General features: G+C 28.5%; 7 protein-coding genes across 9 annotated transcripts; all 7 read left to right on the forward strand.

Moving 5' to 3' along the window:
• Positions 1 to 7,805: 7,805 nt before the first annotated feature.
• LOC114195348 (heavy metal-associated isoprenylated plant protein 47-like) lies at positions 7,806 to 8,604 on the forward strand. Of its 2 annotated transcripts, none has more exons than XM_028085776.1 (3): positions 7,806 to 7,884; positions 8,004 to 8,079; positions 8,183 to 8,604. In XM_028085776.1, exons 1-3 carry the CDS (start codon positions 7,879 to 7,881, stop codon positions 8,521 to 8,523), a joined length of 423 nt encoding a protein of 140 aa, XP_027941577.1. In that variant the 5' UTR covers positions 7,806 to 7,878; the 3' UTR covers positions 8,524 to 8,604. The 2 variants fall into 2 exon arrangements, with proteins under 2 accessions (XP_027941577.1, XP_027941578.1); XM_028085777.1 differs by having other exon boundaries at positions 8,192 to 8,604.
• A 7,106-nt stretch (positions 8,605 to 15,710) lies between these two features.
• LOC114194565 (protein IQ-DOMAIN 1) lies at positions 15,711 to 18,653 on the forward strand. Of its 2 annotated transcripts, none has more exons than XM_028084888.1 (6): positions 15,711 to 16,182; positions 16,305 to 16,589; positions 16,725 to 16,931; positions 17,347 to 17,460; positions 17,657 to 18,034; positions 18,377 to 18,653. In XM_028084888.1, exons 1-6 carry the CDS (start codon positions 16,111 to 16,113, stop codon positions 18,488 to 18,490), a joined length of 1,170 nt encoding a protein of 389 aa, XP_027940689.1. In that variant the 5' UTR covers positions 15,711 to 16,110; the 3' UTR covers positions 18,491 to 18,653. The 2 variants fall into 2 exon arrangements, with proteins under 2 accessions (XP_027940689.1, XP_027940690.1); XM_028084889.1 differs by having other exon boundaries at positions 15,724 to 16,182; positions 16,308 to 16,589; positions 18,377 to 18,553.
• Positions 18,654 to 19,786: 1,133 nt separating this feature from the next.
• LOC114194564 (putative BPI/LBP family protein At1g04970) lies at positions 19,787 to 22,207 on the forward strand. Its single transcript, XM_028084887.1, has 6 exons — positions 19,787 to 20,295; positions 20,499 to 20,638; positions 20,770 to 21,124; positions 21,228 to 21,476; positions 21,573 to 21,698; positions 21,796 to 22,207. The coding sequence occupies exons 1-6, from the start codon at positions 19,888 to 19,890 to the stop codon at positions 21,997 to 21,999; spliced, it is 1,482 nt and encodes a 493-aa protein (XP_027940688.1). The 5' UTR covers positions 19,787 to 19,887; the 3' UTR covers positions 22,000 to 22,207.
• Positions 22,208 to 22,818: 611 nt separating this feature from the next.
• On the forward strand, positions 22,819 to 27,593 carry LOC114193169 (tRNase Z TRZ2, chloroplastic). The gene is made up of 8 exons (XM_028082880.1): positions 22,819 to 23,325; positions 24,082 to 24,244; positions 24,318 to 24,388; positions 24,643 to 24,738; positions 24,813 to 24,926; positions 26,414 to 26,482; positions 26,924 to 26,998; positions 27,316 to 27,593. The coding sequence occupies exons 1-8, from the start codon at positions 22,948 to 22,950 to the stop codon at positions 27,403 to 27,405; spliced, it is 1,056 nt and encodes a 351-aa protein (XP_027938681.1). The 5' UTR covers positions 22,819 to 22,947; the 3' UTR covers positions 27,406 to 27,593.
• Positions 27,594 to 30,752: 3,159 nt separating this feature from the next.
• LOC114194734 (protein-tyrosine-phosphatase IBR5) lies at positions 30,753 to 36,378 on the forward strand. Its single transcript, XM_028085111.1, has 5 exons — positions 30,753 to 31,566; positions 32,389 to 32,488; positions 35,185 to 35,242; positions 35,515 to 35,621; positions 35,791 to 36,378. Exons 1-5 carry the CDS (start codon positions 31,330 to 31,332, stop codon positions 36,105 to 36,107), a joined length of 819 nt encoding a protein of 272 aa, XP_027940912.1. The 5' UTR covers positions 30,753 to 31,329; the 3' UTR covers positions 36,108 to 36,378.
• A 12,596-nt stretch (positions 36,379 to 48,974) lies between these two features.
• LOC114193877 (GDSL esterase/lipase At4g26790-like) lies at positions 48,975 to 52,622 on the forward strand. Its single transcript, XM_028083846.1, has 3 exons — positions 48,975 to 49,420; positions 49,909 to 50,398; positions 52,182 to 52,622. The coding sequence occupies exons 1-3, from the start codon at positions 49,055 to 49,057 to the stop codon at positions 52,373 to 52,375; spliced, it is 1,050 nt and encodes a 349-aa protein (XP_027939647.1). The 5' UTR covers positions 48,975 to 49,054; the 3' UTR covers positions 52,376 to 52,622.
• A 15,535-nt stretch (positions 52,623 to 68,157) lies between these two features.
• LOC114193003 (GDSL esterase/lipase At2g04570-like) lies at positions 68,158 to 70,016 on the forward strand. Its single transcript, XM_028082686.1, has 3 exons — positions 68,158 to 68,594; positions 68,877 to 69,366; positions 69,478 to 70,016. The coding sequence occupies exons 1-3, from the start codon at positions 68,208 to 68,210 to the stop codon at positions 69,672 to 69,674; spliced, it is 1,074 nt and encodes a 357-aa protein (XP_027938487.1). The 5' UTR covers positions 68,158 to 68,207; the 3' UTR covers positions 69,675 to 70,016.
• The last annotated feature ends 1,572 nt before the right edge of the window (positions 70,017 to 71,588 follow it).

Raw genomic sequence — 71,588 nt, forward strand, 5'->3', positions numbered from 1 at the left:
AATATGTTGGGATATTTACTTTATTTGTTTATTTCATACACCCTTTTTTCTGAGATTGTCTGGGCCTTACCAATGGGCCTCCAATACGCATGCCAATTTGAGCTCGTCGAGCCTTCCGAGCTTACCGAGCTAGATGGGCATCCAATTGACCTGTGAAATTGGCATCCGAACTGATACCGCGCGAAGAGTACATAGTCCTCCAACTTTGCATAATGTTGGTACTGTGAAAAGTTGCAACCTCTACTCTCCTTTATATATCGCATACTTATTATCATGGGATATTTTTATGGTAGTTAATATATTTTAGTTTATCTGATCTGAATCATGATTGCTTGAAGTTTCATAAAACATAACCACTTTAGGGATGTAAAGAAATAAGAGTTTGTTTTTAGACGAAAGGTTTTCGCCAAATAATAAATGCTATAGATGAGCTCGGGCCGAGATTATAACAAACATGTTAAAAATATTCGTAATATATAAATGTAACAAAAATATATATATATATATATATATATATATATATATATATATATATATATATATATATATATATGACTTGACAAATTCACGTTAAAAATATACGTAATGTTTAATACATATAAATGTGACAAATATATATATGACTTGAGAAATATACATATAAATGTTTAAATAATACATAATAAATGTAAGATAATAAAGGTAAGAAAAGTAACAAATGTATTAGCTCGGGCCAAGATCCTAATAAGCAATACGTATATAACTTCAGGAAAGAAATAAATATATCAGCTCAGACCGAGCTATACTAGACATATTCAAGCATATATATATATATATATATATATATATATATATATATATATATATATATATATATATAACTTTAAGAAAAGGAAATAAATATATAAGCTAGGATCGAGCTCAACTAGACACGTTTAAGCATATATATATATATATATATATATATATATATATATATATATATATATATATATATATATATATATATATATATATATATATATATATATATATAACTTTGACAAAAAATAATAAATATATGAGGTCGGACCAAGATCTAATAGCCATATTAAGCGATATATACAAATTTGAGAAAAGTTATAAGTAGCGTACCCGAGCTTGGATCCAGATTGTTCTTTTAACGGGAAGTTTTACCCAGCGTGATGGAATCAAGATAGCCCTCCGCGTATTTTTATTTTTTATTTTTTTTATTTTTTTTTTATTTTTTTTTTATTTTTTTTTTACCAAGCGCGTAGCGAAGTCGGACCGAGATAGCCCTCAGTGTACTGAGGTTTGTACCAAGCGCGTAGTGAGGTCGGGCCGAGATAGCCCTCAGCGTACTGAGGTTTGTACCAAGCGCGTAGCGAGATCGGACCAAGATAGCCCTCAGCGTACTGAGGTTTGTACCAAGCGCGTAGCGAGGTCGGACCGAGATAGCCCTCAGCGTACTGAGGTTTGTACCAAGCGCGTAGCGAGGTCGGACCGAGATAGCCCTCAACGTACTGAGGTTTGTACCAAGCGCGTAGCGAGGTCGGACCGAGATAGCCCTCAGCGTACTGAGGTTTGTACCAAGCGCGTAGCGAGGTCAGACCGAGATAGCCCTCAGCGTACTGAGGTTTGTACCAAGCGCGTAGCGAGATCGGACCGAGATAGCCCTCAGCGTACTGAGGTTTTTACCAAGCGCGTAGCGAGGTCGGACCGAGATAGCCCTCAGCGTACTGAGGTTTGTACCAAGCGCATAGCGAGGTCGGACCGAGATAGCCCTCAGCGTACTGAGGTTTGTACCAAGCGTGTAGCGAGGTCGGACCGAGATAGCCCTCAGCGTATTGAGGTTTGTACTAAGCGCGTAGCGAGGTCGGACCGAGATAGCCCTCAGCGTACTGAGGTTTGTACCAAGCGCGTAGCGAGGTCAGACCGAGATAGCCCTCAGCGTACTGAGGTTTGTACCAAGCGTGTAGCGAGGTCTGATCGAGATAGCCCTCAGCGTACTGAGGTTTGTACCAAGCGCGTAGCGAGGTCGAACCGAGATAGCCCTCAGCGTACATCCAACGTCTCCAATTTATATGCACCACCGAGGAGGACCCTTTGGATGCGAAACAGACCTACCCATTTGGGGGAAAGCTTGTCCTCCATCTCAGCGGCATGAGCTCGTCTTAGCACTAGGTCATTTTCCTTGAAGTCGCGAGGCTTCACCTTTGTCTTGTACCGTCTTTCTACCCGCCTTTTTTTAGCTTTACTTGTTATTCATGCCAACTCGCGGACTTCTTCCACCACATCTAAATTTGCGCGAAGTCCTTCTTCACCATCGTCTCTCGGAGACGGGGAATTTCCGAGCTCTATAGGAAGGAGAGCATCTGTTCCATAGTGGGCGGATCTCCTCCATTGTTTCCCGGAGTAGTTACCGCTATATCGTTTTATGTGGCCAGAGATGCTAGTTTTACCTTGCCCCACGGTTGGCGCCAATGTTCCGGTCTGGGAGTGTGGCCAAACCAAAACAGTGATTTTTTCTATCGTCAAAAATGTTCTCCCCCTCTTGCTCTCTCCCCCGCGTATATCTCCTTTTTCAACAAAAAACCGTTATTTATTTCTCACTTTCTTTGCCAACCAACTCGCGTTTCGTTCCCACTATCTTCCTAAAATTCCGCACAGTGAAGGTAGTTTATCCCAAATATCCCGGGATATTTACTTTATTTGTTTATTTCATACACCCTTTTTTCTGAGATTGCTTGGGCCTTACCAATGGGCCTCCAATACGCATGCCAATCCGAGCTCGTCGAGCCTTCCGAGCTTACCGAGCTAGATGGGCATCCAATTGACCTGTGAAGTTGGACGAATTTCATTTTGAGCCAACTCGGCCAATTTCGGTTGAATTTCTTTTAGAGTCAATTGCCTAAAAATCTGGCTCAGCTAGGGCCAAGTCAACCAAATGCTGACGAATTTTGGTCGAGGTCAACTTTATCAAATTCAACCCAATTGAGGTCCATGTCAATCTTTAGCACAGGTTGGTCCTCCTAATGTTTGGCCCTCGATCTATCTTGACCTACATTTTGGTATGGTTCGTCTTAACTATCGACCGAGGTCAACTAGTCTCAAACTTCAATTATGATAATATTTGTGAATTTTTTTGTAATGTGATTTTTCCATATTAATATTATTATATACATATTAAATTTAAATTTAGAGATTTATGAATTTATGAATTTATAAATTTATGAATTTATAAATGTAAAATAAATGGGAAAATTAAGAGATTAAAAACAAAATGAAGAAATAGAAAACATATAAATTTAGAGATTAAAAGAACTAAACAATCCAAAAATTATAATTTCCTAAATATTCAATCAATTTTAGTTTAAACAATTAATTGATTCAATGGACCAATTATACAAGTTAAATTTAAATACCATTCAATTCAAATTGTATTTAATCATCAAATCAATATTCAATCGATTTTGAATTTTAATTTTAATATCAATAAAAGTTGTATCATTAAAAGGAGAACTCAAATTAGGAAAAAGGACAAACTTAGAGCAAAATACAGATTTATATTGTGTGGTCTTAATTTCATGAATTAATCCTCATAAATTCAGTTTTCAATTATTTAATATGAGAAAAAAATGAAAAAAAGAAGGAAAATATAAACCTTAATAATTATACAATTGACTTTTGTCTTCACTTTCGATAGAATTCAGCCTCTGAATCACACTTTAAATATAAATTATAATGTTATAAACTCTGAAGGATAATCAATCTAATTAAATGTAAATATATAAATTCTAAGAGTTATTTAATAATCATACCACAATATAAATATATAGAAAAATGAGAAGGTTCTAGGAAAACAGAGAAAGGAAAGTACAATCAACGATACATAGCGTTACCCTGCCTGAAGTTGAAAGTAAGAAGTATTCCATTATATTCTCTTAAATTCTCAGAAAATTTTTGGAAAATCATCACACAAAATGAAATATTTTACAATCTTAGTAGTTTTATGATGCTTATTCAATCGCAGTCTTTAAAAACAACTAAAATTATCATAATTATTTTGTAATTATGGCAAAACTAAAGTTAAAAAACATTCTTAAAAGAACTAAAATGTACAAGTTTTAAGTATGAAAACTAGAACACAAAGTATACCGACAAGTGTAGAACCAAATAAGTAATTAAAAACTACAATATCATATAAATCATTTTCATTATATTAATACTAATGAAAATATATACGTGTAATGTTCAATTTTATTTTATAAATATAACTGTTCTAATTTCAAGTTCGTCCTCAATTACTAAATATTTGAGGTATTATTGGTTATAAAGTTTGAAGCTTCCTCTTCATTTTATTCTTAAAAAATGTCTTTGAAAGATATGACGAAAAGAAATATTTAAAAAGGTTATAATAATAAATAATAAAATTAATACTTTTACAATTATAAAAATAGAATTAACAATTTTTATAGTTCTATCGTATATATTTTTATTTACTTCGTAAATATTCTTTTCAAAAGTTATTTTAGTTTTAAAAAATGATTAAATTTTTAAAAAATGGTTAAAACAGTTAAATTTTAAAAAGTCATTTAAAACACGTAATTAAGGACAAAATTGAAAAAAAAATTGTATACATCAAAGTAAGCGATCGTCTTCATATAATAGTATAAATATTTTTTCTTTATAATATTAATAGATGTGATAAAATATGCATTTTGTGTGATTCTTTAATATTGAACATAACTTTATTAGTGATTTATTTAAACAATTAGAGATCAAGGAAGAAAAAATAGAAAAAAAAAAGTAATACTAAAAATTTTGTTTAGTTACATGTGCTCTAAGATGAAGTCAGAAGAAATATATAAATAGTTTTTAGTTCTTTTAGGGATGTTAACTTTTATTAATATTGAGTTTATACGGATCATTTATGTTTTAAATATGTTTGGAGAAAAAAAAATTTGAAAACTTTGGTTGAGGAGTAATTTTACTTCAATTTGTCATATTTATTTTGATTAATTAGTATTTTTAGAGTCTTGGAGAACGATGGTAGTGTTTGCATTATCGTAACTACATACAATTCAAAATGTTTCATTTTTTTTTGAAAAAAATCAATAAATTAATAATTTTACTAATTTTACTTTTATTCATAAAATATAATAAATTTGTAAAGTATGATTTTTATCATAAACTTATATGTTTTTTTGGCTCTCATACTTTGCATTCATTTTGTTTTATATTTTAATAATTTATATATGATGATAAATAATTAATGAATTTTAAGATTTCAACCTAAGTTTACATATTAAAATTGATAGTTATATTTAACATAAACTTATTTAAAGGACATGTACAAAAGTTAAGAAAATTAAATGCTTTAAAATAATTTTCAGGAAAACATATTTGTAATAATTGTAGTTGAAGTTAGAATACATATTTCAACAGCTTGCATTGGCTTTGTAATTATTAAGTTTAAGCAATTTACATAAAAGATTTTAGTTCTAATATTTTTGTGATTAGACAATATAGATAAAAAAACCTTATTGATTGGTAGATAAATATCACAAAATAACACTTTGGGACGGAAATATCTTATAGACGACTTGACTATATTCTATACGCGCTTCAATATTGTTGAGGATTGTTAGAGTAAAATATAAAATATTATTTTACATTATTATATTTCTTTAGCTTTTTCATAACGGTTATTGTCTTTAATTGTATTTAAAACAATATATTTATTTTTAGATGATGGTTAAATATATATATATATATATATATATATATATATATATATATATATATATATATATATATATATATATATATATATATATATATATAAAACTTGGTTACTTTTATTTAAGAAATTTTATTTATCTATTTATCTATAAAAATGTGCAATTGAGATTTTTAATTTAGTGTACACAAATTTGTATTTATTTTTTACCATTAATACTATTTTAAAATTACAGTACACAATTTACCACGAAAACACCAATATAAAAATGAAAAATAAATAAAAATACAGTGGAGCAAAGAAGAAAACAAGAAAGAGACTAATGAGAAAAATCTCCACATAAATCCAAAAGAAAGCGACTACCTATATTCTATACATAATTTGATATGTAAGTATTTACAATATTTTATTCTATATGATTAATTTTTCATTATAACGCAATGTTGATATAATATAGCATAGAGAATATTTTTATTATTTTTTTTATAAAATTAACAAAAAAATCATATAAAATAAACGATATAGTATATAATTACAAGACAATAATGATAAAAAATGTGGATACCCTAGTTGGATGGTACTTATGTTTTTGCTACTAATTATACAAATTTTCTTAATTACTATGAGATGAAGAGAAGGTAATTTTCTAAATACCCTAGTTGTTATTATAATTTTTTTTTTGTGAGCATATTTTTATGAAAAAGATTATAAAATAATTTTCTGTTTTTTGTTTTTAACTTTCGTTGCCCTCTTTTTATAGTAAATTCATTATTAATTCTTTTAATTTTTTAAATAAGTTTATTTAAACATGTAAAAATGATTATTAATAGTAACTACTTTATCAAAATGTAATAAAAAAAACTATTTATAATTATTATTTTACTTTATTTTTTAATACTTCTTGCCTCCATCTTTTATTCTGGAGTTTATCGATACTATTTGTACTATGATGCTATCTTTATCTTTGGCACTTTTTATAAGAAATAAGATGTTATTGTATTTTATCTTGTATAAAAATTACCGCATAAATTATTATATTACGAATACTCTTCTTTAAAAATGAAATTACATGTTTAAATATATAAAAAAATTATATTCTGTGATATGTTTTCTGTGTTAGGAATCTTAATTTTTGTTTAATCTGAATTTCAAATGTATGTATATTTTAATTATATTGTGGTCTTTTCTTAGCTATATCCACTCGTTCGTTATACAATATTGAGGAAAAATCTCTATTAATTTTTTCATCGGTGTGATTTGGTGCATTTGAATTTTACGAGAAAAAAGTTGTTTTAGTTTTTGTTTCTTTACTTTGATAATGGTGTAAGACAAAAAGATGGGTAGTGTTGAGATTTTTTCCATTGATGTGTTATAATCTAGTAACTTTCCTTTTTTATCCCTTTGATTTATCCTTTTAAATTGTGCTTAATCTTTCTTAACAAGCTTTTTGAAATTGTAGTAGCTTTTACAAAAACTTCAACGTATTTTCTACTTAAGCGGGACCCTTTTTCATGAGACACGGTAAACAGAATTTCATATTTCTTTCTTCGACGTTCGGAGTCCTTACGAGATTTTTTTTAATGTTTTATACGAGAATTATGTTAGCAAACTAGGTTAAATTTTAAGATTAATTAGTTTTAATTTCTTAATCATCATTTCCACACAAAAAGTACGTATCAATTTAGGTAAGTTAGGATGCAATATCATAGAATTTGCAAAAATAGGTTTGCTATGTAAAATGGTGGGTTCATGTTAAAAAAAAATAATTATCTAAATTGAAATAAATTAATTTTAATTCTATCTATTTAGCTTGCCGTCCAAAGAGAACTAGGTCCAATTAATCTATTAACAATTATAATTTTAAAAATGTTAAAATAAATTTCAGTAAATTAAATTAAGGTTTTGTAATATATTTTAATTTTTGTATAATATGAACTCATATTGGAAGAGTCACTATTTTTAAATAAAATTAATTTGTTGATCAAACAATTTACATGACGTGCAGAATGGGGTCGAAATGTCTGTCACGCACTCAACCTATTGATATAAATATCATATGCACATAACAAAGAAATTAAAACTTGAACAATATCACCCACGAATCTAGCTCCAACAACAGAAAGCTAAAGTTTTTCTCATATCATCAATAACCAAATATGAAGGTGAGATCACTTCCAATGATTACTCTATAGTCAATTAATATAACATGCTAGCTATTTTATTTATTTGAAAATAACTTCATATATGTGTGTTCTTCGAACGCTTCAATATGGCGTAGCAGAGAATAGTCATAAAGGTGCAAGTGGAGAGTGAAAAAGGCAGAAGAAAAGTCCTAACAGTCGCTGCGAAATCTCAAGGTAGGTTCATATACGTGTGTTAAGTTGTTAAACAATTTTGATTTCGCTAATTAACTCTTAGTTTATGCTTGATGAGTGGTGTAATTAATTCAAAACTAGCTAGTACATGCAGGAGTTCGTTCACTATCCTTAGAAGGCGAAAACAGAGACCAAGTGGTGGTTACCGGAGATGGAGTCGATGCTGTTAAATTAACCAATCAACTGAGAAAGAACTTCTATACCACGCTAATAAGTGTGGAAGATATGGAAGAAGACGAAGAAGAAGATGAAGAAGAAGAAGAAGAGGATGAAGAAGCCACGCCAAAGGAAAATTCATCACCACCTTGTCCAATTTGCACAACCTATCTTCAACGTTGTCCATTATGTACCAGCTTTCTTCCACCTTCTCCCATGCGTAGTTACGTGGTTTATGATTCCGACACCAATAGCTGCACCGTTGTCTGAGTTAATTTACCTATAAGAGATGGCTGGGTATAGATATGTTAAACACAAAACAATGACATTTTCTTTGGTTAGACATAGTATCTATGGTAATTTTTAATATATATATATATATATATATATATATATATATATATATATATATAAATGGTGTGTTCTTGTTCTTTCCAATAATGACATCTTTTGGTTATAAAAAGTTTAAGAAAGTTACCTCTCAGGGGTTTGTTCTTAGGATAAAGATAGTTTAATCCACTTTTTTCATCTACTTTTAATCCACTCTTTTAATGATCATTAGATCATCTATTTTGATTCTTTTAAATAATATGATGTGATGATCTAATGATAATTGAAGTTATGAGTTAAAAGTGAATAAAAAATATGGGTTAAAATATTATTATCCCTTATCATTCATTCTTATGATTAATTCCATGGAGAAAACTTTTGATGACTTTCCATAAAAGGGAACCCATAATACATTGAAGAATAAACGGTTAGTCTGCAAATGTTGAGACACGTTGGACTTGATAAAATTTGGATTTCTGACTTTACCACAAAGGTTAAGGCTTTTCTTCCACTTATAGACTCTTTTTTTGCTTGAAAATTCAGTAATTCAGTAATTGTAGTGAGGTTTGGTCTGTGCAGATGGAAATATCTTCTATATATCTATTCAACAATACAAATGAAAAATTACGTATTTAAATAAAAGAGATACTACTTTATTACTTTATTTTGATTAAAAAATTAAAAAAAAATAATTTATTTTAATTTTATTTATGAAAACTTTGTGAAATTTGTCCAAAAAAAAAAATTCCATATCTATACGGTGCGACGACAAAGTATAGCAGTTACACACACTAGCACTGGTCTAGGTGTTTTTGTTCCAACAATAGTTGCAATCAAGTTTTGTGTCTGCGGCACTCATGAGGTTTTTTTGTACAAGGTTGTTTCTTCGATGGTCTGTTCAGTGTCTGGTTTTTGTCACTAATAATTCTATCTATTTTTCTAGTAATAATGTATCGAGTCAAATACGCGTACAAATGCATTGACCATCTATACAAAGGCGTAAACTGGTTAATAAATCACGTGGAATTCACGTGAAATTCAGGATAAGGCAAGTCTATGTCATGTATGATATTAGGGTTCTTTCTTCGTAGTTGCTTCGCAGAAATTTCCTGGAACCTGTCAATTTCTCTCAAACTTTTATCACTATCAACAACACTTCATTGGGTGGAAAAAAAAATATTTCTTTCATATTTATAACACGAATATGAAAATATTATAGGAACATTTTTTTATTGTTTTTTAAAATGGCAATCAATATTTTGTACATTGATATTAAGGTTATATATCTCTATTTAAGAAAGAGAAAAATATTTTACTCAGCCACCTCTATTGACGGGCCCGTAGAACTTTAAGAATTTGCGAAAGGTACCTACACATACTAATGGAATTAATATCTATGGTGCCAAAAAAAAAATGTTGTATAAATAAATGTTTCAAAAAGTTCAATTAATTATAAATTCTAGGTTGCAAGATGTGAGGACTTTCTATATTTTTCTATATTGGTTAATAATATATGACACAAAATAAAGAGATAAAAAACGATACATATTACAATAGAGAAAACCTTTTTTACATCTAAATTTTGACAATATATGAGATTTTTTCATAAAATTTATTTTATGTTTCTTTATGTGATTAAAAAGTTATCCAATTAGCACACCAGATATATATTTTGTCAGCTAAATTAAATTTTATAGTATTAAAAAAATAGATACTAAAAATTAATAATATATGAGTCTTTGGATTAAAAAATAATTTAATAGTTCGTGTACAACGATATTTGTAAATTAAATTTATGTTTTCTTGAATTATAAATTAAAATATACGTATTAATGAACTAATAAAAATTGATTAATCTTTTCGATCGGTCCAACAAAATAGTTTGAATACAATAAATATTAATACTCACACTTTAATTTTTATATATAAAAAAATCATAGCATCATAACACTTGAAGTAAGGACTTCTTAAAAAGTAAACAACACAATTTGTAAAAGATTAAATACCCCAATATTAATACATTTAATATACCACAAAAATAATAACAATTAAAACAAACAAAATCAATATATATATATATATATATACTTTTTTTTTTTAAATTTGCCTTATTTTTATGATTTTTTTCTGCATTTTTTTGCTAGTTTTTGGGGTGGATTCTATGAAATTAATAAGGAGCTTTATTTTTCATTGACTTTGTAAAATTAATAGATGAAATGAAGTTGAAAATATTATGAAGTCAACTCAAAGAAGAAAGTGCTTCATTAATTTTGTATTAATGTCATGGAATGTGAAATTGGGATGGAGAATAATATTAATTTATAGTTGTAATGTTCATTCATATTTGTGTGACTATGTTTTTATTATTTTCAACAAAGATTATTTATAAGCTAAGACAAGCTTGTACAAAACATATAAAAAGTCAAAATGGAAAGATGATAGGAATATATATATATATATATATATATATATATATATATATATTCCCTATCATCTTTCCATTTTGACTTTTTATATGTTTTGTAATATATATATATATATATATATATATATATAACCAAACACAAAAACGGCAGAGAAAAATTCACATTCTCTCTAACAATTTTCAGGTGAACTACTTCTTGCTACCACATATCATACATTTTCTCACAAACATTTTTCGTAAAACTTCAAAAAGATATATATAAGAAAAGCAAAATGAAATAAACTTTATAAGAAAAAAGAAAAACTTGTTTAAAGCACTTAATCACGTTACGTGATGTTGGTACTAACCCTCAAAGGAAAAAGAGGTAGAAAGTCCACGGTCTTTGGTGGAGTGCACATGTTCATGTTCTTCGTAACTTTAATATTTTGCAATTAAAAATCTAAATATAGTAATATTAATTCCAACCATATCCCTTATTTGGCACAACATATTGCAGGGCTCACCAATGTGTTGCCCACATGCATGTGCTCAGAAGTAATCATTTCGAACACGTGTCTATAAATTATCAATTATTTCCCCAAAAAATTCTACTTCTATTAATATTGTTTAATACCTTTCGCTCTTATAAATTATAGCGTATGTACATATATTCTTATGTGTTTGGAATGCAGTTTCATTCAACAGAAAAGTTTTATAATTTTGATTTGAAAATAATCTTAGTTTGGAGTTCAATAAAACATAATAAAAATTTATCAAATATTATTTATGACTTTCTATGTAAAGTAAATTTGGATTTGAATTCCCAAACTGAAAAACAAACATTAAGATCATCATACTTGTCGACCATTAATGAACTGATCGGATTAACCAACCAAAATTAGTTTCAGTCATTATATATTAAACAGAAGCAAAAGCTTCAGTAACGGTTGGGCGACAATAAAAAGTCATAGCAAATCTTGTTGCTACTTAGACTAAAAAACAAGTAAGTGTAATTCTTCCTAAACAATAAAATATGTTCACATGAGGCGGAACATATTTACTGGTTATATCATCGGCAATCGCCTGAATTTCAAACAAACATGCATTAAGTTCTATATGATTTGTTTGAGGGTAGATGCATGTATTCAACATCTTCCCTTATAAAAAAGCATATATTTATACCAATTTTGTTTTATTTTTTTATAAAATACTTACAAAATTTTGTTGTGAAAAATGATTCACAAAAAATTGCTACCAATTTTTTACAAAATATTTTGCATAAAATATTTTTACAAGAAATTTTGTAAAAAATATTTAAAAATTTTATAATTTGGTAAGATATAATTATCCACGAAAAAATTACATATTAGTTAAAACTCTTAGAAAAATTGAAAAAAAAATCTTGCAAAATTTTATAATTACAAAAATAAACGATGAAATATGAAAAATTTTAGTAGTAATTGTTGAATTCAACAAATTTATTTAAATAAATTAAAAATTTGTAAGTAATTATATACTATATACACTACAAAAAAATTTATTAAGAAACATATTTTAGAAACAAAAAATAATTAGTCACTATAGTGATAAATTTAAATACTAATTACAAAATTAAAAATTATTAGATATTAAAATAATTAATATTATAAATAAAAATTATAATTGATTACTAAATTGTCAGTAATTAATTAAAGACTAATTCATTTTGGTAATCAAAATTTAGGTAGTTAATTTTTAGTAATCTGATAGCCAAAACCATGATAGTTAATTTTAAAGACCAAATTTAGTGATCAATTATAATTTTTTATTCATAATAGTGACTATTTTAGTAACCAATAATATTTAGTTTTGTAAATTAATTACTATTTAGAAATTTTCTTATAGTCTTAAAAATTGTAATAATAATTATTTATAATTTTTTCATAAATAAATATAATTCACAACATGTAGCACCTCCCTCGCAATTGAAAGATCCAAAAACTTCATCCTTTATAGGTGTGCTTTTGTTTTGTTTTGTTGCATATTGTTTCTTTTAAGTTGCATTTTACTTCAACTTTGTCTTCTTTGGAAATGGAGGTATCAATGAAGACTGAGTTGTAGTTTGTTATTCTACATGGAATTTGTGTTTGAATCCTAATTTTGTCTTTTACGTCGGTTTTGTTTACTCTTGCTTATTATTGAGTTTTCTTTACTACTTCCGAGTTATAGGAAATACTTTTGGATTTTTTATTATTAGTAAGAATTCGAAACATGTGAGAGAAAGTTTATAATAATTACTCACGCACTCTCTTCAATCAGTTGAATTAAATTATATTAACTAGATTAATTTCATCATCTCTTTATTTATAACTTATCTTGATAATTTTTAATTAGTCAAAATGTTATTTTATGAGACTGTATCTCCCTAACTACTTGGATTAGCCTATAATTTATATCCTTCGCGTCTTCTTATTACTTTCAATGTCCAGTAAATATACTCTTGAAGTTTTTTATTTAGTTTAAGTTATTAATGGGAGATTTAATAAATATTTCCATATAAAAAATTAAACTAAAAAAAAGAAAAAAAAAACATAATAGAAGAACTTTAAGCATAAAAGCGATTCATTGATCACAATTGCAACTTACTAAATCAATTTTATTATTATTATTATTATTATTATTATTATTATTATTATACACACCGATGCTAATTTATAAAACATAAACTCGGTTCATTGATGTCCTTATTAAGTGTAAAATTAAGCATAAGTTTGTTATTTATTTAAATCTATAATTGTCAACTTTACAAATCATGTATTATGATCAAACAAGAAAATAATCATATAAGAAATGCTTAAATATAGTTTTGTCTCTAAAAATTGTAAACTATAAAAATTATCTAATAAACTTCTTCTTCACTTTTTTATTATTGAAATTCGTATTTACTTCTTAAAAATATTTATTTACATTTGATTATACCATTATGCTTCTTTTAACTAATTATTGAAATATTTTTCAAAAATTAATCCTTAAAATTTTCTTATTATAATAGTTAATGTGTTTTTTTTTATTATATGGTGACATACCATGCTAATATAAATAACATATTAGAAAACATAAAATACAAAATAAGTTTTTTTAGGAACAAATACAAAAAATATATTTAAGCACATTTAATAGTAATCGCTAGCATGTAATTTTTTATTCAAAAAACTACATTTAAGCATATAATAAAATCACTATTTTTTTCATTAAAAAAATGATGTTGTACTGTTTTACTATTATTTAGTAAAAGTAAAATATTGGACAACAAGAAACACGAAAGAAAGTGATACCACATGAAGGGAACGTCACTTTCTTTATTCAAACAATCGATTTTTTTTTTAATTAAGGTGAATTAGATTATGAAAAGTAGGAAGTAAAACAAATTAAAAATATAAGTAAAATACGATATTGTTTAAATAGAATAAAAAAAAGTAAAGTAAATTTATTCATCATTTATTATTATAATAAAGAATATAAATATTAATAAAATAACTAATTATTATAATAAAAAAGGTATAAATATTTAATAATCTTTTAATTATTTATTACTTAAACTACCACCATTTCCCAAAAGCTCCACCAAAGAAACCATATCTATTTTTGGTAGAGTAAGGAAAAGTAGGGTTTTCTAACTAACCTTTTCCTTTTTATTGAGCAAACCATGATTCTCTAATTACCATGCACATCTGATGGCTACTCTTTAACTACTTCCCTTGATTTTCTCTAAACATTTTTTTCTTCCAACCATGCATGACCTCTTACACTAACATTAGTTGGTGGTTTCAATCACACTGAATATCAAATCATTAAATAAAGTATCTATTAAGATTTAAAGAAGAAAAAATATATTTTCTTCTGTAAAATATCAATTATTAGCATTTCTCATATTAAAAAATAACTTTTATGTCTAGTTTAATCTTTTTAAATAGTAAACTAAAATTTCCACTCATATTTATATATATATATATATATATATAAAATTGGTATATTACGTATTTATTTTGTATAAAGTGATATAGAATTGATTTTTTTAACGCAAAATGTAAAATAGTTTATGTTTGTTGTGTTGGCCCAAATGTACATTAAAAACTCATTGAAAAATCTCTACTAAATCATTAGTATGGCTATCAAAATATGAGCATCAGCATATAGGTTCTAAATTTAAGTAGTAAGATCTGATTCCTTAACTATTGTTCTTGAGAAATGGCCAGATTTGTCCATTCTTTAAAAGAAGTTTTTATAAAATTCCTATTTATCAAAATTTTAACTTCTAATTTCGGTGAATGAATAATCGTTGAGTCTTTCACTTTTTAAACAATACATATAAAAGACCTGCAAACATAAAATAGAATTAGTGAAGTTATTAGAGAACTTATTGTTGTTTCTGTGTCACAAAATTGATTCAGCTAAATCATTTCTCCTACACATAATCAACGGGTCATTCAAAACAAAGGAACACAAACTCTTGCCAAAGCACTACAAAATTGACAATGAAGAATCCATGGAAAAAAAAAAAAAATCCTAGGCTTCCTAACCTGTTCCCAAAGGCACTGGCAAATAAGTAAAGTAACAAAAACAAATAAAATAAAATAAAAATAAGAGGCTAAGGACAGAAGAAGAAGTAGTAACCAGAAAGGAATAATAGGCATTACCCCAGTAACAAGTAAGCTTTATAAAAGCCTATACCATCTGCAAGCCATGTGCCAAAAGTATATACAAAAGCAATAAAAACATGCACTCAAGTCCATATACCCTTTTATCCTTCTTTAACTTTTCCACCTTCTATTATTTTTCTCACTTATAAGCTACCCTTACAGCTCTGCAATCCCTGCACACACAGATCATCATCATCATCATCATCAACCTATTTCTAGTTAACATGTGCTCTCTCCCTACATATTAAACCTACCACTTTCCTGTAACCTTTAAAATAACCCAACTTTATTCATATTTAACACTTAATATTCTTCATCAAGTAACAATCTCTCACTTTCCTTATCATACTTTATCCAATCCTAATAATGCACCCTTCTCCACCTTTCTGCATTGCCATATTAATACACTCAACCACATTTCACTTCTGAAATTCCAAAACTCAAATGGGCTTCACTGGGGAATTCGTAAGAACTGTCTTCTCCAAAAATCGTTCTGATGGGTCGCATGAAACCAAAGTCAGTATCTCAAGCTCCATTCTTTAACTTCTTTCTTTTCTGTTTACTACTTGTTTAATTTTATTATGTACAATAAAACTATTGAATATTTCATTAACCAGGTTTGAATTATGACATGCTAGCAGGTGAAACGAAGTAGTGCTGAAAATAGAAGATGGTTATCTGTTAGGTCGTACTTGTGTGGCGATGAATTCAATTCGGTCCTTGCAGAGAATGATTCAGCGTCAGTTAAGAGCACTGAAGTCACGGTTTCACAGTCCATTTTGGAAGAGTTGAATGATAAAGGAGACACCGATAGTGAAGAAACTGTGGAGAATGTAACACAGAAAAGACCAAATTCAGATTCCAGATCATTGACCGAGGAAGAAGCAGCAATTCTTATTCAATCAGCATATAGAGGCTTCCTGGTAAACTCACCAAACTTTGTTTACATCAATCTTTAGCCGTTGTTTGTGCAAAAATTCGCTTGATTCATACCTTGTTTATTCATTGATCATAGCGTATAATCTCGCTTGTTAACATCAGTATAATCTGCATTACAGTTGAGGCGTCAAAATGGAGAAATCAGATCAGAAACAGGAAAAGAGGAGTTGAATTTGGTAACAGAAAGTCCTGATAGAAAGTCCATGGGCACATCAGTTGAAGTCCAAACTGCAAACTCCACTGAAGTTTTCTCGGTTGAAGGAGAAAAAAAGGGCCTTTGCCACCGAATTCAGCGCAGGACCAGAACTCAAGTAATAAAACAAAAGGTATAGCACAACCTAATGATGCGTTGTGAACTAGCTCCTTTGGTTTTGGTTAAAAGAGAAAATGAAAATTAAGATGCTCAAGAGAATGAATTCAGAAGAAAAGGACAAAGAAATTAGATAAAATTAGCATTTTAAGACACCTTCCCCACATATTTTAAACTGCAGATGACTAACAGAAAGAGTGGCTAATAATATAATATCATATCCTTTTTTTTTCTTCTACAGAAAAAGAAAAGAAAAAACAAAAACTTTACAAAAGAGGATAACGAAGATGACATGTTAACATGATAAATCATCATTTATGTTAATTTTAGCTACAACTAAAGCAAGCAACATTTCTACATAATTGAATTGGCCATAATTTGAAACTAATAAAAACTCTGTTAAGCTGAAAATTAACACAAGGCATTTTCAGGAAGACTGGGATGACAGCACTGTAAGTAGTTATGTTTCAAAAATGAGGATGCAGAGTAGAATGGAGGCATCAACCAGAAGAGAAAGAGCACTGGCATATGCTTTCTCACAACAGGTAAACACTACTGGTGTATTTTACATTATCATTCAATTACAAGCAACCATGTATTATAAGTTTGTTTGACTTGTACAACAATTAACTTAAAAGTCGCACAATCAGTGATTTCTTATTACATTGACAATACATAGAATCAAATGTGGATAAAGGACAAACATGGCTGACAGCAAAATACTGATCCTTGTTGTTTCAGCTGAGAATCTGTTCAAAGAGAAAATTAACAAAACACAACAGCTTGGAGTCAAATATGAGTTGGAGCTGGCTTGAGAGATGGATGGCAACACGTCTTCCAGAGACTTCATCAGTTGAAAGCCATGCCATGAAGCAATATGACACTTCTAACTGTAATCACAAATTCACAATCATGACAAGATTTTTAGATGCTGCTGGGGAAGAAAAGGAAAGCTGCGGTTCAAACGAGGTGCCACTTCATTTTGATAACTATTCAATCAATTCAGAAGAAGAAAAAGTTAGCTTCAAACCCCACACAGCAAAGTCCAACTTCAAGGCTAGGAGAACCGTTTCAAGGAGGAAAACAGTGCCAAGTTATCAATTCCATGAAGAGCCAAAGGTCAGAAATTTTCATTATTTCTCATGCCATCCAAGCCAAGCATAACAAGTTCATGATTATGTCTCCTGATTTTTGAAAGAACAAACTTTCATTTGTATTCCTTCCTTACTGAGATAGGAATGACAGTAAACAATTAAGTCAACAGATATAGATGAATAAACTGAAATTTTGCTTAACATAGCAGCACTTTATACTTTCAACTTCAAGAAACAAAATAACGATTCATTAACCTTTCTAATACAATGTGATGATCACCAAAGATATATATGATGTGAATGCATGAGAATGTTGCTTGTGTATCTTTACCATCTCCTGAAAATATAGATTTTAATGCTCTCACAGGTAAGCAAGAGAGATGGTTGGGGAAATGCTAGTAAGGATGTTAAGCAAAAACAAAAGCAAGTGGGAAGCAGGACAGAGATTACATTAAGCTCCTCGAAAGCTTCTAATGTGTAACTTGTAATAAAATAAAGTCTGATATTATGTTTCTGGTACTATATTGAGGAGCAGTGGTTGGACTCTCTTGTAGATTCTTGATTCCATAATCTTATGTGTACATTGTACATAATGACAAGTGCAGGATTGAGATGGTTGTTCTGATTGAGATTTGTTTTCCGAAGTTTCATCCATTATTTAGCAGTAAAATAATGCAATCACAATTAGTTGTTGGACAGTAGTTGTTATCTTATTATAACAGACATGAAAATGCTCAATGTTAAGATTCAACATTGTATATTGTTTCGTAAAAAACAATGTGTGTTGGTTTAATAGAAAGATTTTGAATATCTTAAGCACATGATTAGGTTAAAAAAAGCCTCCAAAAAAGTCTCCATCATTTCCCACATGGCTAAAGTAAACGGCACATGATTGACGTGTATGAAATTAGGTTGGGGTGATATCAGAAAGCAAAAGATGACAGCAACATAAACACCAGACCTAAGATAATCCCTAACGTTGACCCTCTAGAAGAAAATAAATCATGAATCTTAAATATGAGATGGTCCTAATAATGGATAAGAATAAAATATTCTCTATTCTTATTGCAGCCGCAGATAAGAATAGAGAAATTGCAAATAATTAAGAAGCATAAAAATTGTGAATAACTCATAAGTCACTTCAGCAATAGCTAATCATTTTGCTAATAGTTTCTTATATATATTTGAGCACGCAAACAAGTGATTATCACTTGTATTCTTGGAGCCTTTCATGAAAAAGGAGTATACATTAAAGGCTAATCCCATTCAAATCCTTTATGTTTATGTGTTTTTATGTCAAAAACATGGAAGATACTTCTTGCAAATCAGGAACCAAATAAAATTAGTTTTCATAGGGACTAATCATTATATTAGAAATATGCTAAAATAGGTTGGTTAAGGAGACTAACCAGTGTTTAAAAAATAATAATCACAATTCAAAGTGATGATATATTGAAAACACGATTAATGTGATGGTCATAAACAAGTTCAGTAAAACTTAAGTTTGACTTAAAAAAGAAGTATGGTATTGGTAATATATATAAATTTTGAACCGTGAGAATCAAATTATCATAAAATTATTTTAGCTTAATTAATAATTTTTAATTGAATTCTTAAATATAATAACTCAAAATAATTCTAAACTATTTTGAACAGAATCAGTTTATCGGAAATTAGTTTTTTTAGAATTTGTCAGCATTTATTTATTTATTTTCAATTAGACGAACTCCAAATCAGAAAGGGCAAATTAGACATTTCAGTCCATGAACAGTGTTCTAGTCTTCCTCGGAAGATTTCTCCCTCTGTACGGCTTTCCCTATGTTATCTTTGTTTTTGCAACAGATGATCAAATCCAATTTTCGCAAACGATAAATCAAAATGGCACCTTTCCTTGTTCTGCTTCTACTAGCGTCTTCCTTGAATCATGGGTATGCTCAATTTCATCCCAAAAACGAAGCTTTTATATCCCTGTCGATTACCCAAAACGGCCTTGACTTTGTGAAGGAGATGCTGGTGAATAAGGCAATTTCCTCACTCATCCCACTTCAGTTGCCGAATATTGAAAAGACTGCGAAAATCCCATTTGTGGGTAATGTCTACATGGTGCTTTCCAACATCACAATTTATCATATCTATGTTCCTTCCTCACGTGTCAAGCCAGGGGAGACCGGAGTTTCCATTACAGCTTCTGGGGTTACTTGTGATTTGAGCATGAATTGGTATTATTCTTACAGCACATGGCTTGTGCCTGTTGAGATCTCTGACAGAGGTAGAGCAGAAGTTCAGGTAAGAAATTGATCCTTTGTTTTTGTTTATAACTTTATATATAGCGAGAATTTAGTTGCAATGCACTTTAAAAGTTATTATATGCTGTCGTAAAATTATAGATTGTCCTGTTAAGTTTGTTGACATTCATAACAATTATATTGAAAGTTATATCTATGATGGTTTCTGATTGGTTGACAATTAAATGCATACTGCTTGGAAAGGTTAAAAGCATGGAAGTAGGACTTACATTGGGTTTGGAAAATGAAGAAGGGTCTTTGAAGCTGAAACTCAAGGACTGCGGGTCTAATGTTAAAGATATTTCAATAAAATTGGATGGAGGTGCATCTTGGCTTTATCAAGGGTATGGAAATATCCATGTTAGATTCTAGTTCATAAAGGAATGTATCTTTTTGTAACATTATAGAACTTGTGCTGCTGGTATAAAATGATTCTATGGTTTTTTGACTTCTAATTTTGCTTCATATCTAACAGGGTAGTTGATGCCTTTGAAGAGAAAATTGGTTCAGCGGTTGAAAATGCCATCTCCAAGAAACTTACAAAAGGGATTTCAAGACTAGATTCGTATTTGGAAACTCTTCCAAAGGAAGTTCCGGTTGATGACCACACTTCTCTGAATGTAACTTTTGTGAATGATGTTTTATTAAGTGATTCATCTGTTGGATTTGAAACCAATGGGTTGTTTATTAAAAGAAATCCTTCCCTACCTATTCTTGACCTCTACCACAATAACTTGAAACTTCCAATTCTATGCACAAATTCGTCAAAAATGGTAGGAATCACTTTAGATGAGGCTGTTTTCAACTCTGCATCAGCCTTATACTATGATGTAAGTTTAGATGTTTGGTTGTGATATTAAATCATATTTTCTTAAAATATTCTTCTTTGTGTATCATTGGATTGGCATCAAAGAACTTGCTTACTCTCTTCAGGCAAAATTTATGCACTGGATCGTGGATCAAATACCAGATCAGTCTCTACTGAACACTGCAGGATGGAGATTTATTATTCCCCAGCTGTACAAGAAATACCCAAATCATGACATGAACTTGAATATATCTTTATCTTCTCCTCCAGTTGTGGAGATTTCAAATCAGAAAGCAGGTGCCAACACAATTGCAGACATGACAATTGATGTTTTAGAAGGAGACAAAGTAATACCAGTGGCATGCATATCATTGGTAAGATCATTAGCACTAAATTAAATACCTTTATCACATTAAATTAAGTACAAGGATGACCGAACATTATTGCTATATTACATCCTGTTTCCACAGGTAATTCAAGCTACAAGTGTGCTCAAAATCAGTGGAAACAACCTCGTTGGTGATATCAGATTGAATGACTTTCAAATGTCATTGAAATGGAGCAAAATTGGCAACCTGCGGATGTACCTCATTCAGGTGCCTTTATGTTGTATATGACGTATAACAGTGACTTCAAATTTAATTTTATAACACCTCATTGATAAAGGATGTGTTGTGATTTTTCCTACTGCAGCCAGTTGTGTGGACTCTCATTGAAACTGTCTTCTTGCCGCATGCCAATACACGTCTAAGTAAAGGGTTACCTTTGCCCATCGTTCATGGCTTCATCTTACAAAATGCAGAGATAATCTTGTCAACTTCAAGACTTGCAGTTTGCAGTGATGTAGCATTTACAACAGAATCAAACAAACGTTTTCCTATTTCATTCAGTAGATGAAGAGTGTGTTGTTAATATTCGTGGATTGTAAATATTTCAAACCAGAAATCAAAGATGATACTTTTGTTCTACTTGTGCAATCTGTTGGTTTTGTTAATTGCTAGGAAATGAAGTAGCCATAAACATTGATACAAGTTTTCATCTCAGTTATCATGTAAAAAGTAGTATATAGGTTTATTTCAATACAATACAAAATCTTACTTTCAAACCACACTTGAATAAACATTGGAACTACTCTTTATGCATGCTTCTTTATTAGCTTTTAGTTAGTAAAAACATTTGAGCTTAAAACACAAATCATATTTACTTAATTCTCACTGAAATCTATTCTCAATTTAAAAAACAAAAACAAATAAAAATAGAATCGAATTCAAAAAAGCAGTCAAAAATATTATTGGCCTAACTTTACTATTCAACAATGATAATTTATACCATTAATAAAAAAGATTGTCTTTGTAACTACTTTTTTTTATACAGTTCCTTACAATTTTGTCCTTTATGAAAAATACTCATAATAAAATTGATTTATTTTTGTATATGTTTTTATAAACACGTCTTTCATAATTTTAATATAAAATTTTAATAATACTTTTTAGTTTAATCATTATTATAATAATTAGTTTTTTACTCTTAGATTTTTTATTATCATGAGTAAAATAAAAGTGGAGACCATGTTTCCACTAGGAAATTATAATAATTATATCAATCCACAGAAGTAGAAGAACCCATTTTGTCAAATATTGGAAATGGATCATTTAAAAGAAATAGCAATAAAACCCGAAGGTCAAAACGACAGTGTTTAGCAAGTTAACCTTATCTTCGAATTCCATCACCAATGTCCCTGTGGTTGATTTAGATAGACACCAACGTCTGTAAAACCCAGAATAAACCCTCTTTTTTTTCTCAGTCCCTCTTTCTATCCATCACCGTTCAAATTCACAAACAACAATGCATATTTCTCTTAGCAACTTAGCCTTCAAGACCCCTCAACTCTTCCCACTCCACCACCCCATTTTCCCTCCAAAGCCACTGCTGCAGCACCAAGTTTCAACGCAAAGCCATGTGAATGTGCTGAAAGGGTCGGGGTATTTGTCTGAAATCAGCAAAAAAATTGATAACGAAGAGCAGTACCGTATAGCCCGGTCGCAGGTGAACCGGAAAGTTCTGGAATTGGAAGGTTATTCCATTGAGGGTATTTCAGTTGGAGGCCAAGAGACATGTATCATAATACCTGAATTCAAGTGCACTTTTGATATTGGGAGGTGCCCTAGTAGAGCTATTAATCAAAATTTCCTTTTCATTACTCATGCTCATCTTGATCACATTGTAAGGTTCTCCACCTTTCTCACCAATAACTTTATATGGGGTGATGCTTTTTCTTTTGATTTTTTATTTTGGATTCGTAGAAAAGGGAAGAAAGGGTAAATTTCATATGCTCTGTGTTAGCTTAATAGATTGTATTAAGTTGTTTGTTATGAAAGGCCAATTCATACTTTATTAGCATGGCCAGAAGGTTGTTATGAAAAAATGTTATGTTTTAAGTTTGCATAGGAGATAGTGAAAACATAGAATAATACAAAAGTTATTTTATAGTTTCCTAAATAAACTTTTGAAAATTGAAAATAAAGTAAAAACACTGACATTTTTAATTAAAAGTGAAAGCAGAAGACGAAGACAGAGAATGATTTCTCAAACCAAACGATGTTTAAAGTCTTCTCTGTTAGAACTTAGGCCTATATGTGGTGATGGCAAGGACTAATGTTGATGGCATATACAGGCTGTTTTTGAATAAGTGCTCAGTCACATTGAATGTGAATCTAATGTGAGAGGAGGTTTGGGTTTAACATGCATTGGAAAATGGAATTCTGCTAAACCAAACACATTCTAAAAACAACATACACAATGCTGACCTGTTTTTTTTTTTTCGGTTTTCACTGATCCCTGTGGGTCTTACTTGTGATCTGTAAATGAGCGTTTGCATCCTAGTAAGTTGTTTGTAAGTTTTATTTGTTCTGTTCTGTGCATACTTTGGATCTTAACTGTAAATTTGGGATAAGTGTGCTATGATGTTGAATGATTTAGGGAGGGCTTCCAATGTATGTAGCTAGCCGTGGTTTGTTCAATTTAAAACCACCGACTATCTTTGTGCCTCCTTGCATCAAAGAGGATGTTGAGAAGCTGCTTGATATTCACAGAACAATGGGCCAGGTTGAATTGAATGCTGAAGTGGTTGCCTTGGATGTTGGTATGTGTCATTTGTCTGCTGTTAATGATCAGGAGATAACTTCAAGGAAATGATATGCAAAGTTTCATTTCAGGGGAGACATATGAGATACGGAATAACCTTGTTGTCCGACCATTCAGTACACAACATGTTATACCTAGCCAGGTATCTTTCAACCAACCATTCTGTAGCCATTTTCTTTTAACTGAAGCGCTGGAAGTTAACTCGTTCTGTCTACTAAGACTGTTGAACAGAGAATTTGGCACAAAAATTAACGGGTTTTGGCTTAGTATATTTTTGTCGTTGTCTACAGTATTGTCTTCTTTTTCTTGATATTTCAGTTTGAAATTGTGTGAAGACTTCCGATCTTGGCATCACAACACCTTTATCTGCTGAAAACACATACTTGTTTTATGCAGGGCTATGTATTCTATTCAATCAGGAAAAAATTGAGGAAACAGTATGCCCACTTGAATGGGAAACAAATTGAGAAATTGAAGAAGGCGGGTGCTGAGGTTTGTGATTGCTGGAGCTCAATTTGGATCTAAATCTTCTTTGATCCTTACCTTTAATGAACTCTCCTCTCTAGATTACAGACACTATATTATCTCCTGAGGTGGCCTTCACCGGTGATACAACACCAGATTTTATGCTTGACCCATGCAATTCTGATGCATTGAGAGCCAAAATTCTCATAACTGAGGTATAGTACAATCTTTTAATGAAACGGGTACAATTATTTTGTCTCCTAGTTCACTGGACTTTTGAGAATTGATAGTATGATTATTTGAAATCCTTAGAAATGGAGAATAAAAAAAGGGGGTTCAGTAATCTTTGGAGATTATAAGAGGATCCGAAGAGGGATAAAATATTGTAACTCAAGTATCATAAGTCAACTTGTAAGAGGTGTGTGCACAGTCTTGAGTCTCCTTTGTTTCTGATTTACGAATGGCTGGGAACCCTAGCTGAACAAAAGGGTTACACAAGTGTTAGGCTTTGTTTTTGGGTCAAGTTGGATTACTTTTTAGCCAACATATGGGTTGGCAAACCTAGCTTCACAAGATGGAAAGGATTTACACAGCGCACAATCCTGCGATTCAACGAGCAACATCATGATCTTGGCACAATCTGCCATTTGCATCAGTTTGTGGCGGTGTCTTTATTCACAGGATCGTTCAAGTTTGCAAGTTTACTCTGGACTTTGACATCATTGCAGTAATCAAGTGTGGGACAATGTGTAAAATGCGTATGTAATAAGTTTTAGCATAAAAACAACCTTCCTAGTTTCGTAAATGGCTTAACAGTTCCTTAACCAATTCTTTAAAATGATCATATTACAACATGGGGTATTGTCAGGGGAATTTTTAGTTAACTTTTTCTTTGTGCCTGGTTAGAGTGAAATTGGAAGGAATAAAACAGATAGTGAAAAAGGATGATATTATAATTTCTATGGTTTTCAGTTTATTGATAAATGATAATTAAGGGGGGTTTTCTCCTTGATGGCTATATGCAAAGATTGCCGGCCCATATTATTTAAGGTGTTTTGGTCGTGATTTTCCTGTTGACTTTCTCCACATGTTTTTTCTTGCAGATTCTTATCATATTCTTTTATAGTCTTTCTTTATTGTTTTATCCCAAAGGATAAAGGAAGAATGAGGGGTAGAGATAATGATTTTCTGCTTGTCGTCCTTTTTTATCACATTGAAATGTCTTTATTTTTATATAATATTTTCTTGCCTATACAACAAAAGTGAAGACAGAATAAGAGAATGGTGGGAGGCTACAAGAAAAGATCCTGTTTGTCAATGATAAATCATAATTTTTTATTTAATCTTATTTTGGACTTTGTTTGTTCTTTTCTTTCTTCTCCTTTCTCGTTTATTGTTTCTTCTCTGTTCTTTCTTACACTTAACTGTGACAAGATCTATTAATATTAAAATGTAAACATTTTTTTATTGTATACCAAAGGTTTGTCGTCCTCTTTGTTATGTTGTGTTACTAGAATTATCAGAGTAATCTAAGTTCATTTCATCTGTACTTTTAGACATTGGGTTTTTCGCCTACTTGAAAAACTTGGAATAAAACTTCTCAAAAATTGCTATTGCCTTCCTTTGTAGTGTGCTTTTCTTTTGGCTATCTTAATTGATCTTTTTGTTTTGATTGCTTTACTTGTTGAAACTCTTGTAATAGGCAACTTTCCTAGATGATTCATTCAGCATAGATCATGCTCGGCAACATGGTCATACTCATTTATTTGAGGTATGTAACATGTTTCATTCTTTCATGGCTACTCTGAACTTAACTCGACAAATCATAGATGCACAAAGGCCAACTTTTGCTGCTATCATGCTTGTACTTTCTCTTTTATTTTGCTGTCACTTATGATTGAGTTGCTATTCATGTTAGTATAGCTATAATTATAGTCATATATACCATAATCATTGTATTGTCAGCAGCTTTTTTTAGACAAATGTTACAGAATAGTTCAACTAAGTACATAACTTTTCTGGGGCCAAGTCGTATACCATGTTGCATTCATAAGTCAATCTTGTACCATTTGAAAATATTAAAAATAACCTGCTCAGACAAATTCACAGTAAACTTATAATATTTCTTGGTGATTGATTATTTCAGAATTTCCACACTACTTCATAATATATTGTGGAATTCCTGAACAGTAAACTTATGATATTTATGTAGATCATTGCAAATGCACAGTGGATTCGCAACAAAGCAGTTCTGTTGACTCATTTTTCACCAAGATATACTTTAGAGGTAATGCTATATTTTTCCTTTTAGTTTTTTAACTTGCAAGGGCATACCCTCCCTTACCACATATATGCATATAATGACCAAAAAAAAACTTGGATGCAACTCCTAGAGTATTTTATATGGTGTTCTTCAATCATACTTAAAGTTTTATTATCTCAACAATGTGTATATGTATCAAAGGTTAGTAAATATTATCTGAATACAATTCCATTTCTAATCAGACACCACCACCAGAGCCTCTTAAGGAATTATATCTAAGTTTTTGTTTTGATAAAGGAAAAAACCGGTGAATAAAATAGGCATCTTTTGTAATTCCTCAGGATATTCGACAAGCTGCATCAAAATTGCAGTCCAGGCTGTCCGCAAAGGTGGTTCCTCTTACGGAAGGCTTCAAATCTATGTACACTTAGGAATCAAAGTATATTCACTCTTCACCATTATCAGTGTATCAAGTAGAGGATAAAAAGTGTACCTAGATATATCTACATTTCACAGTTTATTTCATGTAAATTAGAGAGGTACATTTTTTTTTGGAACTTGTAAGCTTTCAATTTATATCTATGTAATTTGCACAGCATTAAAGTTATTGTTTCCCCAACTTGGCTTCATATGCATATGCTTTATTGATTGATAGGATAGAGAATTAGACACTAATTCGGTCCCTGAAAAAAGTTAATCAAACTAATTTGGTTGCTGAAAAAGATAAAAACTACCACTTTCTTTTTTTGGCTTGTAATCAAATTCTTCTGTTGAGGCAGTAACCCCACCTAAACAAAAGGAGAAAAGCTACCAAATAGTATATGAAACACAATAGTCCTTTAATAATTTTCAAACACCTTTTACACATAGTCTGTTTGTTGAAGAGAAAATCACTTATCATTAGTCCTTAAAAGATTATTAGTGACCTTTTTTTTTTTGACAGAATTGGTGTCCAAGGATGATTCTTTAAAATGTTAATTTTAAAGGCATGAAAAAATACATTAAAAAGTTATTGTCTCTATGATCTTAAAAAAAATATTTTATAGAAAATTATTTATTTTAGAGAAACTATATTAATATAAGTATTGGAAAACTTATATTAATCATAATCTATTCCCTTGAAAAAAAAGTAGAGTCATAATGTGTTCATTACTTTCCAATCATCTCAGAATATATTCCAGCAGTCATTCTGTTCCTGTTCCATATAAAGATAAAGTACACCATTATCTCACTAAAGATAGCTTGTACGTTACTTCTTTTGTTCCTTTTCTTTTGAATTGTACCTTCTTCAAAATCATGTGTCTCATTTGTCCCCTCTGAAAGGTTACTCAAACACACAATCTAACATAAAGAGCATGAAACTACACTTATATTTTTGGGTTGGGAATTATTAATTTCATGCATGTTTGAAGAGTGTTTTTCAAACATTCTTTGCCTTTGTAACTGTGTATAAGTTACATAATATATGATTATCTAAAATTATTTAATATCAATTTAATATAAGAAATTGCATTAACTACTTTTAAATAAGATTAAAATTAAATTGAAACCTGAAAAAATAGTGGAAATAAATTGAAAAAAAATTAACAAAATTACAAAAATAGTTATATAATCTAATCTATATTTAAATGCAATTATGTTAAAAGTAAGATAATTATAAAAATAAGGATTAAATATGTTTTTGATGTGAAAATTAGTATTAGTCTTTTCTTGAATCTTTGATCCAATGAGGTTCTCAAACTTTAGAAATGTGAGTTTAATTCTTTTAATTTTTTTTTGTTTATTTAATGTTTTAAATGTGTTTTATGTTACTATTTGAGTTCTTTACATTGTTTAGTATATTTACGTTTCAATGTTAGTTGAAAAAATGAGTTTGAAATATCAAATAAATGTAATAAAATTTGGTTAAAATGACTAAACCCACATATTTATGAAAATAAAGACTAAATTAATCCAAAATTTTGAGAAAAGACTAATTTCAATCTTTACTGAAAATTAAACAACCAAAAATATATTTAATTCTAAAAATAATAACCAACGAGTAATACAATTTTAGTTCAAAAATATTGAAAAATATAAATTTAGAACTTCTCAAATATTAAATAAAACACATAAATAATAAATTTTTCTTAATAATAAATTGAATGTTTTAACTAATATTTTATACTTTTATTCCAAAATTAATATAAATGAAATGCTGACTAAAATAAATTTAATAAAAATCTTGACCAAACTTTATTTATTTTTCACTTAAGTAAAATTAATTAAAAAAAGTATTACATATGTAAAAAAAATAATAATCAAACACAGTACACTAATCAAACAAAAATCATCATGTGATGATTGAGGTAGTTAGAGATGATATTATAGTTAGTTGGTTAATTTGGGAACATTTTTCCTACACAAGGTGTGCCATAGTTGTGTCCACATCGTATCTAAAGACTCATATTTGTGGGGGCAAAGGAACCAACTTGATTCATCAATGAACAGCATCTTGGTATTCATTGACTATGATACGTCAAACAAACAACACATCAACAAATGGATAAACCTCTTCATAACAAAGTCGGTTCATATATAATTCAATATTTTATGCAAATTATTCAAATTGTATCTCTATCCAACTACGCACATGATATTTTAGTAAGACAGAAAAATATTTGCACATTAAATTCATTAAATTCATTTAATTAATGTCATGTTAATTTTGTTTTCTTACAAGATCATATAGTTTGCGTGTTTAGAAACATAATATAGGTCAAGTTTATCAGCAATACTATTTGTCTCCCGCTACCAAACATATTAGGTAAGTAACTTGTTTGATTAACTTAACACTAACCAAAATATTTTTATCCTATGATGAAACAAAAATTATCTTAGTCCTGCTTTAAAACAAATTACTCTCTGTCATAGACTTACGTAGATTTTTTTTTTTAAATAGTACAACTTTTTAATAGAATTATTAAAAAATATTATTTATTTTTTCCTCTTCCTATCTATTCTCTAAATCTAGGGTTCAATATAGGTTTATAAAGGTGAAAACTTGTTAGAAGAGTAATTAGTTCACAATTAAACATTATGCGAATCTCAATCAAATTAGAGGTACCGCATTAGTTTAACTCTACTAAATATTCATAAGTAAGACAAACATTTTATAGAAACCAAAATTCAAATTAATAGTTTATGGCTAAGAATGGGTATAAACAATCCATAAATAATATTTTTCTATATCTTTTATTTGTTATAAACGGGATTATAAGTTGAACAGTGGGACATAAGTGTTCATGTACTCAAACAAATCATTTATTACAATCAAACAAAATATTATTAAATTTATACTAAAATTATAACAAAAACACACATATTGGAGATATTTTAAAATATTAAATTTATACTAAAATTATTAAATTTATATTTTAAAATTTATCATATATTAAAGAATACAAATCTATATTGGCTATGTTTAAATAGAATTTGAAAAAGATTATTTATTTAACTCAGAAAAAAAATATTCATAATGAAAATAACTATAAACAAGTACATTAATTTAAATAACATCTAAAAAATCAAAATAATTCTGTGAAAAAATCAACTCCTCACCCATTAAAAGACATCATTGTCCACCAATCATAATTGAATATTTTTACAGTGTGAATGAATGTTCTCATTTGTCTAAAAATGGAGAAAGAGAGAAGGGGAAAAGGCTTTAGAGTTATGATGGAAGAAATGATGATTATTTACCTGAAACTGAGATGGTTGAGTGTTAGGCAAGTTGTATTTTTACCAGATCTATTCTCATTTCTAGGAGAATAAGAAACCTGGATTGTTCACTTCACGTGCCAACCAAAAATCTGGAAGCCCCCAAAATCCATCAACTAATACATATACCCAAAAAATTTACCCCTGTGTCTACCATAATCACCATCATCCAATCCAACCAAATCCCTCTCTAATTACTACCAAACCATGGTTAAGGCTTTGCCTCTATCACAATCCAGTAGTGCAAACCAATGAGTGTTTCTAACTTAATAGATACATAGATTGTAGTCATGTCCTAAGTTGATAACACTATTATTACATCAAACTTACAATAAGGAAACTTCCATATCGTTCCCTTCCTCTCCTTCTTTCTTCTCTTGTTGTTCCGACACCACATCTTCTTTCTTCCCTTCTCTCATCTTTTTTTTTTTTCTCTCGATCTGGGTGTTTGGTGTTTTCAGGTTGGAATCATTTTTTCTGACTGGGTCTCTTCCCCTAAAAAGATCTAATTTTTTGCCCGGTTTGGTTCCCAATCCCTTGTTTTGCGATCTGGGTCTGAAGGAAACTTCTGTTGTTTTCATTGTTGTTGTTTAATTATGAGGAAAAGAGAAAGAGAGAATCCTTGTGGGGTGTGTGGCCACTATCACAAATATGAAGAAGGGGAGGTGTGTTCCATTTGCGGTCACCGGATTCCAGTTGGATCGGAGAAAACTTCGATACAAGTGAGTGCTTTTCCTTCGGTGATTCTGCCGGAATTTCTTTACCTAGGAAGCTACGACAACGCATCACGTTCCGAGCTTCTCAAGACACAGGGGATTACTCGAATCCTCAATGTAAGGGGTCTTATTGTTTGTTATAATCTGTGATCGAATCTGACATCTTTTTGATTTCAATGTTCCAATGATTAACTATGAATGTATGCATGTTGATCAGTTGAGTGTTGTGGGGTTGAGATTTTGGATTATTATTGTTTGTGGTTTTGGTAATAATGAGGAATCATAGGTGAAATGGTTTTAGTTAGGATTTTCATTATAGCATACTTATAATTTCTAAGTGGTCAATGCATAGGAATGATGATGCCAAACAGGGATTTAAATTAAATTGTGGTTGTTGCCAGATGTGTTACAGTCATGAAAACTACAAAATCCTCTGAATTGTGGACCCTTTTTTAAGACCTTGATGCCAAGTTAAACATTTAGTTGTTGATATAGATTGTAGATTCAGAAAAGATTAATGGTCAGATTGCTGGAGGATTTTGAATTGCATCTTGGGAGCCAAATTGGTTTCCATGCTAGCGGCATTATAAATTAGTTCCAGTTTAGGGACTAATATGACTGAATGAATACAGATTCATGGTTCATAAGCTCAATGATCACCTTCATTGGTCGGGTGATTGTGCTGATACTTTTTTTTTAATGTGGAAAATCACGAAGATGTGGAATTAGCTTACTGCCCATACTAGTGGAAAATAGTTAATTCTATTTGGACATAGCAAGAAGTGACTAAAAGAAGAATGATTTGAAATTATTTTCAATGTGTTTTCATGGTGTATGTGATTCTTATCCTGCTCAGAGGTTTTGCACCTTAAACCTGCTTATCCGAACTTTTAGTGTGTTTATTTTCTTCTAATACTTTTGAATTCTCTACTTTTGCAGACTGTTCCTTCTTGTCAAAATCTCTACAAGAACTCATTTACCTATCACTGCCTCCCAGATGACAAAACTTTGCCATTTGATGAAGCAATTCAGTTTCTAGGTATTTTTCTGTTTGTCCATTTAAAACTTATACTTTCCATTTGCCCAGGTGCTTCTTTAACATGGATTTGCAGTTTTTTTGATAATAACTACTAAATATAATACTTGTACTTGCTATTGGAACTATGGCCAATATGTTCATGCTCAATAATACTAGTAAATGATCTGCTACATGGACTTTTACTATTTTGTTCTTTTGCACTTCTACTTTGTAGTATTTTGATTCTTCTTCTAAAGGATTTTCTCTATGAATCATCTAGTCAATTATTAACAAATAAAAAACAAGCAGTATATTCAAAGGAAAAGACCATTATAGAATCACAGAGACATTAGATATTTGTTGTTCACCTACTTAGCATAGGATCAATAAAAGTCTTGAAAGATACTCCTTAGTACTTTTCACTTCATTCTGTTATGTTTATGAACCAGTCTACTCCACTATATCTTGAACCAATCTGCTACACTTTATTATCTACTAATTGCGCACTCCACTAGTCATCCCTTCCGATCCAAACATTGCCTAAAATTGCAATTTCCTTTTCCATCCACTTTTACCTATGTTTCTGTTTCTGCTAGAGGGCCTGCTTAAAGTCAATGTTGAAGGAGGCTCCTTCAACAGTTTGATTATTTGAGAGAATCCCAAACATCTATCACTCTATTGCAGTGGTTTTGTGTAATTTTCTCATTATGGGCATCTGCATCCATGTCTTAATGTCTTTCAGAGTCTAAAACTTTCCCAACAGTGCATAGTCAGGTTGGTAACATCAAAAGCTTTAATATATTGTTTTATTGAGATAAATGCCATGGTGAGGGACGATAGTAGTAATTAGTGACTAGTGGTCCAGATCCACGCCCCCAAAAGTGCAATTGTGGGATGACTACCATTTTGAGTCCTATGTATATACATTAAACGTCTATTTATGCTGAAAAATAAATAAAATACCTAAATTTGGAACATGGCAACAAATGGAACAGATTCTTGCATCTTTTTATGATGTAATGCAATTAGTATAAACACTAAAGAAAACAATTTTAACATTCACCAATCTGGAAATGCATACAAGTTCTGAGAGAAAATAGAATGTATTTGAAGAGAAAATCTCATCAGGTCTGACGAGGTCAATCTTTGCCTTAAAACTTGTGTCGCAACCGAAATCGTGACAGGACGAAATTGTGACGGGACGAAATTGCGACGATTTGACGAGTCAAAATTGAGCAAAGCAAGGGACTTGACCACTGAATGATTTGAATACCATGCAAGGGCAAGGGAATGAGCTGTTGTCGCCGCATATGTGAAACCTTAGGGATTTAAAGCTGTGCTTGGGGTTGAAGAGAAAGTGTAGAAGCTAGGGCTGACTGGGCATCAAAGAAGAATAAATGGGGTCAGAATATAGTGTTATTGCTTTTCCAATTTTACCCCATTAAGATGCATTAAACGACACGGAAAAAGCGCGAAAAAGCGCGTGAGATTGTCTTCTTGCTGGTAACACCTGGAGCAGCTGGTAATAGGTGTGAAGGGCTCCATTTGCACTGTGATTGGTGAAGGACCATGACTAGAAGACATAAAACAATGACTTAAACAGGAGGCAGACCTTCCTACTGTAGAGCTGTGAATGTGCTGAATTGACTACTTTGCTAGAGACATATCTTGAATGAAGTTTAAATACAGTTTGCTCTTTTATGCAAACAAACTGTTAGTTTTATTACAAATTACTTTGATATCAGCAAGTTTAATGAAATAATGGGTAAAAAGGACAAAAGAAAAACATTCTTGAATTGCATGTATTCTTAACTCTGTTATTATATGTTTTTCTTAATGAACTTGTTTTTTAATAATTGGTATTGAATTTTGGTTGATATAGAACGAATTAGAGCATAAACTGTTTGACAAAGGTGGGGTTGTGGTGGGGGAGTGGACGTACAAAAACTAGATCAGGAATGAAGGCATTAGAGAGAAGGAAACAATAGCCCCTGTTGAGGAAGAGATGGTAAAATCTCAGCATAAGGTGGTTTGACCTTGTAAGAACAGTAGAAGAACTAATGAGAAAAATTGATCTGGTGCACAGAGGAAATCCAAGCAACACTCTAATTGAGCCTTAATGGACCTTCCAAAGGGTAGGTTCGTGGTTGAACAATTTGATAACTTATGTTCCTAGGGACATTTTTTACTCTATCATAAATTGTCACTCAATGTCTACGCCTTAACGAAATTGTTTTATCATAGGTAACTTTTTTGTGCTTTTTCACCAAGTCCCTCTCCATGCCCTTTACCTCTTGTCTTCTAATATGCCCCCATCTTCTTTCCTTCACTATTGTTGATAATGAACAGGGGGGCGTGTTTGCACAAGTGTGTGGGTTTGTATTGTAATATTAGATTCATTTCCATCATTATATAATTAATCTTTAATGAGTCCTCTATTGTTTAAGGCTTTATTTTAACTTGCTATCTCTGTAAATCTTTCCCATTTTGTTTAAATGGTCGTCACTTGTTATAACATTGATGGAGTTGCATTTTGCATTCTTTTTTGCTTATTTTTGTCTTCCAGAATATATTCAGCCTTAATGTTGACAACATTAATGGGATATTAAGTATAAATAACACTTCCTATGCTGTTATTAACTGAGTAACTGGTAATTAATGGAATCTTTGTCTTAAATTGACATTATACTTTTCTCTTTATATTTCTTCCTTTGCAGAGTTATGTGAGAAGGAAAAGGAGCGTGTTCTGGTTCATTGCATGTCAGGAAAGAGTAGGTAAGATAATACTACAACATGTCAGTGACATTTGGTGCTGGTTAGTTTGAATTACTTAGTGATGGTGACTCTCAAAATTCAAAATGGAATTGATAGAGGTTTTAGTACTGCTGCCTTTCAAATGAGGATGTAATATATATATATATATATATATATATATATATATATATATATATATATATATATATATATATATATATATATATATATATATATATATATATATATATATAAATGTTAAATTTTCTGAATCATGCCATATTTAACAACAGGTCTCCAGCTATTGTGATTGCATACTTGATGAAGTCCAAAGGATGGAGACTTGCACAGAGTTATCAGTGGGTAAAGGAACGTAGACATTCGGTTGAATTAACTCCAGGTACGTATCTTTACCGTATCCAGCTTTGCTTCCAGTCTCCAGTATAATCATAAGATTCGTATTGGTTAATTGAGGACTTTTAACTGGTGAAGTCATTTATCTTATGATCATTATGTAACAATTTCAGTACTGCAAAATGCTAACATGCATGCTTCATTTCTTAATGTAGGTGTATACCAGCAACTACAAGAGTATGAGCAGAAGATCTATGGAGCAATCGATAGTAGCAGCTCCCTGCTTCCCGGTTTCTCGCCTACAGTTCTTCCTTCGATTAGCTTTGGTTTCCCAAAGATCAACGATCCAGCTCAACTTCCTTCCTTCAGCACTGCTGGAACTCCTTCACTATTCGCCAGACCAACCTTAGACATTGCTCCTACAGAGTTTACATTTGGTGCTGGACCAATGCAGAAGAATGTGGCTGGAAGTCCCTTCAGTGCCAACCAAACTAATCCAAATGCTACTGATATACAAATGGATGGCTCTTGATTCTCACCACCCACATGTGTGATTAAGCTGCTTGACAATTTGGCTTCTGGTAAAGTTTACAGGTACCAGCCTGCCATATTTCAAGTCAAGGTGCAACAATCATAAGTGACTTGTCAATTCTATACCAGCTTCTTTTTTCCCATGTTTTTCTCAAATCTTTTTATAGTCATCTCTGGTTGTAGTATTGAGTTACAGCATATTTTACTGGTCTCAGTAGATCTGCGCAACAATATCCAGTTTTTAATATTATAAGCAAAATCTTATCTACAAAGTATACAATAGTAAACAAGCATGTTGTGGAACCGCTGTTCTGAAATATACAAAACTTTTACAGACAAGTTTTTGAAATTCATTATCAATTTTTCACCTTTATTTTTATGACTATGTTAAAGTAACCATGATATGTTTATTATTTGGATACTGAATGTGATGTTTCGATCTTTCTATTGCGATAGCACAGTTCTAAAGTAATTCACGCGGAACCCTGTCCATTTCTCCACTTATGTCTCACCATCAGCATCAACATTATTATTCACTCTATCATTTTCCATTTATTATACTTAACCAGGCCCAGGTCAATAGTATTTGGTGCATTGAAGTCATGTTTCTTCGTATATGACTTGTGTCTACCGACATAAGCCTTGTCAATTCATTTTGACAGTACGAAGGCAATCATCAATGTTCCCTGGTTTTCTTCCTTTCTTTGTCTCAAGCTTCAAAAAGTCCTTTTCATGTTAAGTTCTTGCCCTTTTAGCCCAAATTGCAGGAAATTAAATTTGCAACTTTTGGTGTCACTTTGTGATTTGAGTGATACATTTCAATTTTTTCGTCTTGTACTCGAATTTTTGCAGAGAATCTAAATTTTGTGCAGAGGGACAACACTTAAAATTATGCAGAGAATCATTTTGAAATCTTGGAAATAACCCTTTCTGTTTATACGAACAAGGTTGTCTGCATTTATTTTCTCCAAGCCGTACTTGGTGAGAACCTCGTGGGTTATGTTGTACTACCTTGGTTTCTACCAAAGCTTCACTTACTCTTCTCTTTCACTTTTTGCAGTGTTTGGTAATATCGATCATAAGTTTGGTTATATCATAACATTTTTACTCTAACGTTCAAATAGAATTCATTTTCTCAAGAAAAAGTTATATAACTCAGGATAGGAGACTTTCCTAAAATTATGAAAATGAAAATTAAATACGAACTCTTTGCATTTTAGGAAATTAAAAAAATAATATATATATATATATATATATATATATATAAATTGATTAATTTTTCTAATGCTTTGTTTAAATGAAATAATTTTAATTTTTTAAATAAAATATTTTAATTACTATCAAATATAAAGATTAATATTTTAATATTGTACGCATAGACAAAAAATAATCTTTGTAAACTTCAATTGAAAAATAACTCAATCTAAATCAATAAAGAAATAATTTAACCTATTAATGGATAAATAATTTCAATAATGATAATTATAAAATAATTCATGTCTAACTTTACTAAACCATGTTAACTTGCATTTGTTAAAAAATAAGTTTAATTTTTATCAACAAAAAATCCTAACCAGTATACATCAAAAAATAGTTATGTTAATGCTGATGGAGAAAATCCTAATCAATAACGAATTTGAATTTAGATTTTGGTCAAACACTATAAAAAAAATAATATGATGATAATAATTGAAAATTAATAATTAAAAAGCTAATATATGATAGTAAATAATTTTCAAATGATTCAGTTAGGTATCGTTATGAATCTTGATATATTTAATAATTCAAAATTCATCAATCATTTGTCGTGACATAAAAATTTATTAAAAAAAATAAAAAAATAAATATAAAGTACGGAAGATTACACCAAGTTCATATAAAAATTACACACTTCACAAAATATAAACAAATTATAATTATTGGAAAAAATATAAATAAATATATGAAGGTAAAATTTTAAATTATTTATGTTAGCTAATTTATCAATTTCTTGAAAAACATAATTTTTTTGAATTGCATATATTTACAAAATTGATGTAAGTATACCGGTATCATCTCCTTCTAAGACTCAAATAAATCACTCACATAATCCAACAAACCATGACAAATAAAAATAAAATCATCATCAAAATATTTGAAAATCTCTTTCCAAGCATGTGCAAAAGATAAATGAATCTATAAATTCAACATAAATAAAAGTTTATATTCCAGGACTATGATGTATTCATTTGCAATTTCTCAACAAAATTAATGTAATAATGTTCTAAACCCAAATGATTTATTAAGTAATTTATTTTTTACATATCTAAGGAGGGGAGACGAACTTATATAACTAGCCTTTGCACCTAAATAATACAGAAAAAACTAGTATGATTAAATATTAATAAAGGTGAGATTTAGTAATTATATTTTATTATTCCAACATTGACCCTACCAACAGAATTTGAACATTGAAATAAACGACACAGTATTAAGTATTACTACATTTAAACTTCAATATTTCTTGCCTTTTTATCTTTTGAGCTCACATGCATATCGAATTTTTTTTCCAAAATTAAACAGACAACAACTTTGGTGGTTCTATTATTGTTGTTGATTTTTTTCTCTTACTTAAACACTTTTAGAGTACATGCCAGTTTCATCCCCAACAAATTAACGTAATAAATTTCTCTGTTACTGTGTCAAGTTACTCTTAAACTTGTTGAGGATGCGTTTTTTTTTTTTTGTATGAATTCACTGAGATGGATTCAGTACAGTCGAAAATTACACAATTGTTTGATGATGGCCATAAGACACATTTTATTTTCATAAATCAATTTTAAACACACATTTGAGGTTTTAATAATTTTTGTGTATTGTTTCTCTACTGTACTTTTATAATACACTGATTACTACTAATTTTAATATTTTAAAAGATATTAAGAAGATATGTAAAATACCAATACAATATATTTTTAATGTCTAATAAAAAACAACACAAAAAAAATCAATAGAAAATCTAAACTCGTTTTAACAAGGTACATTATTTTCACACTCAATAAATTTTTACACATACTTTATATCAAGTAATATTTTACTATACAATCTCTCTCTTTCTTTATACAAAAAATATAATTTGTAATGATAAAAACACCATTAAATTGGATTGTCCAACATGTACAAGTGTGTTAAACCAATATTTTCCTTTCAACAATTCATCCAAAAGTTACAAACCATATTTATTGGGTTGATAGTTTTAATTTCTTACATCCCAATCCATTAATACATCATTATTTCTCATCATTGAATTTCCATTCGTGCACGTTTAATATTAATGCTGCAGCAATTAGAAACAAATGACAAGCTTTTTGACCTGCATATTGCAGTGACCTATAACAATAGCATATAGGTGTAGATATTGGTATAGATATAAATGTTCACCCATAAATTCATGCCAACCGAAGAAGAAGAAGAAGAAGAAACACTGTTTTGAAAACGTAAAAGCATTTTTTATTGCTGGATCCTACGAACACTTACTCAACCATGACAAAAAGGAAAAACATCCTTAAGCTAAACCAACCAAAAGAAGTAATGCATATCCCACGAAGAGGACAAACAAAAACTGGACTCTAAACTTAGCAACCGATTGAAAGGAAAAAAAAAAAAAACCCTTATCCTAGCGTGCTTGGAATTTTGTTTGACGCGAAGGAATCACGTTGAGAAGGTGGAAACCACATCCTGGAAGGTGAAAAGCCGCATCTGAAACGTGAAACCAAACATGCCATATCGTATATCAGTGTCCCAAGACATTGACATTGTTGTTTGCAAGATTAGGAGAGTCGTCGTTGTCGTCTTGAGAATGGAAATGAGAAGTGATTCTTTGGGCGGCAGCCTTGAAAGTGTCATCGACATCAGCGTACAATCCGAGGCGGTCGTCTTCGTCGGAGCACTCTTCGACTCCTCCCTCGGTGTGGCTGGTTCCACAGCCTTGATGAGGAAAAAGAGTAGGGTCGTCACGTTTCACTGCGTGAATGATGGAAGCAGCATCATCCTCAAGGCTACCCTCAGTGCTCTTCATACACCACATGCTAACCACCAACACCCCAAGACCAAACACGAGCATTGCTTTGGAATATTTTGCCATTGCGTGCGCAAAATCTCTCTTCAGTTCAGTCTTTCAGAGTGATGATGAAAGGAGCAGGCTTGGTGGAGAATACGATCTGGGGGAATTTAAAACCACTGCTGTTTACTATTTTTATAACACTGTCTTTTTTAATGTTGGAACTGGTCTTAAGGTAGATCCGTTTCACACTCTAAATTAACATGTTCTGTTGTTTTCTTTTTCCGCGTAGTAATAGGTATTCAGTTCAGACGTGAAGATTCGCTTTTTTTGGGTAAAAGGGTACTTCTTCGTAGATTTCGCAATAACATGCTGAAGAATCAGTTGCATCCAAAAGAAGAGTGTGTGCGTGTTGAGCCACTTGTATATTAGAGCAACATATATGTTTGAGAAAAAAAAAAGTTTGTAAGAAAATATATTATGTATTGTTTCAGAAGGTTGTTTATAGACAGGAAAAATTTTCTTCAACACTAAAAAGTTACATCAACATTTTATTTTATTACAAATAATTACCTTTTCTTTTCAGATTAACTAAATTAAGTTATTCGCTTTGAGATGGAAAAGATTAATATTCCTTTAAAAAAAATGGCAGGAACGGGAGAAAATCAAACAAAAGTTTCAAGTATTTTATTATGGATTGTGAAATTAAAGACGTGAAACCAAATAAATTTTAGTTATTTTTAGAAATTATGATTTATACATGATTTTTGAACATGAAATAATTAATCTTATCAAACATTTCTTAAGAAAAAGAAACAATTGAAGTAATGAGAAATTAATATCCAATTGATTTAACCAATTCTTTTACTTTTTCAAAACAAGGTGGGACAACTTTTTTCTTTAAAAAGTTCAAATGGGTTGATGTTTCCAATTTTAATAAAATATATATTTTTTACTTTTAATTTGTTCCCAAATAAAATATATTAACGTTGACATAACAAAATACTTAAGGATCAAAAATCTAACATTGATTAAATTGAAATCATTAATCTATCAATAAGATAGAATTTAAGTACTGTGACCTAAGGAAATGTAATTAATTAAATAGATAGATTCCATTAAAAGCTACCATAAGTTTTGCATAATAAATTTATTGGTGATAGAGAAGAGAAGAAGGAATTGATATTTGGTGATGAGTAGGTGGGAAGTGTAAAAATTGATGATATCCATGGTCCATAGGAACTCTCACACCTGATATTTCACACAGCAGTAGCTCTCATACCCACCTCATAAAATTTTGTTGCCTTGCATTTATTCTGCTTTTATTTCTGCAGTTCCAATTCAATACAATACCCTCTATTACATGCCTCTGCACGTACTCAACTTTTTTCATTAATTCACACCCTTTCTAACACCTTCATTGCTCACATAATTCATCTCTCATATATCTTTTTATCATGTTTAAATTCTTTACTGATTTTTTTTGTTGTCCTTAGTTGAGCATTAAAAATACATTATGTTGGTATTTTAAATATCTTTTTAATATATTTTAAAATATTAAAATTAGTATTAATAATCAGTGTATTATGAAGACACAGTAAAGAAATAACACAACAAAATTCAGTGAAGAATCCAAATTCCTTTTTATAAGTGTCATAAAGTAGAGTTTAATTTATATGTTCACTATGTCCTACTCACGAGGCGAAATATTCTTTTATATATATACTTATATACTTTCCATGTTAGTAAGAGAGTAGGAAAAAGAATAATCTTAGATAATAACTTTTTTACTTTTCTTGTTCGTGTGAATGATTTGGCTTTGTCTCTGTTAATTTTGTTCTGTTACGACATTTATAAATACATGTAGGTATTCTTTTATTTTATTTTTAAATTTTTCTTTAAAATATACACTTAAATAAAAAATTATCTAAATAAAAATTACATCATAAAATATTAACACAAATAAAGGAAAAGGTAGATAATTATTGTTATCAATAATTTGACCTGCAATATCCTTCAAGGTAAAGCTAAATTTCATCTCACAAAAGCATTCTCAAGTAAACGGTACCTGCCCTTTGACGTTGGGAGAAAGCACGTGTTTTGAGAGTTATTATCAATATTTAACAATATATTATAGAGAATTTAAATGTGTGAATTTAAGATGCACAAGTAGTAGAGATAAAAAGTTGAGTGCTATAAGAAGATATTTAAATAATGATTAGTAATAAAAATTAATTAGTCATTATAATAATTAATTCATATATCAATTTATAAATTAAAAAATACTGGTAACTAAAGTGGTTTTTATTATGAATAATTGATTTCTCATTTGGTAATTAAAATATTTTTTATTATAAATTGATTTCTAAATTGGTCACTAACATTAACTATCAAAGTTTTGGCTATCATAGCATTAGTCTCTAAATTGGTTGGGTTGGTTTTCAAATGAATAATTAGAAATCAATTATTTTGGTAGTCAAAATCTTGATAGTTAATATTCGTGACCAATTTAGAGACAAATTCAAGGAAAACTATTTTAGTTATCAATTTAGAACCAATTATTCACAATAAAAACTATTTTAGTAACTAGTAACTTTAGTTTATAAATTTGTATCCGAATTTGTTATTATTGTGATTAATTATTCTGTGCCACTAAAATTAGTAAAAAATTAGTAAAAGATTCGTAAATTTATTATCATAAATTTTAGGTAAGTGAAACCAATCCCTTATATGTGAATTTATTGTATTGTTCATTAATATTGTGTTTATTTGGTAAACCTCTCTTTTAACATGATAAATGAGAAATACTATGCTTAGTAGACAAAACTTAAGTAGATCTAAAAAATATGTATAACATTAATTATAATTGGAATATGAACTTTAGAAATAGAAATTTATAATAAATAAAACTATATATATTTATTTATTTATTTGCCTCCTTAAAAATATATAAGTTTAGATAGATCTTTAATCAATAGAAAATTAATTCCAAAACAATATTGAGTTTATGTTGAACTAATTTCACAAAATTAAAAATATATAAGTTTAGATAAATCTTTTAATCGATAAAAAAATTAATTCCAAAATAATATTAAGTTTATGTTGAACTAATTTTACAAAATTTACTTATGTTCACTTGTATATTATAATTTGATTACATATAAGGTGAGATCGTACCTTACTCATATATTAATTTGATTATATTTTTAACTTATGTGGATTTTCCAGCACAATAAATATAAACTTATGAAAATTAAGATTGAATATTTGTAAATGATTTTAATAGGAATTTAATAATGAATAACACAACAAACCTAATAAAGTTATTATAATAAATTATGAATATAATTACTAAATGAGAGTTATGCTAACTTATATATATTATGATTTAATTGTATTTATCATATATTATGATTTAGTCATTTGACGTACCTAGAACTTTTCTAACGTTCAATCATAATAAAAATGAGAACATTTGAATTTTTATAATTTGAAATAATTAAGGAATCAGTATAAAAAGTTCTTTAGGATAAAGTCTTTGAATTTCTCAGAGTAAAAAGTACAAAAATAGATTGGGATTCAATACTTATATTCCTTATTGATATTTACTGCTGTATCTTTAACATAGGTATGAAATCATAGTTAGACAATATTTTTACCTTCAAATGAAACAATTAAATCGAGAAAAGCAAAAGATTTGTTAGGTGTAAAATAGATATATTGTTTCTGTTTTTTTTCTTCTTTTTATAATGAAAAATATACCGTTTCCTTACTCCTTTTCAAGGCATGATGTGATACGAATTTTTGATTGCAATATATATCTAACTTCAACACAACGATAATGATGAGAAAATGACATTAAATTTAGAATGAGTGACTCATTTGGCAATTCTGATCTCTAATTTTGTGTGCAATTTTATATGTCCATGTCTCCTTTTAATTACAGCCAACCAAATTATTTATCTACTATTAACAAAATAATGCATTGATCATCACGTTCAGGCAAAAAAACTTTAATTTTTCCTGTGAACTATTTCAAATGCTGAATAATGAAAAGAAGAAGCACAAGGGGAATGTATCATGAGTAGAATAATTGCACATTGCGATGTTGAATTAAATTAAAATGGTGATAATTTCGAGGTTGATAAACCAAGGCAAAATACTTATTTGGATTAAATATGTTTTTTTTCTTGAAGTTTTTTTTGTAAAATTTAGAATTAGTTCATCTTTAAAATTTTTGACAAATTTAGTCTTTCATCTTAAAAAATATGTGAATTTAGTTATTTTAACCAAATTTTATTAAGTTTATCTGATGTTTCAAACGCATTTCATGATAGTATTTGGATTGTTTACAACATTTGACACATTTTCACTTTAATGTTAACTCAAACATTATCATAAAATACGTTTAAAATGTCAAATAAACTTAACAAAATTTGGTAAGAAGGACTAAATCCACACATATACAAAGATGAAGGACTAAATTGATATAAAGTTTCAAAAAGAGACTAATTCTAAAATTCATTAAAACTTGAGGGATAAAAACATATTTAATCCTACTTATTTTCTTCACTTGAACTCTAGTAAGACAATTTGAACCTCAATTCATAAACACTACCGAAAAAATGAGCGAGGGATCCATCTAAATCCACCAAAGATTATTTAAAAATAAGATTATTTCAGAATAATGATATTTTAATAATTTTTTTTACTCATTTTTAATTTATCATTTTGATATTTTTTGATTATTTATTTTGTTTTTTTAGTTGTCTGATATGATGATCTAAATATTGACTAGTATTTTTTAATTAATATTAGTTATTAAGATTTAATTCATATTTTTACTCCATATAATTTATTAATTACGTGGGTGGGTTAAATTAATTGATATTATGTCAAATATTATTATACAACCTAAATAACTTGTAAATGTATCATAAGTGAATCATATAAGATAACATAATATCAATTTTAAGATAATAGATTATTTGCTTGTAGTTTTTCTTTAATATTGATCATCTTGTTCATTTATATACATTATTACACTTTTAATCTATCCTTAATCATTAATTATTTTTAATCTGAACCACTTTTTACATTAAGTACTTTATATAAAATATTTATATTGTCTAAATAGACATACTCATGAGACAAAAAAAAGAAGCTATTTAATACAGTTTTTATATATATAAAAGTAAGAAGCAAACATACAAACAACAATAACCAACAATGAGAAGAATAATGATAAACAAGCCACGGACCTTTATTTATTTTTGTATAAATTAATTTATAATTTTAACTATTTTCTTTAATTTTAATATATTTTATATATTTGATATCTCAAGATATATTTATACATTTATATAAAGATTTTGACAGACCTAAAATATTTGTTGAAAATCCACTACAAAATCAAACAAACAAAGTTAAAAAAAAAAAATAGTTGTAAGTTTATGTTTGTATAAACGTAACCATAATAAGATATTTCAGAAGTAGAAAGTTAATTAGACTGAAAACCAACCAAGTTAATAGAAAGCAGAAATAAACTATTTTATGAAAGGTCTATTCCATCAAAAACTCTTGTGGATGGAAATTGGTTAGTGAACAATAAATAAAAGGTTTGTGTAACATTCTACAATCGATAATAATTTAAAAGTGGGTACAGGAGCACGTATTAATATAATCACCCTTAATTGAAATAACTAAACTTATAAATTTTATTTTGAAATAGGATAACCTATGTTATTCATTTATTGATATAGTAACTTCATGTCATCGGCTAAACATGGGAAAATTTATAATATCCTGTTTTTAACGGCATAGATTCATATTTATTTGCATTTTTCTTTTCTTATAATTACAAAATACTATATATGTTAGTAATATTGATGGTCGAACTTCAATTTATATTTATTAAAAAATTAAAAAAAGGATTAAATTATAAAATATTGTATATAAGTAGTATTGATGGTCGAACTTTAATTTAGATTTATTAAAAAGTATAAAAGGATTAAATAAATGTATATTAATTTGAAAAAATTAATTAAATATTGTGTGGGTGAATGATGGTTAATATAATTTCTTTTCTTTGTTAAATTTAGTTAAAGTTGTTCAAAAAAGGAATTGAAATAAATTTATTTCAGTTAATTATGAGAGAAAGAAATAAAATAATTTATTAAATAAACATCTATCGTTTTCATACTAGTTATAACAGCAAAACATATTAACAAGTTGAACGGTAAAAAAACACGATAATTGATTATATATAATATTAAGAATATCTGGAAACAAAATAATTGATTATTTATAATATCTAAATATATAATCATATTTTATTATAATATTTTCTTAAGTTGGATCATATGATTTTCAACTTATTAGTGAAACGATAATATGAACTTTGTGAATATATATCAATTTGAATAAAAATATTAAATTTAATAAAAATATTAGTATAATTTTTATTTTAATTTGGTGGAGACAAAATTGTATAATTTTTACAAAAAATTGTGACTAAATTAGAAAAATGATATCTGGCATAACAGTGACACGTGACACTGTCATTGTCACATCACACCGTCATTATCATATGACACGATGTCAGATTGACACGTGACAAATTTTTAATTTAAAAAAAATCAAAAAAATCAAAAAATTCAAAAATAAAAATAAAAAATTCAAAAAATCCATGAACTATCCCATCTAACGCCGTTACTACACCACTAACGGAAAAGACTTGATTGCATCAAATTTCTCAAAACAGAGACCAAATTGAGATAAAAAAATAGAGGATCAAATTGATATTTTACGAAAATGGAGATCAAAAGTATAATTTAACCTATATATAATATGACATCTAAAAATTAAATAAATTTTATGTAATTATATTTTATTCATATTCATATAAACTTAATCATGTCAAATATCACTTTTAAACTTAAAAACTTAATTAATTTTTTTATATCCTTTAACGCTTTCTATATATCTAAACAATTATATAATACAAATGATTAAAATTTCAAAAGCATTTTCAAAACTCAACCAATTTGATCCAAATTCAATGAAACTGAACATGTTCTAGAAATTAAACACAACATCCATCTGTTCACCTAACATAATCGATATATCTAATGTGGTTCGTGTTATACTTCTAGCTTAACTAATTTGGCTTGTCCACCCTTGTTAGGAGTTGTTATAGCTTGTGCAATTAATGATCATACAATTCAAACTAACCAAAATCAAGTTTGACTATGTTTTAAGTTGGTCCTAAACGATAAAACAAACCATTACATTCATTTGGTTTAAATGTTATGAGGTATTAAACTTAGACTTTACTTCAATTCATGGTATGAAACTCGAGAGAGTGGAACAAAATTTGTACGGACATTTTAGGTTCATTTTTTTTTTTATCCCCATTGGCACTACCCTTCAATCTCATTTTTTTTTTCTTTTCAAATACAAAAGCTCACTTTTTAAATTACTATTTTTATTAAGCGTAAAAAAAAACATTTTCCAATTTATATATTATAATATTTCATCAAATATTGAAAAAAAAATAGTTAAATAAATAAATGAGGGGTTCTATATTAGCTAAATGCTAGTCAACTCTCTCCAAATGGCCAAACAAGATCTATCAAATGTCAATACAAACTATAAAATTATAGAAAAACGTTGTTATCATTACGGAAATTTCTCGATAAACCTTCATATAGTAAAAATAAACCACATTATTTTTTTATAATTAAATTAACAGACAAAAGTTAAAATTGGTTTTGAACGTACGAAGTACATTAAATAAATAATTAACGAGAAAACATATAAATAATTATCAATTTTAGTGATCCATAATTATTAGTAAATATAATGATGATCAATTTAGGTATCGATTTATAAAACTAAGAGTAATAAAAAAAAATTATAATTGGTCACTACTAAATTGGTCGCTGGTCTTTAAAATTAATTAATATGATTTCAGCTATAAAAAAATTGGTCACTCAAAATCTAGTTTTTTGTTATCAAAATGACTTAGTTTCTAAATTAGTTTCTAATAAATAAGTAATCAATCTAGTGACCAATTATAATTTTTTTATTTATAATAATGACTATTTTAGAAATTAAGAATTTTTTATTTCATAAAGTTGTATCTAAATTAGTCACTATATTGTGACTAATTATTTTTTGTTTCTAAAATTGGGTTTTAATTGAATATTTTCTTATATAACTTATATAAAATGCTTTTATTACGCATAAAAAGTAATGTTAAATACTATTTTTAAAATTTTAATATAGGTATTATTTATAAGATAATAAAATAAGTTAAACATCAGCATAACCTTTTTAAAATATTCCTTTCGGACTCAATTATAAGTGAAAAGGATAAATTTTAACTAAAATATATAAACAATTTAAGTACTTTCATTCCAAATTAGTTATATTATTCTAAAAATACCGTTCAATTAATTAAAACTTTGTTCTTAATGCCCTTTCTTTACTTTTGATGAAAGACATTTTAGAAATTTTTTTTTGAAAATAATTGAAAAATCGAATGATAATTTAAATAAAAATTGATTAAATTTCGGGTTTACCATAGAATAGATAACAAAAAGTGGCATAGCTTTTTAAGTTTTCAATACATTTAATTAATAATATAACTATATTAAAAAAACGCTACAAAAACAACTATTGCTATCATTATGATACACACAAAGTAATTTAGTGAGTGATAGGCGACACATTAGGTTGGAAAAATTGGGAATAAACCCAGAAACGTGAAAACACATGCAAACCCTCATTAAAATCTGCAACCAAACTTTCTCAGCCAATTAATCACACACATCTAATTTCGAACCACTACTATAAAACCTTCTTCCCCGATAACTTTTCTTCTCCACCACCACCACATTATCATAATGACTCTCACATGCCTGTTACTATTCTTAACCCAAATTCTGGTGGTAAAAAATTCTGAGGCTAGTAACAATGTCCCTGCTGTTATAGTTTTCGGAGACTCCTCTGTGGATTCTGGGAACAACAACGTCATAGCCACTGTTCTGAAGAGCAACTTCAGGCCCTATGGTCGTGACTTCGAAGGTGGTCGTCCTACGGGACGCTTCTGCAACGGTCGTGTCCCTCCAGATTTCATTGCTGAGGCTTTTGGCGTCAAATCAACCATTCCTGCATACTTAGATCCTGCTTATACCATTCAGGATTTCGCCACTGGTGTTTGCTTTGCCTCTGCTGGAACTGGTTACGATAATGCTACTTCTGCTGTTCTAGTAAGTGTGTTTTGGGTTTTTTTTCTTCTTCTTTTGAGTCACCAAACAAAGTAATCTTACCTACTTCTGCAGTTGCCGGATTTCTTTTTAGGAAATAGTTTCTATTCTTTTATCTTTTCATGACTTTAAAGAAGTTGTATAACATAACTGATCTTTTTTACCAGATTTATCAGCTCACACCCCACAAACATATATTAGTAAACACACTTTACTGATATATTATCTTATATATTTAAAAGGGTGTTAGAAAGTGATTCACCAAATATAATATTATTTTGGTGGATCTGCCTCTGTCATCATTAATATTTCTCAATCCTCCCAATGTTTTATTCAATCACTTCAATGTTGTATTTAATCTTTCACTTTAATATCTTGTTGTCTTCTTCTGCCAGTGATACAGTAGGCTGGATGGAGACCATTCAATTTGTATAATTAATAACGCGTTCAGTTTTCTTTTTTTTTTTTTGGTTACATCTTAAATCTTGCAGAACGTGATACCACTGTGGAAGGAACTAGAGTTCTACAAGGAATACCAAGCGAGATTGAGAAGCCATGTTGGTGTAGAAAGAGCGAACGAGATCATAAGCGAAGCCTTGTACTTGATGAGCCTTGGAACCAACGATTTTCTGGAGAACTATTATGTGTTCCCAACCCGAAGGATCCACTACACTGTTTCACAGTATCAAGATTTTCTATTGAGTATTGCAGAGAATTTTGTGCGGGAATTGTACGCACTTGGAGCACGCAAGTTGTCCATAACTGGTCTTGTTCCCGTAGGGTGTCTACCCTTAGAGAGGGCCACAAACATTTTGGGGGACCATGGTTGCAACGAGGAATACAACAACGTTGCTTTGACCTTCAATGCCAAGTTGGAGAATGTGGTAGCAAGGCTTAATAGAGAACTACCGCAGTTTAAAGCACTGTCGGCAAATGCATACTCTGTTTTCAGTGATATCATTGCAAGACCTTCTGCTTATGGTATGTGTTATCTTCTTCTACTCTCACTTTCTCTGGTGTTTTTGTTTTTATCTGCTATGCATGAACACAATGATGGTGACCATGATTATGGTGTTCTGTGCTCTGTGCTTTTTTTTCTTTCTTCCTCGTATTGCATATAACATTTTCCTATAAAAAAAAAAAAAACAGATACTATAACATTCAATTATACAAAGTAAAAATATAAAATAGTAAATGCATGCAATTAATATACAAAAGAATGCTGTGCCGTGTTTTTATAACCAAAGAAATACATTTATTGATGAATGCAATTAATATTCGATCATACTTTTTTTTATCAGAAAACTATATATGAATATGTATATATATAAAGAATATTAAGATGTTCAAATTCACATATAAAACAACAAATTTATATAAAACTGTGCAACAGAAAGTTAAAATATATTTATATTATGAAAAGTACAAATATGGGAATGTTCTTCTTCTCTTTTAATTTTTAAATGGGATGACTATGTCTCCTTCTTCAAATACAGTTTTACTAGTTTTTCAAGTGTCTTATTAATAATATATTTTATTAGGTATTTTAACTATTTCAAAAATTTCTGCATTAATATGTTTTTTTTTTAATTTTAATGTAATAAATATATTTTAACGATTTTTTTATTTAAAGGTTCACATATATTTATTTACATTTTATTAGTTTTTTTAAAATGTTTAAAACGGTGCTTATTACTAATTTTAATATTCTTATTCAACAAATACATTGTAAATATTATATTCTAAAAAAATGTTAAATTTCCATCAGTATAGTCCTTATTTAATGGAAATTAAACATTAGTTATATTAATATAGACGAGTCTATAATGTGATATGCATAATACCAGTTAATATCAACAGTGATAACTTTGGCAATTTTATGCTTAAATATAGCTAATAGTTATTTATATGAAAGTGGTAAAGGAGGTAAAAATGGTAAAATCATTAAAGCATTGAGAATAAAAGAAAAAATAAATAAATTCATTAGCTACTTCATGTAAGAAATGTTATAAATTAATGAGATCGAATCTCTCTTCAATACTTCAGTCACACAGTCAAACAAAATTATAAAAATATCAAGTAAACAGTTGCATCTCAGAGAAATAGAGTGGTTTGTTTTTCTAGTTCATTTGAATTTAATTAGGAAATAGTAGATGTAAGAAAAACATAGCATTTAATTCTGAATTTTAATGGCCACTGAAACCTTGTGTGCTTGCATACACAGTTTTTAGGTATGCTTTCACTTCTTATCATTAATACTAATTTATTGTCACCAGGTCACACTATATATCACCAACCAGAATCAAATTCAGAAAAGGTTTAATTTCGAGTCCAATAATTTCACGCAACACACATATTTGTGTCTGTGATTTACATACATATATAATAAAACTAACTTAGTTCTGCATATTTTTAGCCAACTGCTTAAACGTTTAATGTAGTTGTTTAAATGTCTTTTAATCAATTTAAAGCACTTGTTTTCACATTTCTAGAATAAGAAGTATGAAATGAATATAAATTATGTAAATACTTCGAATCACTGTCACAGATTTAACAGTTGTATCCTAAGTATTATGTAACTTTTATAGGGATGAGTTTAGGGTTTAGGGATGGCCATGGATTTTTGACATTGCAAGTTTAAGCACAATAAAAACACATTTATTGTTGATGAAATTACTAAAACTGAGTTACTCTTTCAGTTCATGTAAATTTCTAGTATCATTTCATTACTTGAAAAGTATTGAAACACATAAATTGATTTCAGGATACGAGGTTGTAGACAAGGCGTGTTGTTCGACAGGAACGTTTGAGATGAGCTACTTGTGCAGTGACAGGAATCCTCTTACATGCACAGATGCTGAAAAGTATGTGTTTTGGGATGCATTTCATCCTACTGAAAAGACAAATCGCATAGTTTCAAACTATTTGATTCCGAAGCTGAAAGCAAACTTTAGATGATCATCATCATCATCACCACGCGTTACTTTACAAGATTGCACAGTCATGCCTAGAGCAGCATCAAAATATACAAATAGCTAGGTTTTCTATTGGGTTCCCATGCATGCATGTTCGACATGTATACGTTTTATGTCTTCTGTTATGGCAAATAAATTAACACCTGATGAATTCTAGTCATGTGTGCACCACTTAGAACCTCGTGTTGTGTTTGGTTTTTTCGCTTTAATTCATTCATGTGTGGCTCTTACGTGATTTTGTGTTGCCAACTTTGATTACCTCGTAAACCAGATCCAACATTGTTCAACAAACTACCTTGTTACCTTGCACCTAAAATGGAAAATACTATATATATATATAGGGAACACAGTAGATGTTCTAAAGCTTGCATTTCCCAATCAAACATGGTCTTAATTAGAATCTAAGTATAGGTATAGCACAACCAACGAAAAGAAATTTCAGAAGAGTTGAACTTTGCATAGGTTGTCCAACCATGAAAATGACGAATATTGAGAGTTAAAAGTTGCGGCGGAGTTAGGTAAAGTAGCATAAAATGGTCATACCTAGAACAAAGAATATTTATGGAACAACTATCTGATTCAGATAGCAACTACTCACTCTCCTTTGATATGTAAATCACTTTACAACTGAAACAATATTCTTTTTATATATCTTGTTGTATTAAATTTAGAGTGTTTAAAAATTTTACTTCCTTAAAAACTTTTATGCAGAAAGTTTTCAGTATAAAGAAAAAACGTTTACTTCTTCAAAAACCCAACTTCAAACATGAATAGTTACAACAAAAAACCTTATGAGTTAATTTTATCCTAACAAAATTCATAGAACATAATTAATAAAATCTCTTTTAGCTCATTTTGTGAACAGTATCTTGTAGGGTCAAATTATAGAATGTAATAAGGTAAAGATATTGTGAATGGAAATGTTAGAAATTAATCATATCAAATTTTAGTGCACATAACATAATAACAAAATAAATAATGATCACATATAACATAAATTATGTTTAAATAGTATTTTTTTTTCTTTAAAACTACATATAACTTATCAAAAGTTGACTTAGTTTATTTTTTAAAAATATTATGAAAAGTATAAGAAAAGTATATTTTTCTAAATTATAAAAAATTATTTTTTATTTACATAACTACTTTTTATACTGTGAAATTTTAAATATAAAAAATATAATATGTTAAATAAAAGTAATGATATAAATATTATTAAAATAACTGTAAAAGTTTTTAAAATCAATATTATAATTAAAATCAATTCTTTGCAAAATATTTTAATTATAAAATTATTTTGTAATAGTATAATTATCATTATAATTTAAATATATGTATCTTATCTATATATGAAGAAAGGAGAGAGAAGAATTTATGTTGTATGTATATGTCGAATATAACTAGTTCTTTTTGAGTAAAAAATATATTTCTACAATGTGATAAAATAAGTGACAAGATAATATGTAATAAACAATATATTACAATTAAATAGTATAATTATCTTATTATAGTATGTTCATGTCATACATGTGCTGAAGAAAAATATGTTAAATGGTCCCCTATCCTGTGAAATAAAACACTATTTTACAAATTGTCAATATATTTAAGTTAGATTCAATTTGGCACATGGAATTGTAATTGAAAATTGAAACTATAATGTCAATTCAAATTATATGGGAATTAGAATTGGTTTAGAATAATAATTTTTATGTTTGAGAAAGAATTAGGAGATACAATTATAATTGATTTGTAGGTGCAGTTAGTAATAAAGGGGTTCACAAAGACAAACTTACATTACACATGAGTAAACAAATTTTGGTTTGAATAAGGTAACTTAATTCATTCCCATAAATTTTTATATTCCTTGAAATGAAAATTTTATATTTTAGATTATATAACTTATAAGATATTTTCTATTTATTCAATTTAGAATGTATAATTCAAAATATATAAACTATATTTTGAATCATTCGAAATGTTTTTTTATTTTACATTTCAAAAATACAATCTAAAATATATTTTTTTATATTTTAAATCATATATTTCATATACAAAAATGGATTGGAGTGCAGGTTGAAGTTTTAAAGGTGCAGGAAGAAATATTCCCAAATAAAACCCAATTTGATATCACGAAGGTCCCATAGTCCAATACAGGTTATAATAGTTTGTGTTCGAAGCCCACGGAAAAGTGAAAAACCCAAAAATATTATGTGGTCGAAAAAGAAAAAAAATATATAGAGATAAAAGAAAATTAAAAATTAAGAATTTTTTTTATGTACTTTCATATTTTCATATTTTCAATCCGCACTCCCATTAATTTTTTATTTTAGATTGAACAATCTAAAATATAAATTTTGTATTTTAGAATGTATAATTTAAAATAGAATTTTTTATATTTAAAAAAGTATAAATGATATTAATAAACAATTCAAAATATAAAAAATTATATTTTAGATTATACACATTAAAATAAATTATTTATTTTTTATTCTAGTGTATAATCTTAAATACTGTATTATAGACTATGCATTCTTGAATAAAAAATTTATAAAAATACAAGTTGAAATTGTGAAGGAATAGGAAAAAATAGACAAAAGTTATTTATACTCTCCTTATACATTCATTCATTTTCTTTATATGTTCAAATATAGTCTATAGCAGTTATGAATTTGCAGAAGAATATTTTTTAGTAAAATATAAAGTTCAAATGTTTTGAATGAAAAAAAAAAATTAGTCTTAGAATCAAGAAGTTAGTTTGTAGTGTAAAAATATTCTCCCTTCGTACGTGTGTGTATATATATATATATATATATATATATATATATATATATATATATATATATATATATATATATATATATATATATATATATATATATATATATATATATTTATTTATTTATTTATTTATGAGCAAAAGATAAAATAATATAAAAGAGAGTCCTAAGAGTGTTCTAACCCATGTTAAAAAAAAAACTAAAAGTTAAATTTTCAAATTTATTTCATTCTAACTTTGTGTTAAATATTTTAACAGGGGTTAAAATTTGTTATTAAACTTGTTGAGCCGTCTCAGTACTAATTTTTAAGTGCTCCATTAAATTAGACCAGAACCATTTAACAGCTTTAATCCCAAGTTAAAATAATTGATAAAATAAATTATATTATTATCTTAATATTTAATGTGAAATATAAAATAATTAATACTGAAATTATTTTCTATTATCTTTTTAATTAAAGAATGAAAAACTAATAGGCGTATTCTTAGGTTACGTTACAATTTTAATATTCTTTTAATTATTTTGTGTTTTTATTTCATTATATTTTAAAAAACTCTTATTTGAATCTGATTCTGAATTTTACGTGTGTATACGAAACTATAATCTTTATTTATAATATTATTAAAAGTAGTTATTAATTAAAACATTAAAATAACCACATGATTAAGAACCTAATTAAAATTGAATATTTTGTAAAATTTAAAAAATTAAATTCACTTAAAAGAAATTCTAAAATCAAAATCAGAAAGAAAAGTTGACAATAAAAGACCAATTTAATAATGGAATTAATGAGGCATTGGTCTATGTATCATGGCCCAGTTTTCAATGCATTCTCTGATTTGCTCATTGATTCAATTTATGTTTCCCCTCCAAAATAATGTTTTCTTAGAAAGACTCTGATAATTATATTATCTCGGAATTATAAGGATAGTGATGGATTCCTGCAAATATAAATGTTAGATACTATAAATCCATGGGCAACTATATACAGTTGTTCACATTTTCCTGCATATCAATCTCTTCTCTTTTTTTTTTTTTTTTCATTTTTTCATGAGCTAAACTGGTGTAAAAAGCTTGTGCTGTTTTTGAAAATTTTGAATTAAATTTTAAAGATTGTCCTGATTAACTCGTTTAATTTCTAAATAAAAGAAATATATTAAACATTTTGGGGAAATTTATTTGAAAGAGATAAATTTACCACAGGATTGCTTTTTCATGAACGCAACTATTTAGTGAATTCTGATTAGAAAATTCTGCATAATCCCAAGAAGAAAAACGTAGTCCTCCTACTTTAATATTTGAGTCCTATATAAAGTAGCCCTTCAAATCTAAAAATAGGTCAAAACTTTTAACAATATAAATAAAACTTATCTACTAACACTGTAAGACAATTTTTTTTTGTATAATTTAATTTTCTTCTTTTGTTATGATATTATAAGTACTCACTAGTTTTTGTACATAATGTGAGTGTAATTGTTCACTATTTTAATGTTTTATTTGATGTAAAATACCATAATAGAAAGATATAATCGTATATCATAAATAAATCATATCTTCAAAATCAAATTCAAGAAAAACAAAAGTTACTTCTTAACTTTGATAGGATCCATTATCCATACCTTATATTCAGCTTTGTTCCATAAGAAGATGATAATGAGTTTAAATTAGAGAAATTAAATAACAAAGTTATATCATAAGATGATGAAAGTGTGAAACTATATGATGAAAGTGCATAATAATATGATATTAACAACTTCACAATAAGGAAGAATTTTATCATGTGAAAATTGAAAGTTACTTCTTCATGTTGATAATAAATCACATCGCTTCTCAACAACTTAATACAACAAAATGAATTTGGTCAAATCTTGTCATTAAAGATGTCCTTAAACCTATTTATAAGTATGAGCGATACGATCCCGATCCTATTTAGAAAAGAGTATAAATGTTTTGAATTTGAATTTTCTTGAGGACCGACAAAAATAAATCAAAGAATAACGTAAAATAAGATAGGGATGAAGGATGCCACAAGCTAAGATTGATAAGTCAAGTGCATATTCGCCACAAAGATGTTAATCTTTGATAAGAACCTGAGGCCTGAACCGAAAACAAAGAGAATCATCTCTTTAACGAAATAAAATTTAATATATAACTAAAAGTGTCTACATTAGTTTTTGGTACTTCTATATATGTGCACAAAATTTAAGAAAACATAGAAACTATATAAGAAAGCAAAAAGCCCAAAGGTATAGAAATATAAACTAATTTATAGAAGAAAGCCAAAACCCAAAAGCATAGAACATAAATTATTTTTCCTAAAAACTATTTTCAAATGTGTTCATGATCTTCATACTCTTTAAATTTTCTCCTTCAATGACACATTATAAGCTTCAAGAGACATGTTTTTGATTTTCGACTTGTCATAGATAATTTGAATTGTAAATATTCTTTCTCAAGTTTTTCTTATATTTGTTTAGGAAGTCCTCTATCATATCCTCCTTCTTGAAGAGAATTTGTCCTTAAATTCATACCACTTGAAGTTTAGGAAATAGTTCTCTATCATACCCTCCTTGCTAAAGAGAATTTTTCCTCAAATTTCTCCCACTTGAAGATTCCTTATCAATGAGTAATTGCATTTGTAATCAAAATTTATCTAACTCATGTTGCATTTATAAGTCAATTATATATTGTATTTGTTCCTAATAGTTGACAGGAAGATAACTCTAGGTGGAAGGATGTTATGAATGAGGACAGGAGATCTCCTTGCAAAGGAACGAAACATCGAAATTGTGTTATATTGTTGAGTTGGAAAGAATGTAGTAGGACGTCGATTGTACAATGAAATTTAATACATATGAGGTACACACAAGCATATGAAATATACTATAATGAAACATTTGTTCCCATAGCCAAAATTAGCTTTGTTTGAGTATTTATATCTAATTGTAAATTTTGATTATTCCTTATACCAATTTGTAATGAAAAACATATTCTTACAAGGAAGATTGTATAAAAAAGTTTATATGGAGTTACCAGAAGGACGTGATATTTTGAATATACAATAACAAAAAAGATGTGCAAATTGAAGAAGTCGTCATATGAACTAAAACAATCCACGTGAGCATAGTTTGGTAGATTATTCAAGTCAATGTTTGCTTTTGGATATCAACAAAACGGCCAAGATCATACATTTTTCTAAAGAAAAAGGAAGTAAAGGTTATAACTTTTATTGTCTGTGTTGATGATATGATAATTACAAAAGATGATTTAGAGTAACTTAAGCTGAAAGAATACTTGACAAAAAAATTCAAGATGAAGAATCTTCCATCTTTGAAAAACTTTCTTGGAATTAAAATCTCAAGATCAAAATCATGTATTTGTTTGTTTTATCAATGAAAATTTGCATTGAATTTATTGAAAAAAAAATGAGATGATATCATACAAAATTAGTAAATTCTCCAACCAGAGGAGATTGAAAATGAGTATTAGATAAGATCAAACTCCAACTATTAAGGACAGATATTATACACAAATGAAAACATTGATATATCGTCACACACCATAACATATTTAACTTATACTGAATATGGTTAATTAGTTCATACATAATTTATATATAAAAAAAAAAAAAAACATGAAGGACGTTAGTCACATCTTTTAAAGAAAATTAAAAATGTAAAACATTTATTTACCAACTTGAAAAAAATCATTAAGAAAAAAAATTCCATTAACTACAATTTTAAGATAGAGTTAAAATAAATAAAGATTTGAAAGTACATTTCAATTTTAATTATTCTATGTAATAGTTAATCTAACTATTGTGTAACAAAGTTAACATTTTATTAATTAATTATCTATTAATATTACAAAAGGTTCTGGCTTTTTGTAAAAATAATAGAAAAGAAAAACCAGGTCCAAATCAATTCATGAAAATTAAATTCTCACATGTTTTTTAACGAGAACTAAAACGAAAAAAAAAAAAAAAAGAAGAAAGAAGTTGATAGTTCTACTCCCCTAATCTTGTGTGGTTGGTCAGATCCTATAAGTAAAAGGCAAATGATTTGGTTATGGAATTCATTTTTCTCAAAGAGGGTTTACTGAAAAATATTCACAAATTAAAATATTTCAATATCAATAAAAATAAATGGGTTAATATGTTTTTGTCCCTTAAGTTTCAGTGAAATTTGGAATTAGTCTCCCATCGAAACTTTTGATTAATTTAATTCTTTATCTTTAAGAATACGTCGATTTAGTCATTTCAATCAAAATTTGTTAAATTTATTTGAAGTTTCGTAGGTATTTTATGATAATATTTGAGTTAACATTTAAGCGAAAATGGATCAAACGATGTAAACAATTCAAATACTATCGTGAAATGAGCTTGAAACGTTATATAAACTAACAAAATCTGGTTAAAAGGACTAAATCCATACATTCCTAAAGATGAAGGACTAAATTGATCAAAAGTTTCAAAGAGGGACCAATTCATTCACTGAAACTTGAGGGACAAAAACATATTTAATCCAAAATAAATTTACTAATATAATAGTTTCAATATAATATTAAAGTCTTATATTGTTGAAATCAATATTTTTAAAAATATTTGTTTTTTTAAAACAAAATACTATAGTATAATTCGTTATCAGACACTCCAATTCCCACCTTTTTTTCCTTCAATATCTTATGTTTGAAAATTTGACACTTCCAAATCTGAACTCTATAACCTTATAAAAACCAGGTCCCGTTTTAGTAAATAATTTAGAGTAGGATACTTAGTGCAAAATTTTCTTATTAAGTTAATTTGAGTGTTGGTTTAAAAAAACTAAAAATAAAAAGGAAAATTTATTCAAATTGTTCAAAAGTCAACAACAATCCCTGAAGTGTCCCTTTTATTCGTCGTCCTCTTTGTCTCCCCAAAGGCTTAAACAAAGGCATGGACAAGATTTATGACAACAATAAACATTACACCTTCTACTAGCAGACTAGGGTTCGTACTATTTTCCCATTTAAGTGAAACTACAATTCCACATTTTAAAATGTTACTAACCTTTCCAAAAATTATTCATTACAACTTATAATAAAAAAAGTTAAATATGTTTTTTTCCTTTAACTTTCAGTAAATTTTGAAATTAGTTTATTTCGAAACTTTGGACTAATTTAGTCTTCTATCTTTTAAAATACGTAGATTTAGTCTTTTTAATCAGATTTTCTTAGGTTTATTTGATATTCCGTACACATTTTAGGATTGTATTTGAGTTGTTTATACCGTTTGACACATTTTTGCTTCAATATTAAGTTAAATACTATTATGAAACGTGCTTCAAATGTCAAATAAACTTAACAAAATTTAATTAAAATGACTAAATTTACGTATTTCGAAAGATGAATGACTAAATTGGTCTAAAATTTTGAAATGAATTAATTCTAAAATTCATTAAAAATTAAAAGATAAAAACATATTTAACTCTATAAAAAATTATGGCCGTTTGATTCAGCCGTAATTCCATTATACAGTTTAATTAATTTTTTTTCATAATCTTATTTATCTAGGAAGAATAATCAAATTTTTTAATAATCTTATTTATATAGGAAGCAAAATCATTACATATCAGATACAAATTTATCTTTAAGCCATTTTATCATTTTTATTTGAATAAAAAAAATCTAATTAATGTTTTATTTGGTTGTAATCTTTATCTTTATAATTTAGAATGTGATTTAATATTTAGAATTTGAGTATATTAAAGAAAAAGTGTAATAGGGTATAGTATGAGTCTCTTGCACTATAGATGTCCTTGGTGATTTGGGAGGTGTGGTGCATTTATTGAGTAATGTATACATAAATTGTGTCACCTCCTTTATTGTTGGGTAGCATTTAATTAATACATATAACTTAAGTTGTTCCTTCGACGGTTGCAACCACAACACACCACTCTCTAATTAATGATGTCCTCTCTTCTCTTTTCTATTCCACCTCTTTCGGTGGCAGTTAGTTGGTGCCGGAATCAGTCAAACATATAATATTCTTATATCATTCCTAATGTGTTCAAAAAATTTGAATATGAATTTGTGTTTTAAAACATAAAACAACTGAACATCTTATAAAAGAATTATAAATTCAATGTTTTAAGGTTAAGTTTGAAATAATGTTAATTTTTTTATGTAGGTTGGACTCATTAGTATAATCATTTTAAGAAATTTTGTTCAAAAGATTTATCAATAATATCATAGAGCCAATGGTTAGTGTGTCATATTACCATACCATGATATTATAATAATGTTATCATAGAGATACTTGTGGTTGTGATCGAGAATGTTTACGCTCAAAAGGAAATATATCAATGTTGAAAAAATCCATATAAGAAAAAAAATTGCCTAGTCGTTAATGTCTCGAATTTTTGAATTAAAAATGATGTCAATTTTTTATAATTATATTCGTAGTTCTTTGATAATGAATTTCTGATAGTGTAATATTTTTCGAGACACCATCATAATGTTACATATAAAAAAAAAGTATTTGAGATGCTATTTATTTGGAAACTCAAAATTTCTTAATGTAATTTTATCTTTAAAAGATGTTTAATTTAAAAAATATATATTTAAATTATTTTTCACATCAACTTAAGGATTAAATATGTTTCTGGTTTTTTAATTTTTAGTGAAGATTAGAATTAGTCTCTCTTCAAAATTTTGGTCCAATTTAGTTTCACAATTTTAGAAATACATGAATTTAGTCATTTTAACCAAATTTTGTTTAAGTTTATTTGACATTTCAAATTAGTTTCATGATAATTTTTTAGTTAACATCGAAGAAAAAAAGTGTTAAACGGTATAAAGAACTCAAACACTATCATGAAACACGTTGAAAACATCAAATAAAATTAACAAAATTTGATTAAAATGATTAAATCTACACATTTCGAAAGTTAAATGGCTAAATTTGACCAAAATTTTAAAGATGAATTAATTCTAATTTTCACCGAATAAGGGACCAAGATTATATTTAGCCTTCGACTTAAAATTATTGGATCATTACCTTTGAATTAACAAGAAAAAAGCTTTTGTGACCTGAAAAAATTGATGTAAACAATGAAAATTAACAAAGGTTTAGTTAGAAGAATGTGAAAATGGGATGTGGTGCAGGTAGGTGCTAGATACGTTGTTCAGATATACGAAAGGAAGTGCTTTAACTGATTTTATTGGTATCTGCATCCAATGCAATTTATTATTGATGTACGAATTCGGTTTCACATAATCCACCAATCCACAAGATCAATTCATGCAATGGACGTGGGAAACTTAAAATCCAAAAAAGTTTATATAAATTAAAGTCAGATTTAAAGAAAATGAATCAAACGGATGGAGAACGTATTTCAGAATGTCTCAATTATTAGTCTGTAAGTAAGATGACAATTATTCCATTTTATAAAAAATATTTAAATTGTCACTATACGAATATGAATACGAGAAACTTATAATTTTTTAAACCAAGTATGGCACAACAAGAAATATGTATATATAGATCGTCATAGTTTTAAATATTAAAACACGCTTAATTTATTTGACATTTATTTTAGAATATATGTAACTACAATATTTTTATTATTGTTTGATATTGACAAAAAAAAATCTTTTGACATTAAAATTTTAATAATATGCTTTATTTTTTTAAATAATATTTGTAATAAATATTTAGATGCCACCAATATAAGAGGTTTCAAATTATACACAATTGTTCAATAAGCATATTAGATAACTAAACATAATTATGTAAGATTTTTATTTAAGGGAGGAACTTCTAATTCTACGTTAAGTCTTAATTACAATTTCATCATTACTTAGCATATCATGAATTGAATTAGTTTCTTTCTTGAAATGGTTTTGACTATGAATATCAAGATCTTTTACTCAAACTTATAAGAAAAAAATGTCATAAGCAAATCTTAAGATTGGTTGGTTGTGGGTAATATAAATTATCAGGGGCAAAGCTTCAGCTTATGATATTTTACAGGAGTTGAACTACAACAAGGATAGAACTTTGAGTTTTATGATTCGACCGACCACTGTCGCAGAGTTAGAATGCCACCAATGTAGTTTGACTATTGATTATATACGCGTGCATTATTTATAGGTTAAAATATTTTATTGGTTAATGTTTTTTATTAAAATTTTAAATACATTTCTAAATTTTTTTATTTTTAATTAGATTTATATTTTTTTATTGAAAATGTGTAATAATTAGGTTCATTCCGTTAGTATAGATTAACAACGTTAATTACATGTCACATGTCAATTCCATATTTTTTTGATTATTTTATTATATCTTTGAATTTTTTAAATTTTTTATTTTTTTTGAAAATTATTTATGTTATGTGTCATGTCAGTATTGTATCAGTATGATAAAATTTGTTCTACACATTAAACACAAATAACAACAATTGACAAACAGTACTGTGTCAGTATGATAAAATTTGTTCTACACATTAAACACAAATAACAACAATTGACAAAGAGAGAATCACAATAAAGACATTCATCAATTGTTGTTATTATGATTCCAAAATTAATCCAAAGATATAAAATATATACCTCAATTTATACATTTAACCTGCAAAAACTTCAATGTAATCGAAGTAACTAACATGATTTTAATGTAAATAAAATAGAGATTTAGACAATCAACCTCAATGTAAAACACAAATGCAATCGAACAAAACTGTTCTTTATGAGAAATTACATACAAAAAATGAAGAAAGAAATTGTTTTAATCACCAATGGAGCCTCCACCACACCTAGGATCGTCGTCGATAAGAGAAAAGTCATATACTTAAGTTTTTAGAAAAAAATAAGTGAACAATATAAGTTGCACCTAGCATTTTTAAAACTCTACGTCACTCTTTGTAGTCAAACATAAATATGATCCTAAGACATCTTATGTCATATGTAAAAAAGTTTTTCTTATTTACAAAAATATCACCACACATTTTTAATATTTGAATTTTTATAGTGAAATATAAATTATGTGACATAATTAATCTGATTTCTACCTATGTCAATGATATTAACAATATCTAGCAACATGTCAACCAAAACCAACATCGTGAAAATCCTCCAAGCGATAATGAGGTATGAGACCACAAGTTCAACTTTTCCAAAGTGATGATATGTTTAATCCAATTTAGGATGACTTCAACAAACATTTAAAAATTTAAAATGGTTGTGAAGGTTTGGAAAGAGTTTTTTAATAAATTAATGAGCTTGAACAAAACTTTGATAATTTACAGTAGGTCTTTTTTTATATATATAAACATGACTTTTTTTTCTTCTTATTTTGAATTTGAATAATTGTAATTTAAATTATGTTTGCACATTATCTTCAGTTTTTAGCTTGAATAACTCTAATGTACTACTTCTCAACACTATTGTAATTCTTATTTGGAAATGTTAATGTATAATATACATAAATTCTTATATGGAAAATTACTTTTACGTAATTAAATTAAATGTTATATTTACATGAATTTAAGTTTATTTTATTATTTAAGTATTCAAGATAAAATTAATTAATTTAAATTTTGGAACCTTACAAAACAAATTATTTTTATTTGTCGTTCTGCGCTATACTTTTTATTTGCTAATGTTTGATAATGATTTATTTAATTTTAATTTGAAATTTATTTTAATTTTAAGTTATATTTTGAAAAAACAATTTTTTACATCAAGTTGCTTTACAAAATTAGGAACAATGACAAGTATAAAATAATTAACGGTGTAACAAAACGTAAGTGATGAATATCTATACATAATTGATAGTTTAACCCAGCGTAAGTGATAAGTATTTTATTATTTTAAATATCCTCTATGGTAACAAATTTCCTTGTTTTTCACCACAATATTTCTTCATTCTCCATACTTAGATTTTAAAGCTAAATACTAGAGATATTTTGATTTTGTATCTCCATTTTCCCAAAAATAGTTGATTAAAAAATATGATGTTTTTAAACCTTGAGGTCTCCTTGATCTTTGGGGCAACACACCCTATCCCAACTCACTCAATGATTTTTACTTTGATCTTCACTACCCTCAATAAGAAGTTACTTCATATATTCCTCATGTCACACTTTTTAATATCTTGGAAAATGATAGCAAAATAATGGTAAGAAAGTCAACACCTAGTTTTATAGCATTAATTTTTTAGCAAAGGATAATATTTTTTGTTTAACATGAATATTTTCTTATGAAATTTGTGAACAATAAGCTTTTAAATGTCTTCACTTTACCCCTACTAGAATGACTAAGGAAATTGAGTGCAAAAGAGAAAATGGTATGGTTTAACACATTAAAACATGTCTAAATTTAGTCCATTTTTTATATATGTTTTCACTTATGTTAATTTTTTTCATGTAAAATATAATTTAAAATTGGAGAATGCTAACCGGTGTCTAGACACCGGTTAAGGAATAATTAATACGTATTGGTTTTATTATTTTTGTATTTAAAGCTGGAATAATTAAATACATTAATTAAAATAATATAAATATATATAATAGATTTTATAAAGATAAAGTACTCTTTTAAATTTTTAGATAATAACTTTGTGATAGAAAAGTTTATGAAGATGCAAATTTGAATCAAGTGTTTCACTTGAAAGTTTAGGTAATTAAATTTTTTATATTACTAATTTTATGTATTTATAATTAATAATTTCAGATATTAAAATATGGTGTGTTTCTTTAATACACGGAGATATTGTTAAGCTAATAGGAATGTTGTAAATAAAAGAAATTCAATGAAGTATCAAATTGATACCTTAATTTTTTTTTTTTTGTAAACCTTTTAGATGTTAAACACTATTTTTTTTTATTTGTCTGTTAATTTAAACTTTCTCCTGTTTAATTATATTTAATTTTTAACAACATTAAATTATTGTCATGTTTAAGATTGATAGGTGATTATTCATTTTAAAACCAAATCCATTGATATATTATAATTATGGTTAATAAAGATGTTTCAAAAGATTAAATGAGACACTAAATGTAAAAAATGTCCCAAACATAAATCTTCATTCTACATGCTCTACATCGAAATTAAAGTTCTTATCTCCTTAATCCTCGTCTAGAAAGAGATGATCCCTTATTTCCTATTCCTCAATTGGGAAAGTTTGTTTTGATATATTGAGTAAATTTTTTTATCTTTTAGGAATCAAGACTAAATGAATTCTAAATACATATTTTTTTAAGAAAATAATTTGTTGACTACTAAATTTTGACAACTTTTTTTTACAACTTTAGGTGACATTTTCTTCTAAATGATTATCCATTTCTCCATTTTCTCATCCTCAATATTCCAAAACCACTTAAAAGATGATGACACATCATGTTGTAAGAGAAAATTGTCAAAATTTAGTAATCAAAATATTATTATCCATTTTTTTAATCCTTTAACCATCCTTTAAAAATTAAATTGTGACATTTTTATTCAAATTCTAAAGCAAATTACATGGTGATTATTTTAATGATATTGTCCTAAAGGGCACGTGGTCGGAAAAAAGTTGGTATTTCATTTTTATTTTTAATGTTTATAAAATACTATTTATTTTCTCTTACTCTTTATTTTGTTAGAATTTTCTATTTTCGATACATCTAATAAGTCTCGTATCACTCAAGTGTCGAGACTAAACACAATTTAAATACTATTTTTTTCTTTCACTCATTAAAATATTTTTTAATATTTCAATATATTAAAATTTTATGTTCCAAAAGGAACGATTCATTAGATCAAGTCGGAACATTCACTAATTTAATATAAACAAAATTTTACTTTCAGAATTTCTTATATAAATTCTTGAAATAGAAACACATAAAATAAATAATCGATTTATAATTATTCAAAATCATTTTTCTTTTTTAAATTTAAACCAGCATTGACTCAACCAAAAAAATGTTGAATGCTGTTGTCTAATCAATTACGGTTTCCAACAACTTAACATACCCCAGCACGGGGATTGAGGTAGGAGATTGAACGTTGACGCGTCTTTTTTTTTTTTTTCTTTTTTTCTTTATATAAATTTATGATATAATGTGATATATAATATATGTTATTCTGGTATTAAGATAGTTATTTTTTTATTTGAGCTATTTGATTCTATATATAACAATATTAGCTTTCATTTATTTTTTTAATTTATAAATATTCTTACAATTTTTTCATTCTAAAAGTAATGACATTCCTCCTCTTTTAGATAAATACTTTATTTACTGTAATGGATAATTTATTTCTTTTCCTTTTATAACAAAACATTCAAGTAATTTATTTTTGAATATTTTCAATTAATTTCTATATTGCCTTCAACTTCTCTCATCCTCTTGTTCATTTTACTCCCTCTTCTTTCTATGTATTTTGTTTCTAAATTTTCAAAATGTCACAAATTTTATAATTTCATCGTATCTTTTAACAAATTCCAAATACATTATTTTCTAATACTCATGTTTGGAAGTTCAAGAAAACATATAGAAGTGTCGTATGTAAAAACATAAAAAATGTCCCATCTTAGAGCCATAAAACTTATTACTAGCAACAATAAAAAATTATCATTATACCAACAACACTTATTTTAATGTCTACTTAATAACTGTTCATGCTTTTAGCTTCTCTTCTCTTCTCTTCCTAAAATATACATTTATTAATGTTTACTAGGGAAAATAAAGTTATTGATATTTTTACATTTTACTTTATGGAAACAAAATAAACAAAATGAAGTGATTATTTTTATAATCATTCACATAAAAACACTAACTACGTTTTTTTTTTTTAAAAAAAGAAAGAAATCCAAATTTAAAGAGAATTACGACTCTAAAAATCCATGAATGCTCGTCCCATCCAGAGAACTGTGTTCTTGTCTAAGCAATAATGGTTCCCAACAACTTCTTCACCCAAACACCAAAAGATCAAACTTCCATTAATAATCCTAACCAATATTTATTTTATCACAACTTCACTTCCTACCATACTCCAAAGTCACCCTACTCAACACACATAATGGAAGGCCATGGAAGAAGAATAACAACACTACTATGCTTCCACATTGTGCTTCTTCATTTACTCTCCCTGGTGGGAGAGACTGTTGCCAAGGTGCCGGCGGTGATAGTCTTCGGCGACTCGTCTGTCGATGCCGGCAACAACAACTACATCCCCACCATTGCAAGGAGCAATTTCCAACCATATGGCCGTGACTTTGAAGGTGGAAAAGCCACTGGCAGGTTTTGCAACGGAAAAATACCAACGGATTTTATTTCTGAGGCTTTTGGCCTCAAAACTTATGTGCCAGCGTACTTGGATCCCAAATATAATATTTCAGATTTTGCAAGTGGGGTCACTTTTGCTTCTGCTGCAACTGGTTATGATAATGCAACTTCAGATGTTCTGGTAATTCATGTCTCTTTCAACCTATATATAGTGCAAGTGCTTTCAAAGCTCTTTTTTCTTTTTCTCTTTCTTTCTTTCTTTCTAGGCTGTTGATGGTTTTTTCAAATTTTCTATAATGATTTTAGGACACCCCATTTTCCTTTATCTTATTCTTGGTATCTTTTTCATGTCATGTCTGGCCTTTAATTCTGTTTTATGAGCGAGGGGTTTTATGTTTGAATAATCAATTTATCAATATACGCATGTTTTGTTTGATATGGAAGAAATGAATATTGGTTGCAGTCTGTGATACCATTATGGAAGCAATTAGAGTACTACAAGGGATACCAAAAGAATTTGAGTGCATATCTTGGTGAAAGCAAGGCAAAAGAGACCATAACTGATGCATTACACCTTACAAGTCTTGGCACAAACGACTTCCTTGAAAACTACTACACCATGCCTGGTAGAGCATCCCAATTCACACCCCAACAGTACCAAGTTTTTCTTGCTGGAATAGCTGAGAACTTCATAAGGAGCCTCTATGAACTTGGTGCTAGGAAGATATCCCTAGGAGGGTTACCTCCCATGGGATGCTTGCCACTAGAAAGAACCACAAACATTGCTGGTGGGAATGATTGTGTTGCCAGATTCAATAACATAGCATTGGAGTTCAATGATAGGCTCAAGAATTTGACCATTAAGCTCAACCAAGAGCTTCCTGGAATCAAATTGGTGTTTTCAAATCCGTATTACATCATGTTGAACATCATAAAAAAGCCTGAACTTTACGGTATGTTGTCACCCCCAGAATCATGCATCTTAAAAGTCATACCTATAACAATATGTTATATATAATAACTATGATGCACAATAATTCATTCTATTTTTTTTTTCTCTGCAGGATTTCAGTCGACCTCAGTGGCATGTTGTGCCACTGGAATGTTCGAGATGGGTTACGCATGCAGCAGGGGCCAGATGTTCAGCTGCACAGATGCTTCCAAATATGTGTTTTGGGACTCTTTCCATCCAACTGAGAAGACAAATAGTATTGTTGCAAAGTACATGGTGCTGCGTGTTTTATATCAATTTTTACAATAAATAACTTGTACTGGAATTTTATTTAAGTACTGCTACCTCTTCACGTTTGCACATTCGCCATAAACTGCCATTTGGCCTTTCTATGAACGAATGCATGTCGATGTGTACATATACAAGTATGTCAACACAGCACATTCACCATGTAATGTGCTGATAATTAGAAATAAGTCCTTTTGTTTTCGACAATATATAGTATTTATACTTCTCAGGCACTTTACTATATTTGGTGTTCTCTATGTATGTTTTCCTTCACATATATATATCTTGGCCCTATTATGTTATTGGGTCTATAGTTTGTAATATCAATTTACAATGCATGGTTTGGAAAATGTTAAGCCCCCGAAATACAGAATTTCCTGTTCTTTCTTTGGTTGGAATTATGGGCAAAATCAAATACTTATCACATTGCCAAATTCACTTTTGAGAAAGCATCTAAATCTAAAGAAATTCATCCAAACTTGGATTCCCAAATTAACTCTTGGTGGACAACATGGTATCAACTCTTTATTAATTATCAGCATCTTAATTTGACATCATTTCTGGGTCATCTATCGCTTTTGAAAGGTAAATGTTCTTTAAATCATAACTGCGCATGAACAGTTCCTGAAAGTCAGTCACTTGTGATTGTCAAATTTATCATGATATCACACAACTTTTGACTTTTAAGAAAGTACATTAGTACAACCAAACCAAATCATGCAACTAATAAAGCCAATTTTGGCGCTTTCATGACAAAACTAAATAGAAAAGTGCCAGCAAGCAAATACAAAGGTGTCCTAAGAGTCAATATGCCGCATCAAGTTGCTAAAATTGTGAGGGATCATATACATGACTAACAAATCTGGCTCATAATTTGAATCAAGGAATATTTTGGTGTGTAACCCTTGGACTGAACTAAGTAACCTCTCTCTCTCTCTCTGGTGAAAAAAAAAAAGAATGTTGTGATTAGATATGCAAGTGTATTTCATTTATGTATTAATATGTAACATTAACCCAATAAATTTATGTTTCATAAGATGTCTGTTTCTCATTGCCTCAGTTAACAGAATCAATGTCTTGTAAGTTCCTATATAGTTCAGACGTCTATGACTGATACAAACAGAATAATCTCAGTACCTACGTCTGTCAATGGCAGGGAATTATATGCATATGATTTATAGTTTCACCTGCTAAACTATACCAAAATATTCCAAGTATTACAAGGAACAAACATAATATTAGGCCTAAAGGAGGACAAAACACAAAAATGACATACCGAGAGGCAGAATGCAAAGCACGAATTACAAAACAAGCAAATAAATGAAAAGGACAATGAAGAGAATAATGACTAGTAATAAGTCAATTCAATTTTTGGCAGCATATACTTCAAGTAAGGTAAGAAAGACAGATTAAGCAAAATGGCTTGGCCCTGTCCCTGATGAGCAAGAGTTGCCAGCTAACTTGCTAAGTCACACTTTAGACCAAAGGAAATGCTTATGTAAGAAGAAATCATGGCATGTTATATTGTATACAGTGCAAGAAACAGACTTTGATGATTAAAAGATTCTGTCAATTACTCAAATTGTGAATATCATAGATCTATATATAAATAAGAAAGTTACATTATCATAAGAAGACATTTTCTATTAACATCTTAGTAGCAAAATATTCTCACGTAGAGAGATATTAAAGTTTATTCTCATTCACTATTGCATGTATTTTGTTTCTTCTTTTGGTTATTGATATCATCATATATGAAGCTTATTTTCCATTGATTAGTACTGATAGATTATCCTAAAATTTGGTACTTTTGACTGATACGCATAAAGTAATATATGTTAATTCTATTCTATTCTACTAAACACGGGAAACTTCTATTCGTAAGCCACACCAGCTGTGATAAAACACTCTGTAGAAACACCACATAAAGAAATG

Source organism: Vigna unguiculata, chromosome 8, assembly GCF_004118075.2.
Source record: "Vigna unguiculata cultivar IT97K-499-35 chromosome 8, ASM411807v1, whole genome shotgun sequence".
Lineage (NCBI taxonomy): Eukaryota > Viridiplantae > Streptophyta > Magnoliopsida > Fabales > Fabaceae > Vigna > Vigna unguiculata.

Coding starts and splice junctions, on each gene's coding strand:
- LOC114194734 (XM_028085111.1), top strand. CDS start 31,330: ATGAGGAAAAGAGAAAGAGAGAATCCTTGTGGGGTGTGTGGCCACTAT. Junction 31,567..32,388: donor GGATTACTCGAATCCTCAAT/GTAAGGGGTCTT, acceptor CTACTTTTGCAG/ACTGTTCCTTCTTGTCAAAA. Junction 35,243..35,514: donor TGCATGTCAGGAAAGAGTAG/GTAAGATAATAC, acceptor ATTTAACAACAG/GTCTCCAGCTATTGTGATTG.
- LOC114193169 (XM_028082880.1), top strand. CDS start 22,948: ATGCATATTTCTCTTAGCAACTTAGCCTTCAAGACCCCTCAACTCTTC. Junction 24,389..24,642: donor AACATGTTATACCTAGCCAG/GTATCTTTCAAC, acceptor TGTTTTATGCAG/GGCTATGTATTCTATTCAAT. Junction 24,927..26,413: donor CCAAAATTCTCATAACTGAG/GTATAGTACAAT, acceptor CTCTTGTAATAG/GCAACTTTCCTAGATGATTC.
- LOC114193877 (XM_028083846.1), top strand. CDS start 49,055: ATGACTCTCACATGCCTGTTACTATTCTTAACCCAAATTCTGGTGGTA. Junction 49,421..49,908: donor ATGCTACTTCTGCTGTTCTA/GTAAGTGTGTTT, acceptor TAAATCTTGCAG/AACGTGATACCACTGTGGAA. Junction 50,399..52,181: donor TGCAAGACCTTCTGCTTATG/GTATGTGTTATC, acceptor AATTGATTTCAG/GATACGAGGTTGTAGACAAG.
- LOC114194565 (XM_028084888.1), top strand. CDS start 16,111: ATGGGCTTCACTGGGGAATTCGTAAGAACTGTCTTCTCCAAAAATCGT. Junction 16,932..17,346: donor CTCAAGTAATAAAACAAAAG/GTATAGCACAAC, acceptor AGGCATTTTCAG/GAAGACTGGGATGACAGCAC. Junction 18,035..18,376: donor AATTCCATGAAGAGCCAAAG/GTCAGAAATTTT, acceptor ATGCTCTCACAG/GTAAGCAAGAGAGATGGTTG.
- LOC114195348 (XM_028085776.1), top strand. Junction 8,080..8,182: donor AGTCGCTGCGAAATCTCAAG/GTAGGTTCATAT, acceptor AAAACTAGCTAG/TACATGCAGGAGTTCGTTCA.
- LOC114194564 (XM_028084887.1), top strand. CDS start 19,888: ATGGCACCTTTCCTTGTTCTGCTTCTACTAGCGTCTTCCTTGAATCAT. Junction 20,296..20,498: donor GAGGTAGAGCAGAAGTTCAG/GTAAGAAATTGA, acceptor CTGCTTGGAAAG/GTTAAAAGCATGGAAGTAGG. Junction 21,699..21,795: donor TGCGGATGTACCTCATTCAG/GTGCCTTTATGT, acceptor TTCCTACTGCAG/CCAGTTGTGTGGACTCTCAT.
- LOC114193003 (XM_028082686.1), top strand. CDS start 68,208: ATGGAAGGCCATGGAAGAAGAATAACAACACTACTATGCTTCCACATT. Junction 68,595..68,876: donor ATGCAACTTCAGATGTTCTG/GTAATTCATGTC, acceptor TATTGGTTGCAG/TCTGTGATACCATTATGGAA. Junction 69,367..69,477: donor AAAAAAGCCTGAACTTTACG/GTATGTTGTCAC, acceptor TTTTCTCTGCAG/GATTTCAGTCGACCTCAGTG.